The 60,948-nt window shown below is 43.3% G+C and overlaps 2 protein-coding genes across 2 annotated transcripts; both read right to left on the reverse strand.

Annotated features, from left to right (window-relative positions):
• Positions 1-39,510: 39,510 nt before the first annotated feature.
• Positions 39,511-55,578, reverse strand: LOC112225084 (COP9 signalosome complex subunit 8). Its single transcript, XM_024388703.2, has 7 exons — positions 55,372-55,578; positions 53,439-53,509; positions 53,286-53,334; positions 51,635-51,767; positions 42,162-42,269; positions 41,869-41,931; positions 39,511-40,253 (listed from the first exon to the last, which is right to left on the reverse strand). The coding sequence occupies exons 1-7, from the start codon at positions 55,465-55,467 to the stop codon at positions 40,174-40,176; spliced, it is 600 nt and encodes a 199-aa protein (XP_024244471.1). The 5' UTR covers positions 55,468-55,578; the 3' UTR covers positions 39,511-40,173.
• Positions 46,508-48,334, reverse strand: LOC112225083 (E3 ubiquitin-protein ligase TRIM63-like). Its single transcript, XM_042306449.1, has one exon. The coding sequence runs from the start codon at positions 48,114-48,116 to the stop codon at positions 47,055-47,057; it is 1,062 nt and encodes a 353-aa protein (XP_042162383.1). The 5' UTR covers positions 48,117-48,334; the 3' UTR covers positions 46,508-47,054.
• Positions 55,579-60,948: the final 5,370 nt, after the last annotated feature.

A 60,948-nucleotide genomic window follows, 5' to 3' on the forward strand; every position in this document is an offset into this window, starting at 1 on the left:
GATTCACCCATGAATTGGACCATTTTCCTGTCCTGCTAAGCATTCACAATGTAAGGAGTACTTTTAGGTGTCAGGGAAAATGTATGGAGTAAAAAGTTAACCATTTTAAATTCAGGCTGTAACACAATAAAATGTGGAAAAAGTGTTGTGAATACTGTATGTCCTTGAAGCGATTATATTTATAATCGCACACAGAAGAAGTTATGAGGATAATTTAGTTGCTAATGGCAGTCTGCAATACCCCTGGTTGGTCTTCAACTTGAGTTACTCAATGAGGGGTGTCAGCACTGAGCTAACCTGACCTTAAGCATGATGGGAGGTTAATTGCTTAATCAACTCAGAAACCAAACCTGTGTGGAATCGCCTCCTTTCAGCAGACATTGTTTACATTATTTTGACAGTTACCTGTATGCTGTAATGACAAAAACTATATATAAAAAATGCCCCTTTAGTGAAAATCACTCTCAAGAGTTTGGAAGTATATCCTTGTATTTCAAGGCCCTTTAGCAAGTCCCTCATATTCACTTTTTGTGCTTCTACCGGGTTTCTACCCAAGATTGTGCTCCGTTACCCTGTAAACAATGACTACAGATGTTAGTAAAACAAAATTAACAAGGCATAGCCGTTTTGGCTAAAAACTATTTATTTTAGTTTTGCTTTGTGCAACATCTGCATTGGTTAAAGTGGAACACTTCAAAGATCCTGTTCCACACAGTGCACAAATTTCCCCAGCCAGAACCAACAGCTCCCTCGGATTACGGCCATATAAAATGGACCCAGTTGCAACTTTGAGGCCAATGAAGTCCTGCTACTCCCATTCCCTCTCTCTCCATTTCTCATTCCCCTTCCATCATTCCAATCAGTGATGTTCTCCCCTCCCTCTCGCCACTCATCCATCTTTCCACCCACTGCTTTCTCTTTCTCTCTCTCTCTCTCTCTCTCTCTCTCTCTCTCTCTCTCTCTCTCTCTCTCCTAACTCTAGCCTTTGTTTTCTCTAACATTCTTTTTTTTTCTCATCATCTCTCAATTTCCAATCTCCCACATCCTCTTGGACTCTTTGTGGTCCCAGTCTCAGTGTAACCTATGACTCACCATCCCACATGGAAACAGTTTCACTTCGGATGTGCAGGGGCTTTTTTTATGATTAACAAAAAATTCAACAAAACCTTCCACTCGGGCAGACCTGGGGGAAACACAAAACTGTGCTTTCAGAGGCTTGCTCCTCTTACAATGGGGTCTGAAATTATTGACAGCGTTGATAAAGGTGCGCAATAATGAATGCAGAAAATAAATCATTCAAATACTGAGCTATATTGTATGCAAAAAAGGGGGAAATTATTTTATACTAATACAATTGCTCAGAGAAAGAGATTTGGTTTAATAACAAGTTACAAAAATTATTACATTGCTCGCTTAACCTAGAACGGAGGAAACACTGTACCGGCTGGAGACCGAAGTTTGAGCTTTCAGGTGCTGGCCTGCCACAAGGAATAGCTAGAGTGCAATGGGACAAGGAAATCCCAGCTGGCCTAACCCTCCCCTGACCCGGACGACTCTGCGCCAATTGTGTGTCGCCTCATGGGTCTACCAGTCACGGCCAGCTGTGACACAGCCTGGGATCGAACCCAGGTCTGTAGTGATTCCTTAAGCACTGCAATGCTTAGACAGCTGCGCCACTCGAGAGGCCCGGGGGTATGATCTTTTACCCTCATTCAGGATTATCCGTAATCATGGTTGCATCCACATTAGTGTAGAAACATATTCTATTCTGTTTTACTTACCCCAAATGAACATCTGTTGTCATTGTTTACAGCACAATCTTGGGTAGAATCCCGGTAAAAGCAGAAAAGTGAGTATGAGGGACTTGCTAAAGGCTTGAAAATAGCAGGTTTTACTCCCAAACATGAAAGCGTTTGAGAACAGAGGCTTTTCCTAAATAGAAGCCTCTCTAATGCAAATTCTGATGAGTGTGTTGTACCCCAGGGTAGCCAGCTGGCTTGGACCATTGTTGTTTTTTGTGTTTACTAATGACCTTCCACTGACCTTGAATAAAACCTGTGTGACCATGTACGCTGATAACTCAACAGTATACACGTCGGCTGCAAAAGTAAAATAAATTACTGACACCCTTAATGTGGGAGCGGCAGGGTAGCCTAGTGGTTAGAGCGTTGAACTAGTTACCGGAAGGTTGCAAGTTCAAACCCCCGAGCTGGCAAGGCAGGCAGTTAACCCACTGTTCCTAGGCCGTCATTGAAAATAAGAATTTGTTCTTAACTGACTTGCCTGGTTAAATAAAAATAAAAATGTAGAGCAGCACATATTGCACTTAAATGTACACAGAGGCCAAATGTCAATGACATGCATGTCAATCTCTCTTTGCTCAAAGTTAAGGAGGGAGGCATCGCTATTGGTCTTTGTGGATGTGTTGAAGCTACTGAACTGTCTGTTCAAGCACACAGTTTGGACACTCATCGGTAACATACAAGACATGCAACAATTCCCAGGTCCAGAACAGAGGCTAGTATTAAACACAGTCTTAAATAGAGCCATGACTAAATGGAGCTCTCTGCCACCTCAAGCTAGCAATAAAATCAGATTACATCAACAAAGAAAAGAACACCTTATGGCACAACGGTGACTGAGAAGAGACACAGACATTTTTATGGTTTTGTATTGTACACTGTACAAAAACACAACATTGGTCCCATGTTTCATGAGCTGAAATAAAATAACCCAGAAATGTTTCAGATGCACAAAAAGCTTATTTCTCTCAAATATGGTGCACACATTTATTTACATCCCTGTTAGTGAGGTTTTCTCAGTTGCCAAGATAATCCATCCACCCGACAAGTGTGGCATATCAAGAAGCTGATTAAACAGCATGATCATTACACAGATGCACTTTGTGCTGGGGACAATAAAATACCATTCTAAAATATGCAGTTTGTCACACAACGCAACACAAACACAACACAAATGTCACATGTTTTGAGGGAGCTGTTGCCAGAGAATTTAATGTTAATTTCTCTAACATAAGCCGCCTCCAATGTAATTTTGAAGAATCTGGCGGTACGTCCAACCAGCCTCACAACCGCAGACCACGTGAATGGGGTCATGTGGGTGAGCGGTTTGCTGATGTCAACATTGTGAACAGAGTGCCCCATGGTGGTGGGGGTGTTATGGTATGGGCAGGCATAAGCTACGGACAACAATTTGAATGCACAAAGATACCGTGACAAGATCCTGAGGCCCATTATTGTGCCAGTCATCCGCCGCCATCACCTAATGTTTCAGCATAATGCAAGGCCCCATGTCATAAGGATCTGTACACAATTCCTGGAAGCTGAAAATGTCCCAGTTCTTCCATGGCCTGCATACTCACCAGACATGTCACCCATTGAACATGATTGGGATGCTCTGGATCAACGTGTACAACAGTATGTTCCAGTTCCCGCCAATTTCCAGCAACTTCAAACAGCCATTGAAGAGGAGTGGGACAACATTCCACAGGCCACAATCAACAGCCTGATTAACTCTATGTGAAGGAGATGTGTCGTGCTGCATGAGGCAAATGGTGGTCATACCATTTTCAGACTGGTTTTCTGATCCACAAATACCTTTTTTTTATGGTATCTGTGACCAACAGATGCATATCTGTATTCCCAGTCATGAGAACTCCATAGAGTTTAGGGCCTAATACATTTATTTCAATTGACTGATTTCCTTTTATGAATTGTAACTCAGTAAAATCTTTGAAATGATTGCATATTGCGTATATCTTTGTTCAGTATGTTTTGCATTGTATTATGTATGCGATATATGGTTGTCTTAAAATGAATGCACTAGCCATGGGTCGCTCAGGATGGGAGCATCTGCTAAATGGCAAAATTGTAACATAAATGTTGTGCTATGTATATTTATGTATATTATGTTGTTTCGTGTTTGGACCCCAGGAGGAGTAGCCGATCCCTCAACAGCAGCTAATTAATGATCCGAATAAATACTAAATCTTAACTTATTTATCCAATTATTCCAAAAATGTAATTCTCAACCGACTTGAAATGAAATGTTTATCTTAAAGACATGATCAACATACTAAATATCTTATGCAAGGACTGTTATCCACATTCTATGGTAGTTGATCTAAGAAAATGTAGCCTATTTCCGAAAGAGTTGTAATTTTCATTCGCTATAGAAATACATGTAAAAACTTAAATATTGAGGATATGGCTTTTGCAAGCGCCAACATCCCCTCTAAAAAGTTTAGAATTCCAAAATGCATGCATTCATTAACACACATGTAAAGAACAGCGGCACAGTTTGGTCAAACTAACAGAAAGCATCTCCATAAAAACGGACAAATCCACTGACACCAATATGTTCTTCATATTTTGTAGTAGAGCTGTCAGGATTTGGCCAGGATTGTTCCGGTTTTGGCCACTAGATGCCCCCATTGTGCTTTTTGACCCTTTTGTTTTCCCTAGTTTCCAGTTATTATTTGCACCTGTGCCTCGTTTCCCTTGAATGTATTTAAACCCCTAGTTTTCTTCAGTTTTTTGCTTTGTGTTTGAATGTTAGCACCCAGCCCCAGCGATGCTGTGAACATTTGTTGCTCCAGTTGGACTCTCTTGTGGTACTCTGTTTTTGTTCTCGTTTATTTATTTTTGATTATCTTTTGAGGCTTTTTTCTGCTGTACCTACCACCTTGTGGATTTACCTTTTGACTTGGAGGATTATCTTTTTCTCTTGGAATTACTTTTGACGTTGTGGATTTATATTTTTGCCTGAAGAACTTTCCTTTTTACTTTATTAAAACACCATCTCATGTACTGCTGTGTCTGCATCATCTTCTGGGTTCTGCCAACTATTAGTGGCTCAATTTGCTAAGTGACTGTTTCTCACACCAGAGACCCGAGTTCGCAACCGGGTCTTGACAGAAACACAGAGCCAATATGAACCCAGAGGCAGCCAGTTCCCAGGACCTTTTTGCCACGCTGTCCCACCATGAGGGGACTGTCCAATGCCACGAAGCCGCTCTGGTTCAGCAAGAGGCCTTAATGGCTGACATTCTCAACTTCTGTTGGAGATCCTGACTTCCATAAAGCAGATATCTGATCAACTTCCCCCGGTAACCGCTCCCGCCCCAGTACCTCAGATTCAAGTGCCCGTGGCAGTTAACCCCCTGGCTGAACCTTGTCTTCCGCCTCCCCACCGGTTCTCAGGTGATCCGAGTGCTTGTAAGGGGATTTTCACCCAATGTTCTCTCTCCTTCGAGCTGCAACCCTCGTCGTTTCCCACCGACCGGTCCAAGATCGCATATACCATCACCCTGCTGTTGAAAAAAATCCCTGGCCTGGGCTACTGCTGTGTTGGATGGCCAAAGTCCCTGCTGTGCCAGCTACTCTGCCTTTGCTGAGGAATTCAAGCGAGTGTTTCAAGGTCCTACCAGCAGCCCTGACTCAACCAAACATCTCCTGACTCTCCACCAAGGTCGGCGCAGCGTGATGGACTATGCCATCCAGTTCCGCACGGTGGCAGCAGTGAGTGGCTGGAACGACGAGGCCCTCACAGTGTGCTTTCTGAAGGGTTTTCCGACACCATCCAAGATGAACTGGCCACACGGGTACCACAGGACAACCTCGAGTCCCTGATCAAATTGGCCTCGCGCATAGACCAGCGTCTGAGAGACAGAGAACTCAACCGTAGACCTCTCGCCCTTAGCTCCTATCGGTCCCAGCTCCGAGTCCCCACCTTTATCCTTGCTAGCTCCACCGGAACCCATGCAGATTGGACGCATCTCCCAGGCTGAAAGAGACCACCGGATGAGGGAGCGATGCTGTCTATATTGCGGCAAACTGGGCCATTTCCGCTCCACGTCTCCAGGGCTCCAGGGAAACGCACTGTCCCATGCAGGGACGTCTTTTAGTTCATGTATTGAATACAGATTGCCCCGTCTACAATTTGATCGATTATTAACATTTAAAAATAGCTAACATTGTATTACAAAAGTAGTTTGAAATATTTTGGCAAAGTTTATAGTCAACTTTTGAAATATTTTGTAGTGAGGTTGCGTTTTTCTAAGCTGTTTTTTTATGGATCAAATGGGCTTTATAAATGGACATTTTCGATATATATGGATGGAATTAATAATACAAAAGGACCAATTGTGATGTTTATGGGACATATTGGAGTGCCAACAAAAGAAGCTCGTCAAAGGTAATGCATATTTTATATTTTATTTCAGCGTTTTGTGTAGCGCCTGCTACGCTAGCTCCTTTGTTTACTGCTGGTGCATATGGTGCAGGCTATCAGATAATAGCTTCTTATGCTTTCGCAGAAAAGCATTTTTAAAATCTGACATGTTGGCTGGATTCACAACGAGTGTAGCTTTAATTGAGTATCTTACATGTGTGATTTAATGAAAGTTTGAATTTTATAGCATTTTATTTGAATCTGGCGCTCTCCATTTCCCCAGGCAATTGGCCAGTTGAGACGCTAGCGTCTCCCTATCCTCAAGAGGTTTTTAAGGAAGTTCAGCGTTTCCTGGGCTTCAAACTTTTACCGCAAGTTCATCAAGAACTTCAGCTTAGTGGCAGCCCCTCTCTCAGCCTTTACCAAGGGTGGCAACGCAAGGTTTCTGTGGGGAAAAGAAGCTGAGACGGCCTTCCAAGGACTCAAGCAGCGCATCCTCTCTGCTCCCATCCTGACAATACAGACTGCGGATTAACCTTTTGTGGTGGAGGTAGACGCATCAGAGGTTGGTGTTGGAGCTGTCCTGTCTCAGAGGGGTGAAGACAAGAAGCTCCACCCTTGTGCCTTCTTCTCACACCGGCTTACCTCGGCCGAGAGGAACTACGATGCGGGGGATTGTGAACTCCTAGCGGTTAAGATGGCATTGAAGGAATGGAGACACTGGCTCGAGGGGGCTTCTCAACCGTTTCAAGTGCTTGCGGACCACACAAATCTGGAGTATATCCAGCAGGCGAATCGGTTGAACTCTAGACAAGCTTGATGGTCTCTTTTCTTCAATCAATTCCAGTTTATCCTCACCTATCAGCCCGGGCCGAAGAATCTCAAACCGGATGCCCTGTCCCGAGTCTACGCTCCTGCCATTCGAGAAGATACTGACAAGCCTGTCCTTCCTGCCACTAAGATCGTGGCCCCGATCTCGTGACAAGTTGAGGATGCCGTGAGACAAGCTCAAGCTATTGAACCGGGTCAGAAAGGAGGTCCTGCCAATCGGTTGTTTGTCCCCAAGGCAGCGAGGACCCAGGTCCTTCTGTGGGGGAACTCCTCACCTGTCACCCGGGCGTAGGTCGCACCTTGGTGTTCATCCAGCGAAAGTTCTGGTGGCCCACCATAAAAGATGTTGCCACTTTCGTCAAGGCCTGTCCCATGTGCTGCCAGGGCAAATCTTCTCACCTCCACCCTCAAGGACTCCTTCACCCTTTATCAATTCCCCACCGACCCTGGTCCCATATCTCATTGGACTTTATTACTGGCCTTCCTCCGTCCCATGGTAATACTACTATCCTAGTCATCATCGACAGGTTTTCTAAGGCGGCCAGGTTCGTCCCCTTGACTAAGTTACCTTCTGCCAAGGAAACGGCTGAGTTGGTAATTAACCATGTGTCCGAGTCTTCGGCATTCCTCAAGATATGGTTTCCGACAGAGGTCCCCAGTTCGCCTCAAGGTTTTGGAAGGCCTTCTGCCAACTCACACTGCCAGTGGCCCCTCTATCTTCAGGGTACCACCCGGAGTCCAACGTCCAAACCGAGAGGATGAATCAAGAGCTGGAAACCGCCCTCAGATGTATGGCCTCCAACAACCCGTCCACATGGTCGTCCTTCATTGTTTGGGCCGAGTTCACGCACAACACCTTCCGCTCCTCCTCCACTGGTATGTCCCCGCACGAGAGTCAGTTTGGCTATGCCCCTCCATTGTTCCAGGACCAGGAGGCAGAAGTCGGAGTGCCTTCAGCCTTGAAGTTCATCAGACGCTGTCGGCTTACATGGAGGAAGACCCGTCTTAATCTTCTGCGTTCCTCACAGCGGTACCAACGACAAGCCAACAGACGTCGATGTCCTGGGCCTACCCTGTGCAGGAACTGGATGAAGACGTTCACATTGTTCTTGCTTATACTGTGTATTTACAGGCAGTGAACTATGCAATTGTGTCAGAAAATCATTCTGAGTACTGTAAAACTTAAATTAAACACAGAGCCACCTGTCCCTTTTAATAGCCGAGCAATGGCACACATTTCAGCAAATAAATGACTGTTTTAAATAACCGTTGGGTCTAATTTAGTTGTTTGAGGTTACCATGAATTACCATGAATTGTTTGAGATTTAATGTTTGATTTGGTACATTAAATAATTCAGCAATTCGGACCCAAATCCCTGACATTCAAAGGAGGAAGAGGCAGCATTATAGAGACCGGTGTGCAGGATACCTGACAAGACTGCTTTGGCTGAGCCTCTACCCTCTGTCCTATTGGTGAATGTGCAATCACTGCAGAACAAACTGGATGAGCTCCATTAAAGTCTATCCTATCAACGTGCTCTTAAGAACTGTAATATTCAATGATTCTCCGAGTTGTGGCTGAAAATATAAACCTAGCTGTTTTTTTTATACATCGGCAAGACAGAACGGCAGCATGTGCAACCTGAAGGGGGTGTTATGTGTCTCTTTGTGCGCAATCTCTAATATTAAGAATGTCTCAAGGTTCTGCTCGCCTGAGTTAGAATACCTCATGAAAAGCTGTAGACCGTACTATTTAATCTATATTTTTTGTAGCTGTCTACTGACACCACAAACAGATGCTGGCACTAAGACCGCACTCAACCAGCTGTATAGTGTCATAAGCAAACAAGAAAACTCTCCCCCAGAGGCAGCGCTCCTTGTGGCCTGTGATTTTAGTGAAGGAAACTGAAATCATAATTTCTACCAGCATGTCACCTGTGCAACTAGAGGCGAAAAAACTCTCAATTATCTTTACTCCACACACAGAGACGCATACAAAGCTCTCCCTCGTCCTCCATTTGGCAAATCTAACCATAACTCTATCCTTCTGATTCCTGCTTACAAGCAAAAACTCAAACAGTAAGTACCAGTGACGCGCTCAATACGGAAGTGTTCCGATTAAGTTGTTGCTAAGCTACAGGATTGTTTCCCTAGAACAGACTGGAATAGGTTACGGGATTCATCCGATGGCATTTTGGAGTTTACCACATCAGTCACCGGCTTCATTAATAAGTGCATCGATGACGTCCTCCCCACAGTGACTGTACGTACATATCCCAACCAGAACAGGGATTACAAGAAACATCCGCACTGAGCTAAAGGCTAGAACTGCCGCTTTCAAGGAGTGGGACACCAATCCGGACGCTTATAAGAAATCCTTCTACGCCCTCCGACGAACCATCAAACAAGCAACAGCTGTGCTGAAAGACTGTGTGATCATGCTCTCCATAGCCGATGTGAGTAACACCTTTAAACATGTTAACATTCACAAGGTTCCAGGACAATTACCAGGATGCATACTCAGAGCATGCACTGATCAGCTGGCAAAGTGTCTTCACTGACATTGTAAACCTCTCCCTGACCCAGCTTGTCAGCCTATAGTGCCTTCAGAATGTATTCACACCCCTTGACTTTTTCCAAATTTTGTTGTGTTACTGCCTGAATTTTAAATGGAAAAAAATTGAGATTGTGCCACTGGCCTACACAGAATATCCCATAATGCCAAAGTGGAATTCTGTTTTTACAAATATTTACAAATTAATAAACAATCGCAAGTCAAATGTCGAGTCAATATGTATTCATCCCTTTTGTTGTGGCAAGCCTAATGTGCTTAACATGACACATAATAAGTTGCACGGACTCACTATGTGTTCAATAATAGTGTGTAACATGATTTTTGAATGACTACCTTAACTCTGTACCCCACACATAAAATTATCTATAACATCCCTCAATCGAGCAGTACATTTTGAACAGATTCAACGACAAATACCAGGGAGGTTTTCCAATGCCTCGCAAAGAAGGGCACCTATTGGTAGATGGGTAAAAATAACAAAAGCAGACATTGAATATCCCTTTGAGCATGGTTGTTAAGGCGGTGTAAGGGAGGCGAAGTCAGGTGCAGGGGAGCAGAGTAAACAGGAGCACTTTTATTCAGTTCAACAATAGGCACAAAAAATGACAAAAAATGACACAGAACATAAACTATAAAAGTATCGCGCGAGAACATACACCGTTCACAATGAACAATTACACACACAGACATGATAGGGAACAGAGGACTAAATACATGTAGATTGATTGGGGAATGAAAACCAGGTGTGTATGGAACAAGACAAAACAAATGGACATATGAAAAATGGAGCGGTGATGGCTAGAAAGCCTGTGACGTCGAGCGCCAGAACAAGGAGAGGTGCCGACTTCGGCGGAAGTCGTGACAGTACCCCCCCACACACACACACCCCCTTGACGCATGGCTCCAGAGGCACGCAGACATCGGCCTCGGGGACGACCTGGAGGGCGAGGCGCAGGGCGATCCGGCCGGCGGCGGTGAAACTCCCGCAGCAGATCAGGATCCAAAACATCCGCCACCGGAACCCAACACCACTCCTCCGGACCGTACCCCTCCCACTCCACGAGGTACTGAAGGCCCCCTGCCAGATGCCTCGAATCCAGGATGGAAAGAACGATGTACGCTGGGGCTCCCTCGATGTCCAAAGAGAGGGACCTCCCGCACCTCAGATTCCTGGAGCAGACCAGCCACCACCGGCCTGAGGAGAGACACATGGAACAAGGGGTTAATACAATAATCAGAGGGATGCTGTAATCTGTAACATACCTCGTTCACCCTCCTCAGGACTTTGAAGGGCCCCACAAACCGCGAACCCAACTTCCGGCAGGGCAGGCGGAGGGGCAGGTCTCGGGTCGAGAGCTAGACCCGGTCCCCCGGTGCAAACACCAGGGTCTCACTGCAGTGACGGTCCGCGCTGGTTTTCTGGCGAAGCGAGGTTCGCTGGAGGTGTACACGGACGGCCTCCTATGTCTCCTCCGCACGCCTGAACCAGTCATCCACCGCAGGAGCCTCGGTCTGACCCTGATGCCACAGCACCAGAACTGGCTGGTACCCCAATACGCACTGAAAGGAGCAGAGGTTAGTGGAGGACTGGCGAAGCGAGTTCTGCGCCATCTCGGCCCAGGGCATGAACGTCACCCACTCCCGCGGCCGGTCCTAGTAATAGGACCGCAGAAACCTGCCCACATCCTGTTTGACTCTCTCCGCCTGCCCATTACTCTCGAGGTGAAAACCCGAGGCAAGGCTGATCGAGACCCCCAGACGTTCCATGAACGCCTTCCAGACTCTCGACATGAACTGGGGAACCCGATCAGACACTATATCCTCAGGCACCCTGTAGTGCCGGAAGACGTGAGTAAACAGGGCTTCCGCAGTCTGTAGGGCCGTTGGAAAACCGGGCAGAGGGAGGAGACGACAAGACTGGGCACACACCGAGCAGGAGGAAACATAGATCCTCACATCCTTAGCCAAGGTGGGCCACCAATACTTCCCAGTCAGACATCGCACCATCCGGCCGTTCCCCGGATGACCAGATGAGGGTCACGTGTGGGCCCAATAGATCAACTGGTCACGGACAGCAGACAGAACGTATATACGTCTGATCGGACACTGGAGGGGAGCGGGTTCTGTACGCAATGTCTGCTGTCAATGTCCGCGTCCAACTCCCACACATCCGGCGCTACCAGGCAAGAGGCCGGGAGTATGGGAGTCTGATCCATGGGCCGCTCCTCTGTGTCATACAGCCGGGACAGTGCGTCTGTCTTCGTATTCTGGGAACCTGGTCTGTAGGACAGGGTAAACACAAAACGGGTAAAGAACATGGCCCACCTTGCCTGACGAGGAATCAGTCTCTTCGCTACCCGGATGTACTCCAGGTTGTGGTGGTAAGTCCAGATGAGGAAAGGGTGTTTAGCCCCCTCAAGTCAATTTCTCCACACCTGCAACACTTTAACCACAGCCAACAGCTCCCTGTCCTAAATATTTTGAATTAAATCATTGGTTTTAAAAATGTATCTCATCCTTTAACGAAAGGGGAAGCTGTCTTTTCGCTCATGCCCTGGTCTGTCGCATGCAATGTCTTATAAAAAATAATTATATTATTTTATAGTCTTTCCTACAATTGTATGTTATAAACATGACTGGTTATTAAAGATTTGTAATGATGTACAACTGTAGGCCGCCAATGTTTTTACATAAAACACTTGTGATGCATGTTTAAATATTAGTCAAATTTGGTAATTAATTCTAACATGTCTTAAAAAAGTTTGTACTAAATATTTTGGAATTAAATAAAAGGAATTTAAAACTGTATCTCACCCTTTAATGATGGGAAAATGTATTTTACATCACCCCGGTCTGTCGCGAAGGAAAAAGACATGGAAAATCAGGGTGCGTGCGTTAGTGTGCGTGTGACGGGGCAGGAGTGTGTGTGTGTGCGTTTCAAAAACAAAAGGGGCGGGTGTGTGTTCAACAGGGCCCAGGCATATGCACTTTATCTCTGTAGAGAATCGTTTATAACCAAGGTTTGCACTATCATGCATACGGCATGTCCAGATATCTCCCGACCCCCCCGGGGTTAAACATTGATATCTCCAATCAGCGCCCGTTGCCCCCCACCCCGGTTGTGGACAAAATGTCTCGACATCCCCTCCTGTTGTTTGAATTCACCGCCTTTGTTCTCTAAACCAAATATACAGGGTGTTGCATACATGATATCTCCCGAAAAAATGCCACCATGGCCCTGTAAACGCGGAGCGAGTCTAGTGGAGTATATACTTTAACACTATGTTAGCACAGCTTTAGCGCAAACCCACAGCCCCGAATATTTAGCTGCTAGGACAGATTAAAAAATATATTCTGAATCCCTCCTCATGGATATTTATGAAGGCCACTTGACATAAGTGATTGGGAAGCGATCAATTTTCAGCATATGTCCAAATAATCACATACCCAAGAATATTTATATATTAAAAATCGAAAAGTGTGCACTCTGAACGACTTGGATACTCTGAACGAATGGATATTTCTGGAGTTGAGTAAGTGAAAAATATATTTTAAGTTTTGTTTGAATATTCTCGGGATATTGTAATATTAAACACGGGTAATTTGTGTATTTCCGGCCAAATGCACATATAAGTTAAAGTGTATATATTTCGTATAACTGTAAATGTTCTCTAACGTTTGTTAGGGTCCCCTACATTTACGCAGCTTTAAGATTAGGACTCGCTAAATTGTGTTTTAAAATTTGTGTTTTAAACGGGGGGTCAATGATTATTTTATTTTTTTAGGTATGTATTTCAGGCCAAATGCACATATAACTTAAAGTGTATATATATCGTATAACTGTTAATATTATCTAACGTTTGTTAGGGTCCCCATCATTTACAGCTTTAAGAGGTTTAACGGATCTGGAACAGAATGAGTTAGACGGTGATTCTCAGTCTCAAAACCCCGGCAGTCAATCGCCATCAGCATATTTTCGACGTAAGTCCAAATAATCACATACCCAAGAATATTTATAAATTAAAAACAAAAGGTGTGTACTATTTTAAAAGCCATATTTGTATTTACAGCCGACATACAGCCAAGAAGGATAAAGGCATCGTTATGGACAACTGACACAACGGGTGACTTGGATGCAATTCTCCCATTCTGCACAAACATTTTTTCCAGCACACAGAGAACAGAGAATTTAAACGTCCCGACAACTCCCCCGGGAACCTCAACCCACTCGCTACACATTCCATGCCCCAACAACCAACGCATAGCGAGGGCTCTTGTACATTGCTCTGAATCAACACCTCCAGAAAATTACTACTGTGCCGGGAACTTGAGGCTTCATGATTCGGCGCTCCATCGACACGGTATGAAGTCATTTTATATATATATATATATATATATATATATATATATTATTAGTTATACATAGTTTTATTATTTATACATTTTTAGGCTTGAATATGTTAAAACAAGGACAAATAATGTTTTTTCAGACTCCCACGAGACCGGCCCTGCAGAATCGGGAACGCTTGATGAAAAAAGTCACGCCCCCACGGTTTCTGCGATTCGTCAGAACAGCCAGTGCCAAAAAAACAGAGAGAATTGAACTATGTATTGTTAATATATAGTATTATAGCTGAAATGTATTTGACATTTTATGTATCTAACATATTTTTATATTTAATAACCTATTTTGTATGTATTTATTTTCTTTCAGACTCCTCCCCGGCGAAAAACGGCACAGAAGGCCACATACATCTAGAGCTGGGGGATTCCGGCTCACCGAACATTCCCAATGAAACAACCAAAGCGGAGGATATCCCTGTTTTTAATGACATTTCAGAGGTTGACGACCAGTTATTCTGTGATGCGGCCAACCTTCTTGACCCCGACAATTCTATGGCGTCAACATCCGGATCTGAAATAGAACAAGCAAGGTTTTTCACAGTCTTTTCCAGGGCTTTGAAATCGAGGAACCTTTTGCTATACAAACGACTGGGGATTTTACTTGAGAGACAGTACCGAGACGATATGTTATTCTGGCATAGAACAATTCCACGCATGTTAAACAGCAAACCGATTAAAAAACGCAAATACAGGCGCTAAAATCATATATGTAACACGGATCATTCCAGAAATACCCAAAAACGCACATCCTTAATTATCCAAATGGCAGAACCACAGGAACAAGTTGACAGTTGACAGTTGAAAGCCTCTTAGCACAGATACCGCCAGAACTCCTAGAAATTATTAAACGTATGAACGAGGCGGGGGTAACAGACATAATACCGATAGATGAAAGCATATTATCACAGATTCCAGCCGAACTCCTAGAAATTATTCATCGTATGAACGAGTCAGGGACGCCAGATGAAAACCTGTTATCACAGATTCCCGAAGCACTCATAACCCTAATTAATCGGATGAACGAGAGCCGGACATTTTCGGCACCCGCTACACCAACAGCGACATCCCAACCGTTAACGCCCATGTCCGTAGAGTCTGAAAAGCAACACAATGTTTTTGCGGAACTGGAAAATTGTCTAATAAATCAGATGAACAAGAGACAGACATCTTCGACATCCCAACCGTTAACGCCCATGTCCGTAGAGTATGAAACGCAACATGATGTTTTTGGGGAATTGGAAAATTGTCTAATAAATCAGGTGGGAGATGGTATTGATAGACGTGTCTGGGTTGTGTACCAAAATAAATTCAACAATACAGAGATTCGACAGTTTTTCAATTTCCTATGGGTGAATCAGAATCTTGACTATGCTGTGTTTTACGTAATGATACTGGACACTCTGAACGATCTGTTAGACAGGGCAAGAGATTATGGCGAACCACGTGATGTCTTACAGTTGGAAATTTGTGGAGATAGCCTGCATAACACAGTATCTCTTATTTTACCCAGTGGTGAAGCAGATCGTGAACAATTTATCGCACTGCTAGAACGCCTTGTTCAGTCAAATTTAGCCGTCATAGCAGATCAGACCCTCGAGCTTGTAGTGCAAATAATACGTCAACCCCAGGGTGGTGGGGGTCAGAGAAGGAAGCTTGATAGCCTAATGCAGTCAGAAATCATAAGCAATAAAAGGGCCTACCTCATAAACGTTCACAATCCAGATAATAAGCTATGTTTTGCAATAGGCCTAGCGCATTTACTTAACCCTGGATGTACTGATCTGACGGCATTGCAAAAGGCTAGAGAGCTCCAAACGGCGGTGGGTCTCGGTATACAGGATGCTGTGGCTTTCTCTGACATAGTCAAATTTGAAAACTTTCTGAATATCAAGATTGTGGTTTTGTACCACCATAGAGCTAATGCAGCTCTCTTGAAGTTCCAAAACAACCCCCAACTGCATCCTCAGATTCTGTACTTTTAAGTGCAAAACGAACATTACTACGCCGTTACCAACATCACGCCGTTCATAGGGGCACCATATGTGTGTCCATCCTGCCATACCGGCTACACCCGAAAGGGGGGACACTCGTGGTGTTATAACTGTTCAGTATGTCAGGATGCAGATTTCCCAATGCAACCCTTAAACTTGACACCCTGTGAGGATTGCCACCCCACATGTCGTTCGACCTACTGTTACGAAAAACACAAAATTGAAACATGGCACCCCAAGGCATGTAAATCTGTAAGCAGTTGTGACATTAACAATAAATGCCCAAAATGTCATTGCAATTACAACCTTAAAATAGATAGCCTTAAACCGCATGTGTGTGGAATCATACATTGTCCAATCTGTAAAGGGCCTTTGAAAAGCAGAGACGCTGAAGTGGTTCAAGAAGTGCCACACGAGTGTTATATTCAGCCCTTGGCTGAAGATGAACATTCAGAGAAATATGTGTTCTATGATTTTGAGACAAATCAGCAATCAGGGGTTCATTTAACTATATTTGTATCTACCATGACTTTCAAGGGTGAAAAGTGGTCGGCAGAGGGACTCAATTGTGCACTGCTCTTTCTAAAACACTTTAGAAAACCCCAGTACAGAAACTTCACGTTTATAGCGCACAACGCTAGAGCCTACGACTCTTACCTTCTTCTGAACCCCTTGATACAGCAAGGCGTGGCACCCAGTGTCATAGCTCAAGGTAGTAAAATCTTGTGTTTTGTAGACCCAGCCTTCAACCAGAGATACATTGACAGTTTAAGCTTCTTACCCATGAGATTGGCTCAAATGCCAGAGTCCTTGGGTTTTGAAAACTCTGTGAAAGGCTGGTTCCCCCACTTCTTCACATCTGAGGAGAATCTACATTATGTCGGATCATATCCCAGCCCAGAAATGTACGGGTGTAATCAAATGTCTCCCAAAGAGCGTGAGAGATTCATGATGTAGTACGAAACAGTAAGACATGGCACCTTTGATTTCTATAAAGAGATGGAATCATACTGTGACAATGATGTGGTTATACTTCGTGAAGGATGCCTCAGATTCAGAGAAGAGGTAATCAAAGATGCAGGCATTGACCCCTGGAGTTGCACAACTATTGCATCGGCATGCATGAAAACCTATCGTACACACTATCTGACTACATCCTTTATAGCAATCCCCTCGCCTGACAACTACCAACGCCAATTCAAGTCATACTCTAGTGGATCCATTCAATGGTTGGAGTATATGGCCCAGGATAAAGACATTTTTATTCAACATGCTTTGAATCGGGGGGAGAAGGCGTTTGGCTCTTACCATGTAGATGGATACACCCAGATTGACGGGGTTGAGACCGTGTATGAGTACAGCGGTTGTTTTTTCCATGGTTGTAAATCTTGCTTTGTGCCCCAGGCCATGTGTGTCCTAACCCAAAATACTTTTGGGGAAATGTACCAAGAGTTTCAAGACACATTTTCTTTACAGGCTACTTACGGGCTAAAAGGGGAGGTTTTGTGTGAGCACGAATGGGCCGCCCTCAAAAAGTCTGATCCTCATGTTCAAGCCTTCCTTCCAGCTATGACACACCAGAACCACTGGAACCACGACAGGCCTTGTATGGAGGCTGCACCAATACTTTGACCTTGCGGTATGTAGCGCAACCCGACGAGACAATAGGATATGTAAATTTTACATCCCTTTATCCTCATGTAAATAGTTCCTCATGCTATCCTATGGGGCATCTGGAAATTATTCATCGCGATCTTGACTTACCTCAAAACTAGTTTGGTCTGATCAAAGCAACAGTCTACTCTCCTAGGGGTTTGTTTATAGCAGTGTTGCCTTACAGGGGCCCTCAAGGAAAACTTTTCTTTCCCCTTTGTCGCACCTGCAGTGAAAACAAACAGCAAACCCCATGTGATCAAGAAAGAGCCCTGAGAGGGGTTTGGGTCACAGTTGAATTCTCTAAGGCTTTAGAGATGGGGTATCGTGTGGCCAAAATCTTTGAAGTGTGGAACTTTTCCAGGAAATCAGACACTCTTTTTAAAGAGTACATCAAGACCTTCTTGAGATGCAAGCAAATGGCTTCAGGCTATCCTGCATCAGTCACAGATCAAGAGAGCAAAGACAGGTACATTCAAGACTATCATGACAGAGAAGGCATACTTCTTGACCCTGACAGAATAGGTCAACAAAACCAAACGAAATGTGTCGAAATTGTACTTAAATTCGTTTTGGGACAAATTATCGCAGAGATTATTAAAGACCCCGAAGAATTTTTGGAATGTTTTTTTCGGACCAATACGAAATTTCACATTTTTCATTCTTGAGTCAAGACATTGCCCTAGTGCAATGGCGACGTAACAAGAAGTGGGTTATACCCCCGGGTAATGTAAATGTGTTTCTTGCAGCATTTACCACGGCCTATGGCCGACTTGAACTGTACACGCTCATGGAGCAGCTTCAGAGGTGGGTTCTTTACCACGACACAGACTCTGTGGTCTATGTAAGCAAACAGGGGGATTGGAGCCCCCCACTCAGCAACTATCTGGGTGGCTTAACGAGTGAACTCGTAGAGGGTGACCATATCACAGAATTGTCCTCCTGTGGGCCCCAAAGCTATGCTTTTAGGACTAAAAAGAAACACGTGGTGTTGAAAGCCAAAGGCGTGACTCAAAACTATGAAAATGCCCCGCGTGTAAACTTGGAATCAATCACACGCTTGGTTGAGGGGTTCATAAATGACAGGAATAGTGACTTGGAGATTTTGAGCTCCTGCAAAAAGATTGTTAGATATAAAAAGGGCTTCCATCTGAGGAATGTCCCACTTACTAAAAAATTCAGGGTAGTCTATGACAAGAGACTGCTTTTGCCTGACGGGACCACATTGCCCTTTGGCTACTGACTTATGCTACAAGCCGCAGTATGTCTTAAAGCTTAAGATATAATGAATGCTGTAGAAGGTTTTGACCCCCGGTTGCAACTACCATTTTTGGCCTTAATCGCAGGGCCGTCTAATAGTGGTAAAACTTGTTTTGTAAAAAGTATTTTAGAGAATTCTGAACATGTGTTATCTCAAAAGCCTGATAATGTTGTGTGGTGTTATTCTTGTTATCAACCTATGTATGATGAATTGTTGAAGACAATAAAAATCAAGTTTGTTGAAGGAATACCTGAATCCCTGTCTGAACTTTTACCTCCTCATAAAAACAATCTGCTGGTTTTGGAGGATATGCTATTTGCAGTTAGCGAACATCCCGAAATTGCCTGAGCGTTTACCCAATATACTCATCATAGAAACCTGTCCATGCTTTACTTGGTGCAGAATGTCTTTCACCAAGGTAAAAATAGCCGCAACATCAGTTTGAACGCCAATTACATGGTTTTGTTCAAAAGTCCTAGAGACAAACTACAAATTAACACTCTAGCTCAGCAGATGTACCCTGGAATGAAATCCTACTTTATGGAGAGCTATGAGGACGCTACCAAAGCACCATTTTCATTTAATCATGGATTTAAAAGCAAATACTCCAGAACACCTGAGGCTACGAACAGGTCTGTTCCCGTGGGAGTGGCCGGCTGCGTACATTCCTAAAAAATAACCGCTATGTCTCTGCGTTTAAAAAGAAACCTGCCCCTCTTGAGAAGCCTAGTTGGGGCTATAGCTAATGAACGGAAGGCCATCTTGGGTCACTGTTCTTCAGATCTCATATTATCCCTATGTGAGATTGCTTTGAATCTTCTCAAAGGACGCATTCCCCTCACCCTGACCCAATTGAAAAAATTAAAGAGACAAAAGACCGCGATCAAACTCTTTGCCAAAAAAATGGTCAGTCTTCAAAAGAAAAGACATAGCATACAACAGTCTGGCGGTTTTATTCTACCTTTACTAAGTATAGCTGTGCCCTTCATCACCATCCTTATTGCTGCCAGACGTGGGGGTTAAACACAGAGGGTGATGGCCAATAAAAATGTATCTGGTGCCACAACAAGAGTTGGATAGACTTAAAAAACAAGTGCAGGGTCCTGAAAATATCAGGCAAACAGCGGAAAATGATTTGGATACGGCCATGAAGGATATTTTGAATCAAAAAGGATTGAACCCCTATGATAAGGTCCAAAAATACACAAATCTCTGGCAAAGGTATTTGGCCTTGGTGAAACAAGGGGAGAGAGAGACCGGATTTCCCTGCCGGACCCTTTAAAAGATGACGAGCCTAGCGAGAGCCAAGCCCCTGTAATGCCTGTACCTGCGAGCTTACCGTCTGAAGATCAACTGCCTGTTGAAGATAAAGTTATGCATGACATGTTAACCCATGTTCCGGCACGTAACAGGAAAAATGTTAGATACATTATGAACAAGATAAAAGACTCAAATGGGGCCGCTACTTGGAACGACAAAGGAGAGTTTATCCTTCAGGGTTCTGTTGTCAGGGGTTCACATATGCTTGACTTGCTTAAAAGTACCACATCGGCCCACAAGGTTGCTGATGACAGAAGACCTCCAGGGTGGCTTCAGTTTCTTAAGGCCCTGGCCATCCTCAACATTCCCCTCTCGGGTGTACCCAACTATAAGCTTCGTCAACAGATTCACGCTTTAAAACAAAAACCTTCAACGAGATACAGCACCCCTAAAGATGCCCCAACAACCCCACATCCCTGTGAAATGAATTATGATAACTAATTTACCCCCCTGAATGCCTAGGGACCTTTCCCTAATCCCGATCTCTCTGGGTGGTTAGACTATTGAATGACTTTTGAATGACTATGATTTAATTCAATAAATGTTATTTGAAAAATTAAGCAATTTAACATTTGTGGCATTCTTGAAACATTTGACGTGAGCATACGCCTTGATTACACGGTCTTAAAGGATACACATTTGAACACTTTTGATATTTTCTAACAAAACAAGCTACAACGTTATCATTACTTCTTAAATCATCCTTATAAAGAGACATAACATCTTCAAAAGAAACTCCCCGGACTCTTTGGCATAGGTAGAATACACAGTGTTGACCGCATGTAGTGGAAAGGTTATCTTGCACTTGTTTGATGCTGTCGTATATCTTTGAGCCGTTTTTGGTCAAAAATTCTTTAATAGATTTGGGGAAATGTGAAAAACCGGGGGGAAAGCCATAGGAATCAAAAAAAGTTTAGATTTTTCTTCCTCCTTCCTCTTCTAATGTCACAGCTAGCCAATGTTCACCCGGCATGTGTTTAGGATGGGTATTGACAATAAACATGGCAGGCCGCTCCTGCCATTTCTACATAGGTAATTCATCACAAGCCAACACTCCACAAAATTGTTTTCCAATCAGTCGGCTCATGAGCCCTTCCAACTCTTGGGTATTCATGTCTTTGCTCAACGATCCTTAATAATAATCTACTAAAACCTGTCTTCGGCTATTCACTTCCAAGATTGAATCAGAGCATGCATAAACAATCATGCTAACGGTACAGGCTACAGGTGTACGGAAACGCATTTCCAGCCTGAGGTTACCTTGGGACACCACCGAAAGATTTCCTGAGGTGTCATCATCAGGTGATAAATTGAAAGCATACATTGTGTAACCCTCTGCAAAATCATTTCTGTCAATAGGTAAAGAGAGATCTTTTAGATGCCTCCCGGTAGCCAGGAATAGATTGTAAAATTCTCGCACAGCTTTGTTGTTATTAAATTGCGGTTGGAAAGCCTTAGCAGGAACCTGACGTCCGTCCTGACACAGAGCTACATACTCTGCATTGAAGTGTTGAAAATTAAATGGGTTTTTATTTAAGCTGCCCGTATTAGAGGCGTGATCAACCAAACCTATAACCACGTATCGTGGTAAAGGGCCTAGAAATAGGTTTTCTTGACTGCAGATTCTGCTGCCCACATGTATGCTAAAGGTTTTCATGGTAATTCTTTGGAGAGGGTAAAGGGCATTTCCTTTCATCAAAGCCTGTGAGTGACCCATACGAACTGCCGGAGATACAGACATTTTTTAAATAAAAAGCATGGCCCCCAACACTTTTAAACTAAAGTCCCCGTCCTGGGCAGACATAAGGCAAAACTCATCCTTGGCCCTGGTTAATTTTAGTCTTAAATCAACCGCATTTAAGAGTAAACGTTCTTGAAAGAAAATGTCAGAGTGTATAGGGCCTAGCAGATGAAACTCTCGAGATTCGGCACAGTAGCGAGCCCGTGCCTCCAGTCCTTTGTTTGCACCGGTGGATGGGTCTGTCGATTCCATAGAGACTCCTGCAGTATCCTTGCTAAACAGCCCGGTGCTGAATTGTGTCTTGAGAGTGTCTTCAGAGTAGTTGAGTAAGCACTCCATGATGGCCTTATATGGGTATGTGGCACTGCTTTGACTGATTAGACGTTCACCCAAAGTCACATCCACTTGGGAGAAGATGATGGCCACTGGGTAATTAATGAGACTCACTTTGGCATCGTTTGCAATATTAGTACAATCTCTTTTGGTCACTTTTAGACGCAAATGCACCAAGGTGTTGTTGAGGTCCAGATAGTTGTCACCGTGGCCTGGTATGAAAAACTCTATGGGACCATTGTCTGTAATGGCAGAGAGTGGGGCTATCTCCACATAACTGGACCTCTCTACTGAATGTTGAGTTAAGGGGTCCGTGAAAAGATCGAGCTTTGTCTTTATTGCTTCAGAGGACATGCAGTGTAAAAGAGCCATGGTGCTTGTTCTTTTAGAAAATACTTCCGAGTATTCTTTTTACCGTTTTTGGTCCAGACCTCTTCACTTTACCCCGTCTTTGACTAACTGAGTTTATTTTAACCGTTAACCGTTGTTTTTTAGGCGCAAGCCTGCGCCTTATACCCGGAGGTCTCTTTTTTGGTCTTCGAGACAACATCATCAGCCCCGAGCCTTCTTGACGCTCGACATCTGGTGACGCCCTGCTGGTCATAGCATTGGCTACAACCTCACTTACTATATTTTTTGCTGCTGATTTTAAATGCGGTTTGGCTATGCTGAGGCCTCTCTTCATAAACGGTAAAACCATCCTAAAGATGTTACGAAATATACCTCCTATCCCCGAACCGTACATGGTTGGGGATCCATAATAGCCTGGTAACCCATTACCCACTTGATCAACATAGTATGAGACATAACGGTTAGGGTCGAGATGTCGGTGTCCCATAACCCTTTTTATTTTATTTGTATTATGTATATAAAATATATAATACTAATATTATATATGTAGAGAGGTTTTGGTGGGTCTAAAGTGGATTTTTACAATTGTTTTACCGTAAGTAAATTCAATGTTTTCTTTCTGATCCGTTTTAAGGTCAACAAGAATGTTTTCAATATATTTCTTGCTTACAGGTACGTAAGTGTGGCTTGTCGTAGGTGACAGTGACTGTCCCCATCCTTTCTGTCTCTATGAACCTTTCTCAGGAGTGGCACACATCTGTCTCTGACCCTTTGATAGGATATGATGTCGGTATACACAAATATGTTGTAAAATCCTGCATGTATATCCGCAGGGAATGGGAATAATTTATCTTTCACATACGTCCATTTATTGGGACCCATCCCCAACATGTCGGCTAAATTACCGCCGGTCTTTATTCCCCAGGCAGCATCTCCTCAGATTTGTACACGTTTATGTATAGGGTTGTACATCAGGAATATTTCCATATTGTTTAGTGATAGGCGTTCATTCAACTCGGAGACGATCCTGTCAACGGTTCTATAGAACCCTTTTTTAACCTTAATAAGTTTTGCAGGTTCCGATAACTTTTTACAATAAAAATCACGGTCCTTATCTTTGATATTATACCAGCTATGGGGGTATGTAATCTTGCTGAGACCTACTTCCCAGGCCTCTGATAACTCTATAGGCTTTGGAAAATTGGTTGTATAATTCGAACTCTGATTATTACGATATACATGTGCGGACGCAATACTGGGGAGAGTCAGGTAGAAGCCGCTGTGTTCCATGATGCACTCTTGTGTACACGCGAATTATGGTGTATTTTATCATGCATGAGGGTTTAAATTAACCCCCGATGCCTCCACCACATCCTGCCCTAATACCCAACTGTTGAACTTTTGGGGCAAGTTAGTTCCAGCGCCCATTTTTGACCCTTTTCTCTCTTTTGATCTAGAATCTCCTCCACGTGAAAGACTTTGTCTTTACCCAACTGTACCTTCTGTAATTCCTTCTCATAAAAAGATCCCTCTATAAGTTCCCCGTCATAATCTTTTAATTTGTAGACCTGGGGTATGCGCGGCAGACATTCGGTAACCGTGAACAACTCATTGCTGTAGCCTTGCTCATATTTTTTGTCGGAAAACACCCCTCAACTTGGATATACGCACCAAGTCCCCCACAATGAATTTAAAAAATAATCATTCTTACAGCGAAGGGGGAACAAACCATACAGATTTTTAAAGACTTGAAAAGAGTTTTCAGAAGATACCTGAGAGGGTTTCATCCGTATACTCTTATGGTAACTATTGTTGTAACCCATTACTAAATCTTGAACTATATCGATATATCTATGCGTGTTGTGAGCTGTAAAATAGTGCCACATCCGCTCCTTCAGAGTTCTGTTAAAGCGTTCAACAACTGAAGCTTTCAAATCCAAGCCTGTAGCAAAATGTACTATATTGTGCTTCTTCATGATTTTCTGAAAAGTATTATAAAAAAATTATTTTCCGCCATCAGTCTGCACTTTCTTGGGGGCTCCTCCATCCTTCAAGATCACCTCTGCCCCGCTCTTATTTTTTAAGACCCTGACAAAAGCTATTTTAGAGAAAATGTCTATAACCGTTAGCATGTAGCGATTTCCATCATTTTTATCTGCAAAGGCCTGCATGTCACATAGATCCGCCTGAAATTGGGACAATGGTTGGGTAGAAAAACTATATTTCTTGGAAATTGTTTTCTTACGGGTTTATGTAGTGTGCGCATCCTGCTCTGATATCATTCACTTTAGCATCGCTTAACCGGCTACCTGTTTCTTCGGCTATAGCTCTCTGTTAACATTCCTTACCCCCATAAGACCCAGGGTTAGAGGGATTATAATAAATGTTTTTCAACATCTGCTCCGCCATCCTTCTTGCCTCTGAGGTACAATAACGTTAATGAGCCACTTTCAAATAACGACAACATTTCATTTTCATTTTTTGGATTTTTATTTTCTAGAAAACATTATGTATTACGTATACAGACAATTCAGAATTCGTTGCAGGATACATGTCCCCGTTTTCTCAATGATCACATCATGCAACACCCTGTATATTTGGTTTAGATTAACAGGCTTGTGTCGCTGAATTTTTAAAACACACACATCCGCTATATAAGTATATAAACAACAAATATGATACATGTTACAATTAAATTAAGTAGTAAGAAGTAGTATCTTGGGGGGTTGTATAGGCATGGATGCCTGCGCTGGCTGGGGTGATTGATCTCACGACCGATGCATTTTTCTCGTATATACTCTCCAATCACCACTTCTAAAAGCGTGGCTACAGAGGCCTTGATGGTGTCCACAAAAATAGTACTGACCACCCCATCAAACACGTCCTCAGGCTGTGTACATGTAGGGGGTGTCGTGGGTCTTGCCAGGGGGGAGTAGAATGTTGGGCTGCGAGGCATAGAATCCTTAGGTTCGGGTCCCCATGACGTTTCGGAGTCCTGGTATGTGGTAGGAATATCCATGGTTAATGCGTAAGTGAAGAACTGTAGGTTTTAAGGACCCTCCTTTTATTGTTGAACCAGCCCTCTGGGTATCAGGGCGTGGTTAACGCAGCCGCGTACTTAGTTTTCTTCGGGAGATGACCCTTCTGAGGATACATCTTCTTGGGGCTCCTTTGAATCATAATCCTTGGGATTCGTATATATTATGCACTTCCTGACATGAACAATGCTCTGTCGCTGTTGGCTCTGTACAAACAGAGAGTTCAACAACGGCAACATTTTCAATTCCATTAAATCCCAACTTTTAAAAGGAATAAGCATGAGCAACCTAAAATACCCACTCCATCACGAATGTTTTGGTTGCGGATTTCCTCGTTGCTGATATAGAACTCCACGCAGCCACATGGAAGTCCATTCTTTCTTTGTATTTTCACCCTGTGAAATACTCTTCCTGAGGAGTCAGGGGTACCTTCCCAATGGGTCTCATAGCCTGTGAACAAGCTATACCCCTTGGTGATAAGTCTCAGTTCGGGACACAAAACCTGGCGAAAAACCGTCCAGTCTTCAACCCCATAGTCCACTCCTAATGTCTGGTCGGTATATTATTCTCCTTCGGCTACCGTATAGAGGTTCACTCTACAGGCCAAGTATTCAAACAGATACCCCCATTGCTGTCCATTAGACATCAGCACTTGATCTTTCAGCGCAGTTGCGGGCGGTATCTGGGTTCTATACACACTTAGAAACCGCTTTTTTGGTGGTCCATCGTATATTTCGGCATTATACTTGGCCCTTTCTCTATGTTTCAGCCGCGGTCCTGCTTCCGTTGTTACAGTCATCACAGCTTTGCCACTGATCACAAAATCCATGTATAAAAATCTTGTTTACTGTTCTGGGGTCGCATGCCTTGTTCTGGACTTTTATTTATAATGCGTCTGCCACAGCCAATACCCTGGCCATTCCTGCTTCATTAGATGACAACCATAAGGGCAATAAAACTGGGGGTGTGGGGCCATACTCTTTCAAAAATTCAAACACAGAACCCCCCCAGTTCAACCAGGTCCCTAGACATCAATCAGCATGACAACTTCAAAGGATGCAATATAGATATAAAATACAGTGCCTTGCGAAAGTATTCGGCCCCCTTGAACTTTGCGACCTTTTGCCACATTTCAGGCTTCAAACATAAAGATATAAAACTGTATTTTTTTGAGAAGAATCAACAACAAGTGGGACACAATCATGAAGTGGAACGACATTTATTGGATATTTCAAACTGTTTTAACAAATCAAAAACTGAAAAATTGGAAGTGCAAAATTATTCAGCCCCTTTACTTTCAGTGCAGCAAACTCTCTCCTGAAGTTCAGTGTGGATCTCTGAATGATCCAATGTTGACCTAAATTACTAATGATGATAAATACAATCCACCTGTGTGTAATCAAGTCTCCGTATAAATGCACCTGCACTGTGATAGTCTCAGAGGTCCGTTAAAAGCGCAGAGAGCATCATGAAGAACAAGGAACACACCAGGCAGGTCCGAGATACTGTTGTGAAGAAGTTTAAAGCCGGATTTGGATACAAAAAGATTTCCCAAGCTTTAAACATCCCAAGGAGCACTGTGCAAGCGATAATATTGAAATGGAAGGAGTATCAGACCACTGCAAATCTACCAAGACCTGGCCGTCCCTCTAAACTTTCAGCTCATACAAGGAGAAGACTGATCAGAGATGCAGCCAAGAGGCCCATGATCACTCTGGATGAACTGCAGAGATCTACAGCTGAGGTGGGAGACTCTGTCCATAGGACAACAATCAGTCGTATATTGCACAAATCTGGCCTTTTATGGAAGAGTGGCAAGAAGAAAGCCATTTCTTAAAGATATCCATAAAAAGTGTTGTTTAAAGTTTGCCACAAGCCACCTGGGAGACACACCAAACATGTGGAAGAAGGTGCTCTGGTCAGATGAAACCAAAATTGAACTTTTTGGCAACAATGCAAAACGTTATGTTTGGCGTAAAAGCAACACAGCTCATCACAATGAACACACCATCCCCACTGTCAAACATGGTGGTGGCAGCATCATGGTTTGGGCCTGCTTTTCTTCAGCAGGGACAGGGAAGATGGTTAAAATTGATGGGAAGATGGATGGAGCCAAATACAGGACCATTCTGGAAGAAAACATGATGGAGTCTGCAAAAGACCTGAGACTGGGACGGAGATTTGTCTTCCAACAAGACAATGATCCAAAACATAAAGCAAAATCTACAATGGAATGGTTCAAAAATAAACATATCCAGGTGTTAGAATGGCCAAGTCAAAGTCCAGACCTGAATCCAATCGAGAATCTGTGGAAAGAACTGAAAACTGCTGTTCACAAATGCTCTCCATCCAACCTCACTGAGCTCGAGCTGTTTTGCAAGGAGGAATGGGAAAAATGTCAGTCTCTCGATGTGCAAAACTGATAGAGACATACCCCAAGCGACTTACAGCTGTAATCGCAGCAAAAGGTGGCGCTACAAAGTATTAACTTAAGGGGGCTGAATAATTTTGCACGCCCAATTTTTCAGTTTTGATTTGTTAAAAAAGTTTGAAATATCCAATAAATGTCGTTCCACTTCATGATTGTGTCCCACTTGTTGTTGATTCTTCACAAAAAAATACAGTTTTATATCTTTATGTTTGAAGCCTGAAATGTGGCAAAAGGTCGCAAAAGTTCAAGGGGGCCGAATACTTCCGCAAGGCACTGTAACACACCCTCTAACACGTGACCACAGGAACAGGATGTCCTGGCTGGAGGCCCATATTTGGACGTCATCATGGACACAGGGTCATAAATCAACATTTTGACCCGTGCCGTCTACTTTATTCTCTCTCTCCCTCTATTGCCAGGAAATAGTGGGGTTATGAAGAGCTAACCAGGGAAGGCCTAGTTCCACGGGAAACGCAGGACAGTAAATGAGAAAGAGACTGATTTTCTCCTCGTGACCCCCCTGCGTCTCCATAATCAGGGAGATGGTGGCTTCCCTGATTAGCCCGGACCCTAATGGTCGACTATCCAGAGTGTGAACCGGGAAAGGTCTAACTACAGGAATAACGGGGATCCCTAAACTAATGGCTAATGCTCTGTTGATAAAATTCCCAGCTGCGACTGAATCGACGAGTGCCATATGCTGGGAATGCGGGGAAAAATCAGGGAAACAAACAGATACAAACAGGTGATCAACAGAGACCTCACATCGGGGCGAGCTTCAAGTTCCTCTGTATCCACATTACTAAGGGCCTATCATGGTATGGTAACTGCTTGGCATCCGATCGTAAGGCACTACAAAGGGAAGTGCGTACGGCCCAGTACGTACCTGGAACCAAGCACCCTGCCATCTAGGGCCTCTATACTAGGCGGTATCAGAGAAAGGCCCTAAAAATTGTCAAAGTATGCCAGCCACCCAAGTCATAGACTGTTCTCTCTTTTACTGCTTAGAAAGCGGTACCGGAGCGCCAAGTCTGGGACAAAAAGGCTCCCTAACAGTCATCAGACTGCTGAACAGTTAATCAAATGGCCTCCCTGACTATTTGCATTTACCATTTCATTTCCACTAATGCTCATGCACCAGCTCTCACACACACATAGACACACACTGCTGCTACTCTGTTTATTATCTATCCTGATTGTCTAGTCACTTTTACCCCTACCAAAATTACCTCAATTGCCTAATTCCCCTGTACGTTGACTCGGTACCAGTACGGCCTGTATATAGTCTCATTGTTATTTCAACAGATAAGAACTGCTAGCTAACTGGAAGCATAAAAACAAACAACAACTTTGAGAGTACAGACCCATACACGGAGCACTACCAATCCAACACGACTGGTCTGCCGACGTAACCGTCCGAGGGGGCTACAACAGACTTCTTCTGTCGCGACGTCCCCCATAAGCCCCGGCCCGCTAGCTGTCTGATTCGCCGTGTCTCCAGCTCGCCTAGCCTCCCACTGGTCCTTATGATCACTCGGCTACGCATGCCTCTAACCTAATGTCAATATGCCTTGTCCATTGCTGTTTTGGTTAGGGATTATTGTGTTATTTCACTGCAGAGCCTCCAGCTCTGCTCAAGATGCCTTAGCTAGCCATTTTGTTTCACCTCCCACACATGCGGTGACCTCACCTGGTGTAAATGATGTCTCTAGAGACAAAACCTCTATCATCGTCACTCAATGCCTAGGTTTACCTCCACTGTATTCACATCCTACCATAACCTTGTCTGTACATTATGCCTTGAATCTATTCTTCCGCGCCCAGAAACCTGTTCCTTTTACTCTCTCTTCCGAACGCACTAGACAACCAGTTCCTATAACCTTTAGCCGTACCCTTATCCTACTCCTACTCTGTACCTCTGGTGATGTAGAGGTTAATCCAGGCCCTGCAGCGCCTAGCTCCACCCCCATTCCACAGGCACTCTCATTTCTTGATTTCTGTAACCGTAAAAGCCTTGGTTTCCTAGCCATGTCTGAATCCTGGCTTAGGAAGGCCACCAAAAATCCTGAAACTTTCATCCCTAACTATAACATCTTCTGACAAGATAGAACTGTCAAAGGGGGCGGAGTTCCAATCTATTGCAGAGACAGCCTGCAGACTTCTGTCATACTATCCAGGTCTGTGTCCAAACAATTTGAGCTTCTACTTCTAAAAATCCACCTTTCCAGAAACAAGTCTCTCACCGTTGCCGCCTGTTATAGACCACCTTCTGCCCCCAGCTGTGCCCTGGCATTTTTCTATGGCTGGCCATGATTTCCACCTGGCTATCCCTACCGCGGCCAACATCTTAGCACCCCCTGCAGCAACTTGCCCAAGCTCCCCCCTCCCCTGCTTCTCCTTCACCCAAATCCAGAAGACAGCTGATGTTCTGAAAGAGCTGCAAAATCTGGATCCCTACAAATCAGCTGGGCTAGACAATCTGGACCCTCTCTTTCCAAAAAATTATCAGCTGGAATTGTTGCAACCCCTATTACTAGCCTGTTCAACCTCTCTTTCGTATCGTCTGATTGGAAAGCTGTTGGGTCATCTCCCTCTTCAAAGGGGGATACACTGTAGAACCAAAAGGTTACAGACCTATATCTGTCCTACCCTGCCTTTCTAAGGTCTTCGATTGTCAAGTTAACAAACACATCACCGACCATTTTGAATCCCACCGTACCTTCTCCACTACGCAATCAGGTTTCAGAGCTGGTCATGGGTGCACAGCCACGCTCAAGGTCCTAAACGATATCATAACCGCCATCGATAAAAGACAATACTATGCAGCCATATTCATCGACCTGGTCAAGGCTTTCGACTCTGTCAATCACCACATTCTTATCGGCAAACTCAACAGCCTTGGTTTCTCAAATGACTGCCTCACCTGGTTCACCAACTACTTCTCAGACAGAGTTCAGTGTGCCAAATCAGAGGGCCTGTTGTCCAGACCTCTGGCAGTCTCTATAGGGGTGCCACAGGTTTCAATTCTTGGGCAGACTCTTTTCTCTGTATACATCAATGATGTTGCTCTTGCTGCTGGTGATTCTCTGATCCACCTCTTTGCAGACGACACCATTCTGTATACTTCTGGCCCTTCTTTGGACACTGTGTTAACTAACCTTCAGACGATCTTCAATGCCACATAACTCTCCTTCCGTGGCCTCCAACTGCTCTTAAATGCAAGTAAAACTTAATGCATGCTCTTCAACTGATCGCTGCCCGCACCTGCCCACCTGTCTAGCATCACTACTCTGGACAGTCCTGACTTAGAATATGTGGACAACTATAAATACCTAGGTGTCTGGTTAGACTGTAAACTCTCTTTCCAGACTCACATTAAGCATCTCCAATCCAAAATGAAATCTAGAATCAGCTTCCTATTTCGCAACAAAGCATCCTTCACGCATGCCACCAAACATACCCTCATAAAACTGGCTATCCAACCGATCCTTGACTTTGGCGATGTCATTTATAAAATAGCCTCCAACATTCTACTCAGCAAATTGGACGCAGTCTATCACAGTGCCATCTGTTTTGTCACCAAGCCCCATATACTACCCACCACTGCGACCTGTATGCTCTCGTTGGCTGGCCCTTACCATAGCAGCACCCCACCCGTAGCACGCACTCCAGCAGGTGTATTTCACTGGTCACCCCCAAAGCCTATTCCTCCATTGGCCGCCTTTCTTTCCAGGTCTCTGCTGCCAATGACTGGAACGAATTGCAAAAATCTCTGAAGCTGGAGACTCATAACTCTCTCACTAACTTTAATCATAAGCTGTCAGAGCAGCTCACAGATCATTGTACCTGTACATAGCCCATCTGTATATAGCCCACCCAACTACCTCATCCCCATGTTATTATTATTTTTTCTTCTTCTTTGCACCCCTGTATCTCTACTTGCACATTCATCTTCTGCACATCTATCACTCCAGTGTTTAATTGTAATTACTTCACCACTACGGCCTATTTATTGCCTTACCTCGCTGATCTTACCTCATTTGCACACACTGTATATAGATTTTTTCCCTATTGTACGTTTATTTATTCCATGTGTAACTCTGTGTTGTTGTTTGTGTCGCACTGCTTTGCTTTATCTTGGCCAGGTCGCAGTTGTAAATGAGAACTTGTTCTCAACTGGCCTACCTGGTTCAATAAAGGTGAAATAAAACATTTATTAAAATAGAAATTGGCTTATCACCCCCTAGTGGCAAAAGAAAGAACAGCCCAAAATGCACCAGTTCAAAGAGGAGAATAATTATTCTGTCAAGGAAAATATCTGTATATATTTTTTAAGACAAAGTAAATGTAACTAGCTTGGTTTCCATCAAATTGGCCACAGACTTTCATGCAAATATTCTAGAATCTGCTTAAAGAAAATGTGGTAATTTCCCACCAGTGGTACATTTCCAATAAACGTCTAACAGAGACACTGGGAGTCAGAAGGCAGGTGGTGAATTTAATACTACAAAAACCATGGCATGAACCAAAGCAAGAGTAGGGTCTGGACATGAAACCAATACTGCCTGGAGAATGGAACTAAGGGAGTGACAAATATAGGGGAGGTAATCAGTGAAGTGAGTCCAGGTGTGCCTCATGAGGCGCAGGTGTGCGTAACTATGGTGCCAGGTGTGCGTAATGAAAATTGCCAGGACCAGTGGTTAGTAATCTGGAGATGTCAAACACTGGAGAGGGGGAGTTGACAAAACAGACTTGTTGGGATAAAAAAAATCAGTGCGTGATGACGTAGTTTTTTTTTTTCAACCTTTATTTAACCAATGCACACAACGTACTTTTTCACCTATGTTTTCATGTACAAAATAAAAATCTAATGTTCAATGTGTTTCCATCGCATTTTCTACTCTACTGATAGTTTTGTCACAAAAACTGTTGGGTTAAATAGCAACTGTGCCTACTATTGTCTTGGCACCTGCGCTCTAGCCAACAACCCACAGATACAGTACATGCTGAGATTATGGATAATAGTAAGAATATGTTTATTTATCAAACATCATTTCACCAGAATAAGACCCTTGGTATTTGAAAGCAGCAAGCTCATCATCATCATAACTTTAATCTGTAGCCTAATAGACTGCATGGTTTCCCGAGTCATAATGGGAGGACCACACACCATATCCTGTGACTCCAAATTTACTTCGTTATAATAACATTTGCACATAAGATTTTTCCACCACCATTTCCGGAATAATTAATTTTACAGAGACAAAAAGGTCCCACCATGTCAAAGGAACTAATCTGTCAATAATTATAAAATTGCATCGAAACTTCCTGTTTCCATCACAGCTATTGTGATTCTTTTGTATACAATATTACTTTACTGTGGATGGAAACGTGGTCAATAATAACACATTAGTACAGGAAATGAAGAAATGTTTTAAAATGCTAGATGTGTATGTTGGAATTAAACAATTAACTATGCAAATGACCAAAAGATGTGTGTATTAAGGAAATAGACACCTGTGTAACGGCTGTCGGTGGAAGAAGGTGAGGACCAATGCGCAGCGTGGTACGTGTTCATCTTTTTTAATAATGTAAACTGAACACTGAATAACAAAACAACCGGAACAGTTCTGTCTGTTGTAAGACACAAAAAGACTGAAAACAACCACCCACAAAACACAATCGAAAACAGGCTACCTAAATATGGTTCTCAACCAGGGACAATCAGGCAGTTAACCCACTGTTCCCAGGCCGTCATTGAAAATAAGAGTGTGTTCTTAAACTGACTTGCCTGGTTAAATAAAAGGTAAAAAAAAAAAAAAAAAAAAACACGATTGACAGCTGCCTCTTATTGAGAACCATACCAGGCCAAACACAGAAAATCATAGAAAAACAAACAGACAACCCACCCAACTCACGCCCTGACCATACTAAAACAAAAGACAAAACAAAGGAACTAAAAAGGTCAGAATGTGAAAGTACCAACCCCCCCCCCAAAAGGTGCGGACTCCGGCCGCAAAACCTAAACCTATAGGGGAGGTCTGAGTGGGTGTCTGGCAGCTCCGGACAGACGGGAGACCCTGGCAGCTCCGGACAGACGGGAGACCCTGGCAGCTCCGGACAGACGGGAGACCCTGGCAGCTCCGGGAGACCCTGGCAGCTCCGGACAGACGGGAGATGCTGGCGAACCGGGGACACCATGCGTAAGGCTGGTGCCATGTACCCCGGCCCGAGGAGACGCACTGGAGACCAGATGCGCTGAGCCGGCTTCATGGCACCTGGCTCGATGCCCAATCTAGCCCGGCCGATAGGAGGCGCTGCGCACAACATGGTGCCTGCCCGGTCCATCTCTCTCCACGGTAAGCACGGGGAGTTGGCGCAGGTCTCCTACCTGACTTGGCCACACTCCCCGTGTGTCTCCCTACCAAAAAATTAGGGGGCTGCCTATTGGGCTTCCTTGCCAGCCGTGTTCCCACATACGACTGGTTCCTCTCTCCGGGCTGCCTCCACCACGTTTCCATGGAAGGCGATCCCTTCCCGCCAGGATCTCCTCCCATGTGTAGACTCCCTTGCCGTCCAGAACGTCCTCCCATGTCCAGGAGTCCACCTTACCATGATGCTTGGTCCGTTGGTGGTGGGAAGTTCTGTCACGGCTGGCTGAAGTACTGGACCAAGGTGCAGCATGGTAAGCGTACATTTGAACTTTATTTAAAAATGACGCCGACAAAACGAAGAACCAAAAAACCAACCGTGAAGCTATGTGCCCTGAACAACTACAACGTTAACTTCCCACAAAACAGGTGGGAGAAAAGGGTACCTAAGTATGGTTCTCAATCAGAGACAACGATAGACAGCTGTCCCTGATTGAGAACCATACCAGGCCAAGACATAGAAATACAAAACATAGAAAAAAGGACATAGAATGCCCACCCTAGTCACACCCTGGCCTAACCAAAATAGAGAATAAAAAGCCTCTATGGCCAGGGGGTGACAACCTGGCTCAAATCGAAGCCTTTCTAATAAGTGCCTGTTGTGTTCAGTGATTTAAGCAAATAAATAAACACCCAGGCTATTAATTAACGTTTTCCCGTACCGACGCTCAGTGGTGTAAAGTACTTCGGTAAAAATACTTGAAAGTACTACTTTAAGTAGTTTTTCAGGGTATCTGTGCTTTACTGCACTATTTATATTTTGACAACTTTTACTTTTAGTTCTCTATATTCATAAAGAAAATTATGTACTTTTTACTAATACATATATTTTCCCTGACACCCAAACGTACTTGTTACATTTTGAAACTTAAGTATATTTAAAACCAAATACTTTTACTCAAGTAGTATTTTATTGGGTGACTTTCACTTTTACTTGAGTGATTTTCTATTAAGGTATCTTTACTTTTACTCAAGTATGAAAGTTGGGTGCTTTTTCCACCACTGCTGGCGCTTTTATGTGCGATTTGTGTAGGCGGAGAAGCGTACCCAAGTTGTTATTTTTATAGTGAATGAAAATATGCTAGCCAGTTACGTTCTGAAAATAGTATACATTTCCTCCGCTACATTTTCGGATTAAAAATGCCTATAATATTCCTATCATCCCCATATGCTAAGAACTTCATTGATATTCTCAAAAATATTCTACGGTAGAAGCATTCTGAGACAGTTTAATGTGTTTTTAAAATTTATTTCAGATGGCTGTCTATCCTGTCTTTCTGTTTATAATCTAATGCTAAATTGCAGGTTTTGCAGAATATATTGTTGACTGCAAAGAGCGTACCAGCGAGGAATTAGCACACTCTTTTTTCAAGCGATATTCCGATTCTGAATTGTTTTTCTTTTTTGGTTGCATTTGTATCTGCCAAGGCAGCAGCTACTCTTCCTGGGTTCCAAACACATTAAGGCACTTAGATCACACACAAAACAAAATATAAAACAGTACATCATATAACATTACACCACTACATATCTACAATGCAAAATGTATAATACCACCTTACAACAATATTACAATGTACGTGTGTGTAGAGTGTGGGTGCTAGCGTTTGTGTGCGTATGCGTTTGTACTAGCTGTGTGCTAGTAGTTTTACATAAGACAGCATGGTGCATTCAGCTTGTCAACACGTCTTACAAAAACAAGTATTGATGAAGTCAATCTCTCCTCTACTTTGAGCCAGGAGAGATGGACATGCATATTATTCATGTTAGCTCTCTGTGTACATTTAAGGGCCAGCTATGATGCCCTGTTCCCAAGCCCCTCTTTGTGGCACCTAACCACAGGAGTGATCAGTAGTCCTGGGGTGTGAAAAAACTAGGGCCTGTCGGACCTGCCTTGTTTATAGTGTTGTTAAGAAGGCAGAGCAACACTTTATTATGGACAGGCTTCTCCCCATCTTAGCTACTGTTGTATCAACATGTTTTGATCATAACAGTTTTACAATCCAGGGTTACTACAAGCAGTTTAGTCACCTCAACTTGCTCAATTTCTACATGATTTATTGCAATATTTAGTTGAGGTTTAGGGTTTAGTGAATGATTTGTCCCAAATACAATTATTTGAGTGTTTCAAATATTTAGGATTCATAGTCTCTCCCCTTTAACTGTCCTAATTGCCCCATTTCTATAACCTCAGATCAGCGATTGAGTCTGTAGGAGAGGATCAGCTTGAGCAAAGGGAAGTGCAGAATCACTGATATAGAAATAATATTCCCTACCAAATAGTAGGCTTTGTGCAATAAAGATGTGTATGCTACGCCTCCCCTGGTTAAATCAATCCCCCCACCAAACACTAATGCACAACCAGACATTGAACATTTGATTGGAGACAGCTAGTGTAAATGAAAGAGCATTTCCGATGATTTTCTGCCTGCAGCAAACCCAGTAGATAATGCTGGAAATACCGGACAAAAAAATGATAAAACATGTAACAAAAATTCACCTGTCCCTAACCCATGGTGAATCAGAATGAGGACAAGATCAGGAAAAAGGACGTTAGCGCCATGTTAGCACCGGGTATAAACGGTGCTATAGTATTATGTGAGTAAAGTCATACCATATAATATCAAGATCACGACAGCTGTGATGGAAACAGGACGTTTTGGTAAAATGTTATAAATGCTGACAAATAATTTGTTTGACATGGTGGGTTCTTTTTGTGTCAATAAAATGTGTTAAAATGCGAGAAATGGCGGTGGTAACGAGTCACGCAATGACATGGTATGTGGTCCTCCCACTAGGACTCGGAAAAACCATGCATTTCAAATTAGGCTACAGATGCAATACGTTATGAACTTCTGCAACAATACTTTATGAAGATCTGCAACATGTCAGTTTGGTGGAAACACCACTATTAGGCAAATTCGCATATTTTCCTTATGTAGATTTAAAAAAAATTAAATTCAGGAAACCAGCCAAAAATGAACCTTAGCAACATCATCATGTGTCATATCATGAGAGCGATGTCCAGCACGTCTACAGAGGTGAGTACCTGGTCACTGCTACATTTGTGTACAGAAAAATAAATCAGACTCCTGAATACACTGGGAATAGTGAGTTGAATGGAGGTTAGTGTGTTTTGAGCTTTCTGGTATAAAATGGCTGCCGTGGCATCCCCCAGCTGGGTGCTAAGCATTGTAAGGGATGAGGTGAGTCGTCGCCCCCCATACAATGTAAAGCCTTTTGAGCACCTGGAAAAGGTGCTAGGTATAAATCCAACCCAGTCACATTAGAACAAGTCAGTCTAGACTCCTGTTGTTCTATGTCAATCTTTCAGCTGTTACTGTAAGGTCAATACCTGAGATCAATGTAAATAGGCTAGGCCATAGGCTACATTCACAGGGCATCGGGGAATGTTGTGTGCCTGTGTACACAGATCTCCAAATTCATTACTGTTTATTTACAGTGTTGCAAACAACAGCTGTGCCCATTGTAAGCAGCCCAAAAAACAAGTTGGATCTTCAATCAAAAAGAGAGACCCGGCTTGATTGTGTCCCCACGCAGCTGTAGTCTAACATTGACTCTAAAGTTATAAAAAAGGTCCAGGTTGCACCTATTGAAATTGAGTTTCAGAAATAATTAATGTTACAAGCCCCACACTATTTTAACTGTTGTGAGTCAAGGTGATAATGCAGCTCTATTGCAAATACTTTTCAGCGAGTGTAATGACCATAAGCATAACATGGGCTTATGACTGGGCTGGTCTTCCCCGTGACCACAACTGCTAAACCTCTATATTAGCCTACTAACAAACTAAGCAAAAAGGAAGAACATGGATAACAGCAACGCAGGAAATAAGGATCTTTGAATTCAAAGCCAAAAAATGCATGTTCACAAAGGGGAATTATTTGTATTAATTCCATGTGTGAAGAATTAGTAGTTTACCATTGTTGATTATTTTCATTTTATGGTGTCCAAAGGCTTTATGTGGGAAGAGTAACAGTAATTACTTTGTCCATCTCCCCTTTTTATCAGTACAAGCATATAAGGCAAGTAATTACTTTAGCCATTAGCAAAATGTTAAAGAGTTCACACATTCATGGTAGTCAACTTTATCTCGAACCGCTCAGAAACGACCCTCACTTTGTCTACCTTCTCAATGTCATCAAGTTCAAATACAGTGATGCTTCCTTGCTCAATATAACTTTATGGCTGGCCCCCATGCGCTGTTGATATGCATATCAGACAGGGAGTAACGGATTCACTGAATAGTGAGTGATCGGGTCTAGTTACCACGGGTCGACTGACACACCATAAACAGGACCCTAGGGGTATACTACAACACAGGCTCAATGATTATTAATTCCAGGTTGTAAGGCAACAAAATAAGAAAAATGCCAAAGGGGGTGAATACTTTCACAAGCTACTGTATTATGCCCCTAGCCTCTGGGAATAGCCTGCCAGAGAATCTGAGGGGGTGAAACTGTGTACATACTGTATTTAAAAGAGATCTTAAAACACAGCTTTTTAGCTTTGCTTTTCCTTAGGATTCTGTTTTGTCGTTCAGTTGTTATTCTTTTGTTTTTATCCTTTTATGTTTGTTGTGTAGTAAATATTGGGGCGGCAGGGTAGCCTAGTGGTTAGAGTGTTGGACTAGTGACCGTAAAGGTTGCAAGTTCAAATCCCCGAGCTGACAAGGTACAAATCTGTCGTTCTGCCCCTGAACAGGCAGTTAACCCACTGTTCCTAGGCCGTCATTGAAAATAAGAATTTGTTCATAACTGACTTACCTAGTTAAATAAATGTATTTTAATTGTCTTCTGTGAAGCACATTGTGTTGCAATGTGGGGAATCTTGGCCACCCTTCTTGTGGCATGTTGCTCTCACAGACAACTGACACTAGAGAGTCACAACTTTTCTGGTTTGCAGGGACTGCCCCCCAAAAACCACCAAGTTCAGAATTAGAAACAAACCATAGCATTTATTCACGACTCAAAACACAAATAGTATTTCAAAGGCAGTCTATAGATGGAAGGGTGTTGTTGGAGAGAAGGGCCTATATTTTCTAAATAACCTGGAGTCATCTCTTACCTGAAGAATTTCTATTGCGGGATAACTTATAAGTGCTCAGGGAGTCTACATAAATAGGTCTATTTATATATTTGGTATTGGGTCAAATGCAGTTCCGTGTCTTACTATGATCAGGTTCACTCCACTCTTTTGAGAAACCTTATAAATGCATGTAGCGATAAGGTGTATACTCAAATAGTATACTGAACAAAAATATCAAATGCAACATGCAACAATTTCAAAGATTATACTGAGGTTCATATAAATTAATTAGGTCCTAATCTATGGATTTCACGACTGAGCAGGGGCGCAACCATGTGTGGGCCTCGGAGGGAATATAGGCCCACCCACTGGGGAGTCAGGCCCACCCACTGGGGAGCCAGGCCCAGCCATTCAAAATGAGTTTTACCCCACAAAAGACATGACCACAATCATGCACAAGGGGGGTCAGTTTGAGGTCCTGCGTGTGTGTGTGTGGGTCCTCATCTAAGCTTGGGAAAAGGGGCGTTCTGGTGTCCTCCTCATGGCAGACAAACAGAGCTGAAGGAAATGTATCAGTTCTCAAGAAAAGCCACGTAGTCAGTGAGCCTGGCCAGCTGCTGCTCATTTGGAACCAGCGATACAGGGGGAGGATCTGTTGAAAGAGAGAGGGAGTTAGTAAGAGGGATTCCTCATAGAGCCAAGTCTTCTACCATGTAGCATCCTCCATCCGTGTGTGTGTCAGAGTTTCCGTTATGAAAATGTGGTGCAGGACATTTGATCAGCAGCATTTCCATTTACCAGACATTTTAGACATTTACGGGAACCATAGGCCTATGCATTGGGTGCGTAACCTGATTAAGGCATCCACCAACGGTGATCGGAATAACATAATCACAGATTATAGTGAATTAATCTTAACAGAACGTGCAAGTCGAGGATGCAATGACGTGTCTCTTACTGCGCACTTTGTAGATAGAATAACTGTTGACATTTACTTTTCCTCAGCCAACAAGACAGACGAGTAACGAAAAGTACAATCACTAGCCTAGGCGGTGCGTGAGTTTGAAGTTTGGGGAAGCTAATTTTCACCATAAAAATGCAACTGTATTTGCAGACTTATGTAAAATAGCCTACTATTCGGAATCTGACGAGTAGAGTGTATAGTCATAATTTAGGCTAGTAATATAACTCAAATCACTGTTCGCAAAAAAGATTGTCCAATGCATGGCTAAGTGCATATAGCAGAGAGGCCTAGGCTATATCAGATGTGTTTTTTCTTTCTTTGCGTAGGAAAAATTAAAGCTTTTTATTTAGACGTCTCATTCAATTCTACTACACTTTACAGTACTGCAGACTTTAGCAGAATCTTTTTTAATTACAGGGTAGCCCACTCTGCTGACACTGACAAACAGATCAATAAAAAAGACGTTGTCCATATAACAGTTGAGACAAATAGAATATGATATTCATCTAAGCTGGAGGAGGAAATTATTGCCCAAAAACAAACTTAAGTGGCACTGACCCAACCATGATAGAGTGAATATGTGCAGTGAGCACTCACCAAGGATATGGTCAATGCTCTCCGCTGGTGCCAAACAACATGAACATGACAGAAATGGGCAACAGGTTTCAATGGCATATGGAAGTCTTTATAAAAATAGGCTAATTGCCTCCACTGACATGGTCAGATTTTGCCTAAGCTACTTTGAAGCAAGGTAAAACATGCCTCATATGTAGTGAAACTTTCAGGTTTCAAACCATTAAGAAGCTATACATTTTCAAAATGCATACTGCCTCTAGCTCATTGCAAAGTGGTGTGTGACGCACTGATGAAGCCTGTCTTCATTTGCCTATGCATTTAAAAAGCAAATGGGATGCGTGCTTCAATTTCCAGTTGAGAAATAAAAACAATAGCTGTATGTATGACGTGGGACAAAAATATATTTTTAACACAAGATTGCATTTAGCGTTGTTGCGCAATGATTGGGCTTATGAAAGCGCTGTCTGACAGATTTTCTGCTCAAAGGCTCTGTATGCTGATTTAATGTAAGAAAAATTGAAGTGCGAGAGGATTAATTGAGGGGCTGACGGATCAAGTCAGATGAACATATGTGCCACAGATTCTCAGCATGATGGTCTGCTGATTACAGAAAGGGGCTGTTACAAGGTCCCGCAAAATGTTTCCATACAAAGTCGGAGGAAAAAGGCTCAGACATGACAAATAGCCTACTGACGGGAGAAAAGAGAAGGGCAACAGCTCCACCTACCTGGCTTCTGGGGCATTACCATCCTGGTGGCAGGGTCTGCCTGCCAACCCTGGCTCACCACCCCTGTGGGAGGGAGAAAGTGATAAGAGAGAGGAGGGTTGGGTGGAGAAAAGGAGTGCAAAATAAGCGAAGAGATGAAAGGGGAAAAGTTAGACACACTATTTTTAGGTCTAAACTTGAAAAGTCACATGAAGAGATTAAGGATATACAAAACTATGGTATATGACTATATTATTGATCCAGTAGCCAGATGGTAGTGAGTATAGATTAGGTTCTGCACTGCTTTTGCTTACCCTTCACGGCGTCCTCCACGGAGTAGCCCACAAAGGCGGCAAAGTCTTCTGCCATGATGGAGGTGTACGCCTGGGCCACCAGGCCATACGCCCTCCGACGAGTGGTCTCTGTGGGAATAAAGATGGGTACACACGTGAGATGTCTGCATTTAAGAGAGGGCCATTTTGTCTTTCAAACATACGAAAAAAATCAAATAACACCTCATGTAAACTGCACAACATGGAGCCCAGCCCCATGGTCAAAAAGTTATATTATTGTACTACTTATGTAGCAGTGCTAATAACAATGTCTATACTTGGACTAAGCAATAGCAAGTCAAATAGGCCTACAGTGTAAGGCAGATGTAAGGAAAAGGAGAGCACAAAACAAGGTCAGTGTATGATTTGGTCCCGAGTCAAGAGTGGGTCAACTGCTCCTTATGACGACATTGCAAAACAAATTAGCCTCACAGCTGACGGCAAACCAGACTTTAGCTTACACCTTTGATGGATTTGTATGTTTATTGATGCCCCGACAGCTTCAATGAACAAGCCCTAAGTTATCGCCTTCGCACTTTATAGCCTAGCAACAGTCTGTGTGTACTAACAACCCCCCCATTTGCTACAACAGTGTTACCGGTGGTAACATAACAACTGGGACGAGTGGAGACAGCTGCGAGGACAGACGCAGTGACTGTCCGGGGTTTTCCCCCCTTTCTTCTCCCCAAAGAGCCCCCTGTTATCAATGTTACTTAATTTTCTGAACAAATGCCACATTTGGTTTTAACTACAGGCATTTGCCCGGAAAATCAACCGATATCCTTCCAACCACATTTGGTAGCCTACTGTATATGGCACAATTAAGAGCGAGAGCATTATCAACTGGTGTGCCAAAGTAATATAAATTTAAACTTCTGGTCCTGCCTTTTTAAGTAGACCTACAAAATGCCCAACCCACCTGAGGATGTCTTTCTCAGCCATCTACAGTGCATTTGGAAAGTATTCAGACCCCTTAACTTTTTCCACATTTTGTTACATTACAGAATTGCCCCTCATCAATCTACACACACACACACACACACACACCACATAATGACAAAGCAAAAACAAGTTTAGACATTTTTGGAAATGTAGAAAAAAATTCTAAACTGAAATTTCACATAAGTATTCAGACCCTTTACTCAGTACTTTGTTGAAGCACCTTTGGCAGCGATTGCAGTATCAAGTATTCTTGGGTATGGTTCTACAAGCTTGGCACACCTGTATTTGTGGAGTTTCTCCCATTCTTCTTTGCATATTCTCTAAAGTTCTGTCAGGTTGGATGGGGAGCGTAGCTGCACCGCTATCGGGTTCAAGTCCAGGCTCTGGCTGGGACACTCAAGGACATTGAGACTTGTCCTGAAGCCACTACTGCGTTATCCTGGCTGTGTGCTTAGGGTCATTGTCCTATTGGAAGGTGAACCTTCACCCCAGTCTGAGGTTCTGAGTGCTCTGGAGCAGGTTTTCATCAAGGATCTCTCTGTACATCTTTCCGTCAATCCTGACTAGTCTCCCAGTCCCTGCCTCTGAAAAACATCCCCACCACATGATGCTGCCACCACCATGCTTCACCATAGTTAAGGTGCCAGGTTCTCTCCAGACGTGACGCTTGGCATTCAAGCCAAAGAGTTCAATCTTGCTTTCATCAGACCAGAGAATCTTGTTACTTTAGGTACCATTTGATACTTTAAGAATGCACTGTATTTCCTGTGCTTGAGGAGTATAAAATCAATCTCGCTGGATTGATTGAGTTCATTTTATTCTTGCTTGTGCCGGTCGTTTCTTCCCATTAATGTTACGACCACGGAAATGTTTGTAATGTTAAACACACCCTGGTAATGGCTGAAATGGACTCAAAGGAATAGATTGTCTTTCTGTTGAATCTATAAGAACGCTAAAGCTTTGTCAGGGATTTAACGCATAGTCTTGACACATACCACAAGAAATAACTTTTTATGGGTTCATTTTTTTAATAGAGTTGAAATGTTTAGAAATTAGATTTTGTATATATAGGTGTAGCCTCTGCAACCTGATTTTTTCAGTTTTTAGGGGAAATTAAAAGAGCCTGTGACAAAGACTTCTGCTTTTGGACATATACGAGGCAAAACTCCATCTTAAATCCTCCACATTTACTGGATTGGTTGAACAGTGCAGAAGAGAACCTTTGCCGACCGTTTTTGTTCCATTCTCGGCAAGACCAGTGTATAGGGGATCTAGTTACAGGCATTTCTATTAAGCCTGCTACCTTACGTTAAGATACAGTGCCTTCAGAAAATATTCACACCCATAGACTTTGTCCACATTTTGTTGTGTTAGAGCCTGATTTTAAAATGGTTTAAATGTAGATTTGTGGGCATCGGCCTACACACAATACCCCATAATATCAAAGTGGAATTAAGTTTAGAAATTTGTACTAATTAATTAAAAATTGAATTATCTTGAGTCAATAAGTATTCAACGTTCAGAAGTACAAACATGCTTACATAAGTCACATAATAAGTTGAATGAACTAATAATAGTGTTTAACATTTTCTTATGACTACCTCATCTCTGTACCTCACACATACAGATAATTGTATGGTCCCCTCAGTCAAACACAGATTCAACCACAAAGACCAGGGAGGTTTTCCAATGCCTTGAAAAGGGCACCCATTGACATGAATATCCCTTTGAGTATGGTGAAGTTATTTGACTTTGGATGGTGTATCAATACACCTAGTCACTACAAAGTTACAGGCGTCCTTCCTAAATTAGTGGCCTGAGAGGAAGGAAACCGCTCAGAGATTTCACAATGAGGCCAATGGTGACTTTAAAACAGTTACAGAGTTTAATGGCTGAGATAGGAGAAAATTGAGGATGGATCAACCTTGTAGTTACTCCACAATACTAACCTAATTGACAGTGAAAATAAGTTAGCATGTACAGAATAAACATGCATCCTGTTTGCAACAAGGCACTAAAAGTAATACTGCAAAAAATGTGGCAAAGCAATTAACTTTTTGTCTTGAATACAAAAAGTAGAATGTTTTGGGGTAAATTCAATACAACACATTACCGAGTACCACTCTCCATATTTTCAAGCACAGTGGTGGCTGCATCATGTCATGGGTATGCTTGTAATCATTAAGGACCAGAGTTTTTCAAGATAAAAAATAAATAATAATAAGTACAGGCAAAATCCTAGCTGAGTTAGATTTTTAAATAGATTTAAGTCAACTATGACAAGACCTGAAAATGATTGTCTAGCAATGATAAAACAATTTGACAGATCTTGAAAAATGTGAAAATAATAAAACATACCCTGAAAGACAGACAGCTGTAATCGCTGCCAAAGGTGCTTCTACAAAGTTGTGACTCAGGGGTGTGAATACTTTTGTAAATGAGATTGTGTATTTCTGCATTAAAAAAAATCTAAATTAGAAAAAATAAATATGTTGCTAATGTTTTCACTTATGGGTATTGTGTGTAGATGGGTGAAAAAATATATATAAATTCAAATTAGGCACATCATTTTCTGTATTTTAACAAAATATGTTTAGATTTTCTGATACCATTAGAAAAATGAATACAAATGCATTCTAAGAAAAAAGTGAATTTTGACCATAAATGTAACAATGGAATTCCCACCAAAATCCCTGAACTGAATATTTGTCCGCCCCAGTAAAATGTTTGTGCTCTAATTAAGTTAATATATAAAGTTCAGTGTCTTCATCCATTGTCTGTTGCATTTATTAGAATTGTTCTTAAAACCTTTTAACAATTTGATGACCGTTGCTAGCACCACTGATATAATATTACAACGAATTCTAAAGGAATTTGGAGACTACAAGAACAGATGGCAGGAGCCATTGAACCAGCTGACTGGCAGGGTACTATCCAAAGATGACTAGTCATGTGGGCCGGCACCTACAAATGCCTCAGCTCTTCAGAAAGGAGTTGGTCATTGCTGAGCAAGCCGGTCTATGACATGAGGGGGATGGTACTTAATGGAGGAGAAACAGGACCCCCACCTGACCTTCACTGACACTCTATTCCAGGGCCTCTGTCATTTCTCAACATCTTAACTTTTAAAAATAGCCCCCCACTCCCCCCCCCCAATCCTCACCAGCAAAGGCTTGCCACTGAGGACTTCGCAAGGGCTTTTATTTTTAAATGCTGGCACATTCCAAGTGAGAGCAACAACATATTAGGACCACACCCAAATTATAGTTATCTTTCAAAACCATTTTGTTTTGAACTTCAAACTGATTTGCTGGGTATGCATGTGTGTGTTTCTCTGTACCTTGAATAATCGGAATCTGATAAAAGCAAAGAAATATCTGCTTGAGTCATTTGAAGCATTGTTTATTTCAGGTTGCGACGAAAACAGATCTGTCTAAATATTCTGTTGCCAGTTGAGGGCACGCAATCAATTCAAGCATTTATCCGTTTGATACAACCACAGGCATTCTAGATGCAGATGAGAAATCACAAATCAAAACTTTATTCCCATCTCAATCTCTACACCTGATAAAGTCTTCAAGTGTAAACAACCAGAGTGTATTCAACCTACATAACAAGGTTGATCTGAATAAATCTGATATGGAAATACAAAAGTATAAAAAAACTATATAGTTTACCAAATGGCAAAGTTTAAGAGTACAAAAACCTAAATATTGCACTCAAAACTGGGGTAAGCCATTGTGTATTAAAGTCAATCCACTCCTTACGAAAACATTCTGACACAACCAACTTCTTCCATCCTTCCTTACTCCTAAATTATCTTAATATCTCTGAAACATTGAAACTAGAGTCCCTGCAATGGACATTCAGGTTGAAGAGCCTTCAAAAGTAGTAAATTGTTAATTTGTTCTGTTCGTATATTTTCAAGTTTTATCACTCCTCCTCCTCCTCCTCTTCGTCCCCTTCCGCATCCTCAAACTCGTCATCGTCGACCATTCCAAAGTCCATCTTGGCCAGGACGACCTCCACATGCTCTGTGGACAGTGTGAAGTGGTCCATCTTCTCGAAGCCTGGCTCGGGCCTCTCCTCGCCCAGGGAGCTCTTGGCGGTGTCCTTGGTCTGTGTAATCAGGCCCTTGGAGGCCAGCAGGAACTCGGCAGCACCACTCTGCTCCAGGGCCTGAACCGCCGTGTCAGTCAGCTCTGAGCCTGCCTGCAGTCGTTCGCCATAGCGCTGGGCCAGCGCCCGCAATGCTGTCACCTTCTCGTCCTGCTCCTTGCCGATCTGTTCCAGCAGCATGCCCTTACGCTCCTCCAGCACAGCGTAGAGCAGGTCGAAGCGCTCACCCAAGCTTTGCTTGGCGCGCTGTGCATTGTCCTGCACTGCCCGGCAGGCGTCCTCCATCTGGTTGAGTAGGGCCTGAAGGCGCCCATTGCCCGCCACCAGGGCGTCGATGGCGTTGCTAAGCTCGCCCTTCTGCACCTGGTAAACACTGGCAAGCGGCGACACCTCACAGTCCTTGTGCTGGCCAAACACTTTGCACATGGAGCAGGTGGGCATCTGGCAGGTTACGCAGTAGATGTTGATCTTCTCCTCCTCGTGCTCCTGGCACATGGGTTCCTTAGAGTCCTTGGGCTTCAGTGGAGTCTCTGTGCTGTCTCCGCTGCCACTACCCCCGCCGCCCTCCTGCTGTTGCTTGTAGATGTCGATGATGTTCTCCACCAGCAGGTTGCGTTGAAGGCCGTGCACGCCGTGGCGGTCCAGGACCACCTCGAAGCGGCAGGTGGGGCAGCGGAAGACGCCACCCGAGAAGCGGTAGGGATTGCGTGAGTCGTAGAGGTCGCTGGCACAGCCACGGCACAGGTTGTGCTGGCAGGGCAGGATGACGACGGGCTTAGTGAACATCTCCAGGCAGATGGGGCAGCTCAGCTGCTTCTCCAGGCTCTCCATGGGGCTTGGTGGACGCACCACTGAGCCAGTCCTCTGGACATCCATGCTGATATAGGCTTCTTCTTAATGTTGGGCTAGAAAAGCTGAGTCTCTTTTTCGACACAGCCTTCTCAAACTTCACAGTGTCTTGGACGATGCTTCTTCTCCTATAGGCTTTAACAAGCCAGTAACTATGGAGGCTGGGGGCTGAACCTTTCTCTTTGGTAGCTGCTTCAGAGTCCGCTGAAGTGCTGACATCTGTTCTGACTGGGGAATAGCAGCCCTGTCCTTTATACCAGCCTGCGACACCCGATATCTCCCACCAACCAGGGTACACATTCCTCCCTCCTTGTTTGCCAGACTCTTTTCTGAGAAAATACCCCCCACCCACTGGCTGCTGCATGTGTCATATGTTACACAAGGAGCGAGATCACCTCCCACAGTGACAGAAATCTGACAGGGCCAGGAGAACATTCAGCAGAGATAAAGCCCCCCATGTGACTGTCCCAGAGCAGTCGCACCTGAGGGAGGTTTCCTTAAGGGTAAACAACATGCCTTGTCACGTCAACACACCCCTGACTTTGTTTATGACAAGCTGGTTTTCCAGGAGTATTACGACAAAGCCAACATAGGCTTCATAAAGCTGACCACCTTTCTCGCTGGCGTAGCCTACTTATAGACTCTGGTCATATCAGAGCACTTCAGTAGATTAAATATTTCTTACTACATACTTTTTTGCCCCTTCTACATATGCCCAATGAATGGTGTTTTGAATCCAACATCTTACTCGATAAACTGCCCCAACAAAACAAGCAGAATAAAATACCTCCCAGTGACATTTCTTTGGATGGATTGCCGTTATATTACACAAGCGGTCAACTATAGGTTAACCCCCACATCGTGGAAATTGTTTTGAGTAACTCTCCTGTGAATGTGTAGCACATTCCGTGATGTTGAAAAATGATCAAAATAAAGAACAGTGAGCACCAGGGATGAGCTATTCTTAACCTTGCCGCATGAGTGACATCATGTATGGGTCTACCAGGGTCCAAAAGTTTGAGGTGGTTACACGTGGGGAGTGTGAGCAGTGAAGGTCATACGTGTTTCCATATGACACTTATCTGCAGAGGCAGGAGCTTACTGATGGATATTTTAGTGTAATTTAAGACACCATCTTATCTGTCCATTTCATAACCTTGTGACAATACCTTTGTAATATACTCATCTATATTGACTACTGTCATTTTGAGAATCAAGAAAACAGATCTGTTTTGAACAATTGTGGTAGGCTAAATGGTGTGAGGCTGCTTATGGTTTAACCTCACTAGGGTAGGGGGCACTATTTTCACCTCCGGGTGAAAACCGTGCCCAAAGTAAACTTGGATAGAAAGATTTGGATAGAAAACACTACAGTTTCCAAAACTGTTAAAATAATGTCTGTGAGTGTAACAAAACTGATATGGCAGGCGAAAACTTGAGAAAAATCCATCTAGGAAGTGGGATTTCTTCATGTTTGTAGTTTTCTATTGAATGCCATTACAGTATCCATTGACTTAGGACTCAAATTGCACGTCCTATGGCTTCCACTAAATTGTTTCAGGCTTGTATTCTGAAATTGAGGGAGTAAGACCACTGAGTGAGTGGACCCTGGGAAGTCGCAAGACCCGTTTCCTGTGCACGGCCGAGAGCGCATTTCTTGTTTTTCTTTTATACTGATGGACACCATTGTCCGGTTGAAATATTATCGATTATTTAGGCTAAAAACAACACTAAAATAATACATCCTAGATCTGAATGAGTGAAATATTCTTATTAAATACTTTTTTCTTTACATAGTTGAATGTGCTGACAACAAAATCACACAAAAATGATCAATGGAAATCAAATTTATCAACCCATGGTGGTCTGGATTTGGAGCCACACTACAGGCTGATCCAACTTTGATGTCCTTAAAACAAGTCTAAATGAGGCTCAGTAGTGTGTGTGGCCTCCACGTGCCTGTATGACCTCCCTACAATGCTCCTGATGGGCATGCTCCTGATGAGGTGGCGGATGGTCTCCTGAGGGATCTCCTCCCAGACCTGGACTAAAGCATCCGCCAACTCCTGGACAGTCTGTGGTGCAACGTGGCGTTGGTGGATGGAGCGAGACATGATGTCCCAGATGTGCTCAATTGGATTCAGGTCTGGGGAACGGGCGGGCCAGTCCATAGCATCAATGCCATCCTCTTGCAGGAACTGCTGACACACTCCAGCCACATGAGGTCTAGCATTGTCTTGCATTAGGAAGAACACAGGGCCAACCGCACCAGCATATGGTCTCACAAGGGGTCTGAGGATCTCATCTCGGTACCTAATGGCAGTCAGGCTACATCTGGCGAGCACATGGAGGGCTGTGCGGCCCCCCAAAGAAATGCCACCCCACACCATGACTGACCCACCGCCAAACCGGTCATGCTGGAGGATGTTGCAGGCAGCAAAACATTCTCCACGGCTGTCACATGTCACATCTGTCACATGTGCTCAGTGTGAACCTGCTTTCATCTGTGAAGAGCACAGGGCGGCAGTGGCGAATTTGCCAATCTTGGTGTTCTCTGGCAAATGCCAAACGTCCTGCACGGTGTTGGGCTGTAAGCACAACCTCCACCTGTGGACGTCGGGCCCTCATACCACCCTCATGGAGTCTGTTTCTGACCATTTGAGCAGACACATGCACATTTGTGGCCTGCTGGAGGTCATTCTGCAGGGCTCTGGCAGTGCTCCTCCTGCTCCTCCTTGCACAAAGGCGGAGGTAGCGGTCCTGCTGCTGGGTTGTTGCCCTCCTACGGCCTCCTCCACGTATCCTGATGTACTGGCCTGTCTCCTGGTAGCGCCTACATGCTCTGGACACTACGCTGACAGACACAGCAAACCTTCTTGCCACAGCTCGCATTGATGTGCCATCCTGGATGAGCTGCACTACCTGAGCCACTTGTGTGGGTTGTAGACTCCGTCTCTTGCTACCACTAGAGTGAAAGCACCGCCAGCATTCAAAAGTGACCAAAACATCAGCCAGGAAGCATAGGAACTGAGAAGTGGTCTGTGGTCACCACCTGCAGAACCACTCCTTTATTGGGGGTATTCTTGCTAATTGCAGAAGTGTGATTGACTTGGAGTTACATTGTGTTGTTTAAGTGTTCCCTTTATTTTTTTGAGCAGTGTAGTAAATTGGTGAGAGACAAAGCCTAAGCAAGAGTTCAGTCTGTCTCAAGAGGTCAATACAGTGAGCCTCAAACAAATCTGCAGTCAATCAATCACTCACTCAATGTGAAGCATTACTCTCTGGAGTGTATTCAATAACACCCAGTAACAGTCTCCAGAATATGTTTTTCTCATCAGAAGACATACAAAAACAAAACAGCATGCATATTCTAAGAGCCCCTGCAAGACTGTTATATTCGAAAACCTGGAAACTCAGTCACAAAACCATGTGATCAGTCACATTGTGTTAGCAATGCATTTTGAGCCACAGATGTGTATAGGATGTTTTCATTCAGGTCAGGTGTGTGCAATTGGTAACAGAAAAGTGCACGGCCATGACAGTACCTCTCAGGGCCTCCATGACTGGCAGGATGTTCTCAGACCACTGGTGAGCTGCGATGGCCGAGTAGATCCCTGGGAAGTCTCGCTGCCATATACGCTGACCCACGGCCCATACGGCCGTCAGTTCTAGGTTTGCCTGCACACAGCACATGTTTCAACCCACTTCACTGACATTACCATACATTGGGGCCTAGACTATAATGAATGACATGCAGGCTAGGAGGCCTGTTGATAGTGACACATTGGATACACTCATTCTCATGTGTTGAATTAATTCAGCTTGCAGGGCAGGTCCCACTGGTCTACCATTTTCAATGTGGGAAATTATATGATGAGTACCTATTCAATAGTTACAGGGTTCCCAGTGTAGCTTTAACATTTTTGTCTAACAACTAGGGATGTTAACGGATAATCGTTTAAATCGGTTAGCCGCTGAAAATACATTTGATTGGTCATGCTCATCAGTCTATAGGTTAAATTGCATAATTTAGGAGTTAAATTGGCACTTGTGTATATTCATTAGTTGTCATGTAGATTATCCCACCTGCACAGCATAGAGCCTAGTTTTAGGAGTGGAATGGCCTATCACGGGTAGGCAACCCTGTTCCTGGAGTGCAGCAGGATTTTTAGTTCCAACACTAGGCACCACACCTGACCAACTGAATTAATTGATCAGTTCAGTGATTGCCTAAATTCAACACACCTGGTCTTCCTGCAGCACTCCAGGACCAGGGCTGCCTGGCCTATCACCTGTCAGACAGTGCAGCCTTTTAAAAATCTGGAGTGAAGCATGTGCTTTTATAAGCCCAGTCATTGCACAACAAATAACTCTAAATGCAATTGCATGTTAACTGTTTTGATGGCCACGATTAAGAGCTACTATTTTAAATTCTCAAACTCAACTCGTAATTAAAGAGTCCCTCCCATTCGAGTGCATAGGCTAGTCAACAATAGGCAGGCTATCATCGTGTCACCCACCACTTTTCAATGTGAGCTTGAGGCAGTATAATTGTTTGAAATCTGAAAGTTTTACTTTGATTAAAATAATGAGGCATGTCTTACCTTGCTTCAAAACTTGGGAGGTAATTATTTAATAAAGACTTAATGTCATTACCACCATTCTCCTGTTCTATTGGGTTTCATATCAACTTTCCTTCGTTGTCCAGAAGCCAAAGGCATAATCCTAGTCATATTAGCAACCCATCCTAGTTGTTGCCATTAGATTACCCTCTTTCTATCTTTGAGATTCACCTGTCACATATAGAACCACTCGCATTTGGTGCACTGTTTAGAACAGTGTTTTCACGTTAATTGCATTTTGGAAAATGTTTGAAAATTGGGTTTTATTAACTGTTTCATTACAGAAGTTGCATGTTCAATAATAGGCTTTAGCCTTTTAACTAAGACAATAGGAAGGCTTGCTATTGTTGCATGTTTCCATTAAGCTCTTAAAATGTCATGTGCATGCATTATATTTGGTTGGTCAGTCATTTGACTGTTTGGAGAGAGAAAATCTATTTGTTGATCGGTTAATGAGGGTCGGTCAGTCGGCAGCAAAATTGACCCGAAATGTGCGTACCTACTAACAAACAGATGCTTATGACACTAAGACATTTACAGCTATCTAAGTATGAGAAATCCGAACCCTTCTCACCGATTTAATGGCTTGAGGAATTCGCTTCCACAAGTACCTTGCGTTATTCCTGTAAAAAGAGAAAAAGTCATTGACAATTAATTCCAATCATGTCTCAGTTGGCAGAAAATCTTATCTTTAGAAGGGATTTTGGAAAGGCATAGCCTGACTTGCATGTCATTGTGCAGTAGATAGAGCACCAACAGCTGGGCATACACTTGAGGGGTAGCAATGCCACCTGGAGCCTGGCAATAAAAAGAGCATGGATTAGTTATAGCCTATGGTCAGACCATTCAAGCCAATTACTCATGAAGTTCCAAATTTGGTAGCACCCTCATGACTTAGGATAGCCCAATAATGGAGTAAAGGAGCCTACGTTACTCCTTACAGTCCAAGGACCTTACTTACGGGTTCTGTTTAAAGGCGAATTGGCTCAAAGTCAAAACAGCTAAATACTCCGTCTAATCCTGAATCGATTCTCAATTGCGGTACAGTTCTAGAATCAAATCCCTCTACTTTTCATATCAAATGTCACAAATGCAAAATACACACTTACTGTACATTGTTAAAACAGTTGCAGCCGACAATATATTTCAGTAACATGTTTAGGGCATCAGTCTTCCATTTACACACAGGTGTTAGGAGACGCAGATAACTAATTAGCACAAGTAGTCAACTGTCTTCAGTAAACACTCACTGTAACATGGAGATATGGCCAAGTTGGAAACATGGAGATACGGCATTACCATGCAGTGGTAAAAAAAGATCATAAAATTTCACATGGGAGGAACCATACAGAGGCCAAATTATCACTATTGTGTAGTTAGAGACAAGAAGACTCCCGCTGAACGACTGGAAATGTCTCAGGTAAAAATGACACTGGGACAATTCAACTGTTCTGTGCATAATTTTGCATGCCATCATGCAGGACCAGCTACTGATTTGAAATCAGTAATCTATATGGGAACAACCAGTTAAATGTATTGATGTTGCTAAAGATAGGAGATAGAAGAATAGGAACAAACTAGATTAATTGTTATAATGCGCCATTGTGTGAGTCAGGCTGTTGGTAGGTATGCCCACCTATGAAACCAGTAGGTCGATAGGAGAATAACTTTTCTGTTCTAATTATAAGCATTGGTCAAACAGGGAGAAAATGATCTTCTCCATGCAAACTCCCAAGTGACGCTCCTGAGTTGTGAAGCGGTCTAAGGCAGTGCTTGGGGCGTCACTAGAGACCCTGGTTCGATCCCGGGCTGTATCACAACCGTTCGTGATCGGGAGTACCATATTGCGGCGCACAATTGGCCCAGCGTCATCCGGGTTAGGCCGCCATTGTAAAATAAGAATTTGTTCTAAACTGACTTGCCTAGTTAAAGTTTATATATATATATATATATATAACTGCAGCCTTGCGAAGCACATGTATCAAATAAGGAAAATGCGGGCTAGACATACGGCAAAACATGTGTATCTGGTGGACATCTGGCATTAATGTTCCAGTGTCAAGCTAAGAATGTAGCCTTTAAAGCCACTAGTCTGCATTGTATATACCAAAGAGTAGCATACATTTAGAAGCTTAGTTTAAAACCTTGTCTGTGCATACCATCAGAGTAGGCCACAAACACAAAACGTACGGTTAAACAACGGACCAAATGTAAGCACTAGCCAACTGACGTACGGGTAACAAGATACTTTACGCATAACTCATTGAATTTCATGTTATGAACTAGAGCTAGTTAGATGTGTTGTTTGCCAACTAACGCTAGTGTGTCTGTGTGTGGATGGATAGCTAACTAACAACTGGACTTAGCAGCCAGCGACACCAAACGTAAACAACGGAGCAGATGCAAAAACACTAACGTTAGCAACATAACTAGCTAAATTAGCGAACTTCGGTCGTGCAGCTAGCTACTTTCACTCAGAGTTAGCTTTGTTCACCTTAACGGTAATGTTATGATCTAGCTAGCTAGACATGTTGTGTTCGCTGACGTTACCTAGTTAGCGTGTGTGGATGGGTAACTTAGCTAGCTACAACACAACCCAAAGCAACTATCTTCGAACAGCGACATTTAAATTATACAACTTTGAAGAAATACATAACTACCTCAAGCTCCTGTGTTTCGCACTGTTCTAAAAGTTTATCATAATTTTCACCCATTATCACTGCGGCAGGCATTTTGTTGCTGCCCAGATCAGTCATTCGACCAGATACTGGGTTTCCAATTGCACTAGTAGTTACCACAGCCACAAAGTCCAATTGGCTTGGTCTTTAAAACATTTATACAAACACACATTTTCTTCTTGGTATTCATTTAAGGTTAAGGCCACGGTTTGCAGTGTGATTATGGTTAAAATCACATTTTAAGATGAAAACATTGTAGAAATAGGCGGGGTTTATTACAGTGTGGCTGTGGTAACTAGTGAAGACCGAGGTACTGGGTAATTTCTTCTTTAAATATGTATTGGTTGATCGCAACCAAGTGAAAGCTGCGTACACCGCAACCTACTGTATTGGAGTGCTAGGCGCCTATTAATTAATCTATTTATCTTATCGTGCAGTGTTTCCTCCTACTGTTCTTGGAAATTAAAAAATATAAAAATTGCCCTACCAACTAACCCTACACAAATTTAAACCTAACCACTATTCTAGTACTGATGCTACACCAGGCCTGCAGCCTGGGAGGATTCAACACACCTTGTTACTCTTCTTCAGTAAAATCTTGTACACCCAAGTAATTCTCTGCAACTACCACCACAACATTTATTTTCTGTATTTTATGTTCGATTTCTGCAGTACAGTTGATAACTATGGCTATGAATGCTTAGAAACCAACAGGATAACGGAAGCACATGTTATTCCTACTCACAGGGAGCCTCTTTGGATCCTCGCCCTGCATATGACACCTTCTGTACTACTCTGATCCTGGCAACCTCAACCTGCCTTTCTCTCACCGGACACTTTTTATCTCCGGCACCATGGGTAACCCTAAAGTTAAAACACAAGTTTTCCCACCGATACTACACATTCCTTTGTCTCGTGCCCTCCTGCACACTTCTCACATCTAGGATATCTCCCTCATACAAACTGCTGCAACATGGCCAAAAGCTTGGCACCTAAAACACCATAATGGGTTTGGGACAAAATCATTGGATAACTGACACATCTTTACTTGACTTTGTCAAGTAAAATTCAGCAGGACAAAATTCAGCAGGACAAAGGGCCTCCCAAGTGGCATGGTCTAAGGCACTGCATCACAGTGTGCGAGGCATCACTACAGACCCGGGTTCCATCCCAGGCTGTGTAACAGCTGACCGTGACCGGGAGATTGGCCCAGCGGGTTAAGCGAGCAGTGTGTGAATAAGTAGTGTGGCTTGGCAGGGTCGTGTTTCAGAGGACACATTGCTCTCAAACTTCACCTCTCCTGAGTTCGTAGGGGAGTTGCAGCGATGGGACAAGACTTTAACTACCAATTGGATATCACGAAACTCGGGAGAAAAGGGGTAACAGTACAAAAAAACACAATAAAATGAATCAGAACAGACTGTATCTTCTGTTTCTCCACCAGGTCTGCATCTCCCCAAATGGGGGGCATCACAGACACCGGGAATCTTCCATTTCAATTGATCCTCCTCAACATAACGCCACCCCAGTTATCACTCCTTTCACTGGCACCCTGCTGCAGAGAGAGCAGTCACAGTTCTTTCCCTAGGTGGGTGGTGCGGAGTGCCCACTCCCTCTGGTTGAAAGAAACGCAAAAGATCATCACAAGTCCACTTCAACAGTCGCCAACCTCATCTCCACCCAACCCGATACCCACATTTAGATCAGCCAGAATGTAAGGATTCATTCTCTACAAAAACCGCACTCCCACCGGGCCAGAATCATATTTGTCATCATCGGGATGAGGCTCTAACTCGGCTGTCTTCACCGCATATGCCACGAGAGGTAATTAATCCTCTCTTGTCAGGTTCAATTTCTGAGCTATTGGAATAGTTTTTTTTGTTTTTTGTACTTGATGCCAATCTTCCTCACCACACGCTTCCCTTTATGCCCAGCTCCTTTCCTTATTCTTCTCTGTCCATTTCTACATCTCCACACTCTTGCCGCTCCTTCATCCGCTGTAGTAGAAAACTGTTAAAATGGTTCATGTATCTTGAATTTGGCGCAATGTCACATTGACTAAAAAAGCTCTACCAGCCACCGTTGCTCCTGTGCTACTACCGAACTGGGTCATGTCTAAATGGGATCCAGTTTTTGTCAAATTGACAGTGCCTTCAGAAAGTCTTCACACCCATGGACTTTTCCCAAGTTCTGTTGTGTTACAGCCTGAATTTCAAATGGTTTAAATTGAGATTTTTGGTCACTGGCCCACACGCACCCATAATGTCAAAGTGGAATTATGTTTTTAGAAATGTTTGCAAATAAATGAAAAGCTGAAGTCCATAAGTATTTCATCTCTTAAGTTCAGGAGTAAAAATGTGCTTAAAAAGTCAATGTATTTGTATTTATTATGGATCCCCATTAGCAGCTGTTCAGTTGTGTGGTCAGGTGCCCACAAAAATTGGCTCGGAACAGGGCAGCAGGGCAGTTTATACAATTTTAAAAACATTACAATGCATTCACAGATTTCACAACACAGGCCTCAGGCCCCTACTCCACTACTACCACATATCTATAGTACTAAATCCATGTGTATGTGTGTGTATAGTGCGTATGTTATTGTGTGTGTGCATGTGTCTTTGCCTATGCTTGTATTGCTTCATAGTCCCCACTGTTCCATAAGGTGTTTTTTTAATCTGTTTTTAAATCTAATTTACCTGCTTGCATCAGTTACTTGATGTGGAATAGAGTTCCATGTTGTCATGGCTCTATATAGTACTGTGCGCCTCCCATAGTCTGTTCTGGACTTGGGCACTGTGAAGATACCCCTTGTGGGGTATGCATGGGTGTCCGAGCTGTGTGCCAGTAGTTCAGACAGCTCGGTGCATTCAACATGTCAATACCTCTCATGAATACAAGTAGTGATGAAGTCAATCTCTCGTCCTTTGAGCCAGTAGATATTCAAATCAAATGTATTTATATAGCCCTTCTTACATCAGCAGATATATCAAAGTGCTGTACAGAAACCCAGCCTAAAACCCCAAACAGCAAGCAATGCTGAAGCAGGAAGAAACCTAGAGAGGAACCAGGCTATGAGGGGTGGCCATTGCTCTTCTGGCTGTGCCGGGTGGAGATAACAGAACATGGCCAAGATGTTCAAATGTTCATAAATGACCAGCATGGTCAAATAATAGTAATCACAGTGAACAGGTCAGGGTTCCATAGCCGCAGGCAGAACAGTTGAAACTGGAGCAGCAGCACGGCCAGCTGGACTGGGGACAACAAGGAGTCATCATGCCAGGTAGTCCTGAGGCATGGTCCTAGGTCTCAGGTCCTCCGAGAGAGAGAGAAAGAGAGAATTAGAGAGCGCATACTTAAATTCACACAAGACACCAGATAAGACAGTATAAATATTCCAGATATAACAGACTGACCCTAGCCCCTTGACACATAAACTACTGCAGCATAAATACTGGCGGCTGAGACAGGAGGTCTCGGGAGACACTGTGGCCCCGTCCGAAGATACCCCCGGACAGGAAGGATATAACCCCACACACTTTGTCAAAGCACAGCCCCCAGACCACTAGAGGAATATCTTCAACCACCAACTTACCATCTTGAGACAAGGCCGAGTATAGCCCGCAAAGATCTCCACCATGGCACAACCCAAGGGGGGAGCCAACCCAAACAGGAAGACCACGTCAGTGACTCAACCCACTCAAGTGACGCACCCCTCCTAGGGACAGCATGGAAGAGCACCAGTAAGCCATTGACTCAGCCCCTGTAATAGGGTTAGAGGCAGAGAATCCCAGTGGAAAGAGGGGAACAGGCCAGGCAGAGACAGCAAGGGCGGTTCGTTGCTCCAGTGCCTTTCCGTTCACCTTCACACTCCTGGGCCAGACTACACTCAATCATAGGACCTACCGAAGAGATGAGTCTTCAATAAAGACCTGAAGGTTGAGATCGAGTCTGCATCTCTCACATGGGTAGGCAGACCATTCCATTAAAATGGAGCTCTATAGGAGAAATCCCTGCCTCCAGCTGTATGCTTAGAAATTCTAGGGACAATTAGGAGGCCTGCGTCTTGTGACCGTAGCGTACGTGTAGGTATGTACGGCAGGACCAAATCGGAAAGATAGGTAGGAGCAAACCCATATAATGCTTTGTAGGTTAGCAGTAAAACCTTGGAATCAGCCCTTGACTTAACAGGAAGCCAGTGTAGGGAGGCTAGCACTGGAGTAAAATGATCAAATCTTTTTTTTCTAGTCAGGATTCTAGCAGCCATATTTAGTACTAACTGAAGTTTATTTAGTGCTTTATCCGGGTAGCCGGAAAGTAGAGAATTGCAGTAGTCTAACCTAGAAGTAACAAAAGCATGGATTAATTTATCTGCATAATTTTTGGACAGAACATTTCTGATTTTTGCATTGTTACGTAAATGGAAAAAAGCTGTCCTTGAAACAGTCTTGATATGTTCGTCAAAAGAGAGATCAGGGTCCAGAGTAACGCTGAGGTCCTTCACAGTTTTATTTGAGACGACTGTACAACCATCAAGATTAATTGTCAGAATCAACAGAAGATCTCTTTGTTTCTTGGGACCTAGAACAAGCATCTCTTTTTAAAAGTAGAACGTTTGCAGCCATCCACTTCCTTATGTCTGAAGCACAGGCTTCCAGCGAGGGCAATTTTGGGGCTTCACCATGTTTCATTGAAATGTACAGCTGTGTGTCATACGCAAGCAGTGAAAGTTAACATTATGTTTTCAAATGACATCCCCAAGAGGTCAAATATATAGTGAAAACAATAGTGGTCCTAAAAAGGAATCTTGAGGAACACCGAAACTTACAGTTGATTTGTCAGAAGACAAACCATTCACAGAGACAAACTGATATCTTTCTGACAGATAAGATCTAAACCAGGCCAGAACTTGTCCATGTAAACCAATTTGGGTTTCCAATCTCTCCAAGAGAATGTGGTGATCGATGGTATCTAAAGCAGCACTAAGGTCTCGGAGCACGAGGACAGATCCAGAGCCTCTGTCTGACGCCATTTAAAAGGTAATTTACCACCTTCACAAGTGCAGTCTCAGTGCTATGATGGGGTCTAAAAAAACAGACAAAACCATTTCGTATACATTGGTTGTCTTCAGGACGGCAGTGAGTTGCTGCGCAACAGCTTTTTCAAAACATTTTGAGAGGAATGGGAGATTCGAAATAGGCCGATAGTTTTTTATATTTTCTGGGTCAAGGTTTGGCTTTTACAAGAGAGGCTATATTACTGCCACTTTTAGTGAGTTTGGTACACATCCGGTGGATAGAGAGCCGTTTATTATGTTCAACATAGCAGAGCCAAGCACAGGAAGCAGCTCTTTCAGTAGTTTAGTTGGAATAGGGTCCAGTATGCAGCTTGACGGTTTAGAGGCCATGATTATTTTCGTCATTGTATCAAGAGATATAGAACGAAAACACTTGAACGTGTCTCCCTTGAACCTAGGTCCTGGCAGAGTTGTGCAGACACAGGACAACTGAGCTTTGGCTCCGAAAGCCTTTTGGAGTGGGTCTGTGGACTTTTCCATGTGAA

This window comes from Oncorhynchus tshawytscha, linkage group LG26, assembly GCF_018296145.1.
Source record: "Oncorhynchus tshawytscha isolate Ot180627B linkage group LG26, Otsh_v2.0, whole genome shotgun sequence".
Lineage (NCBI taxonomy): Eukaryota > Metazoa > Chordata > Actinopteri > Salmoniformes > Salmonidae > Oncorhynchus > Oncorhynchus tshawytscha.

What these genes read in the sequence shown, in the direction of transcription:
- LOC112225083 (XM_042306449.1), bottom strand. Translation starts at nt 48,116, where the DNA reads ATGGATGTCCAGAGGACTGGCTCAGTGGTGCGTCCACCAAGCCCCATG.
- LOC112225084 (XM_024388703.2), bottom strand. Translation starts at nt 55,467, where the DNA reads ATGACTGATCTGGGCAGCAACAAAATGCCTGCCGCAGTGATAATGGGT. An exon ending in TTCCTCAAGCCATTAAATCG is followed by an intron (nt 51,768 to 53,285) that starts GTGAGAAGGGTT and finishes TGCTGTGTGCAG; the next exon opens with GCAAACCTAGAACTGACGGC. An exon ending in CGTGGAGGACGCCGTGAAGG is followed by an intron (nt 41,932 to 42,161) that starts GTAAGCAAAAGC and finishes TCCCTCCCACAG; the next exon opens with GGGTGGTGAGCCAGGGTTGG.